The 72089-nt window shown below is 38.1% G+C and overlaps 1 pseudogene; it reads left to right on the forward strand.

The window, feature by feature from the left end:
• Positions 1-239: 239 nt before the first annotated feature.
• On the forward strand, positions 240-55988 carry LOC125178086 (annotated as a pseudogene).
• Positions 55989-72089: the final 16101 nt, after the last annotated feature.

Genomic DNA, 72089 nt, shown 5'->3' on the forward strand with positions numbered 1-72089 from the left:
GTAACTGCGGTGGCAATGCAGTGGTTGGAACTGCAGTGACGATTGCAGTGATTGTAACAGCGGTTACAAATGCAGTTGTTGTTACAGTGGTGGCAATTCGGTAGTTGTAACTGCGGTGGTAACTGCAGTGTTCGTAGCAGTCTTTGCGATTGCAGTGGCTGTTACAGCGGTTACACTTGCAGTGATTGAAAGTGCGGATACGGGCAAGACTTTTCCACCAGTTGCCGTCCGGACGTCGAGCTAAGCGGACGCGAAGTGTCCTCTCTGCCACTCATCACACGCTGCCTAGCAATCCTCCAACTCCAGTGATTTCGATTCGGGTCAACCATGCTTGCCGTGCTAGAGGGTTTAGCTGAACAGAATATGTTCATTATACTGTCACGTGATAAATGATCGTCAATGACACACTTACTTTACTTAGTTCAAGTGAATTGAAAATAAATACTCTCTTGTGAATTGGTGACGCTAATCAATAATCTGTTACCGAAATAACAGTTAAGATCCAATCCTTAGGTCGACTCCTTTGATCGTAAGTGGCTAAAGTTAGGCCATTAAATGTTTAACTTGAGATTGTATGGTCTTCAGAAAAGAGACAGCGTGGTCTCATGAAGGTATTTGGAGTGAAGGACTATAAACGACAATTGGCTGTTGCAAACCTTCACTGGCTCAGCGACTCTAAAATTTATTATTGATATAAGTGGTAAACAAATGCTTATTTGTTTCATAACGCTAAAAGTTTGACGCTGTTTTCCAATTAGAGGCAGACGGTGCTAATAGCTGTCTTAACTTTCGCACTTGTTCTTGATGAAATGCTTTGCACTCGGAAATGAAGCAGGAAACCTCATTCCATTTTCGCTAGTTGTCAACTTCTCAAAAAAGTGTGAACCGCGTCACTCGCTCTCTGTGGAAGACGAAACTTCACTAACAACACTTCTTTTCTAGGGCCAACTTTTATTTGACTTTCGCCCTGAAGTTAATTGGTCTTTGTTTTTTCTTCGGCCCGGTTTGGTGATGAATAATCAGAGGCGATATGCCATGCCAACTTTTTTTTAGTGGGAAATATGGGCTTGTTTGTAAATCATTCTATTATTGACAGCAGCGGTGCTGTCCGGGAAAATAAGAATTAGCCGACATCGTTTTTTTACAGGACAGTTGCGCTGTCCTGAATTGCACCGGAAAGAATGATTAACGGGCCAAATTTTCGTTATAAATCATAAACTCAAAAACACGAACTTTAAAAAACATTGCGTACAGGAGGTACGTCTGTCCAAGGAAGGTGGGTGGTGAAAGTCCAGCGTTTATCGCGAACTGCATTACAGAAGATGCCTAATTTCTCTTGAACAATATCCGCTCTCTCGAAACTTTCGTTATGTGCCGCCTAACTTTTGGCCTCAACAAGAAATGAAGAGCAAATGCTGTTTGGACCAAACCCTGAAGTTTGGTGCTGTGGAAAGTATAAGGGCAGTGGAAAACTCTCAGTTGATGCTAAGAATTTCAGCCACACATGATGTTACGCATTAAGATATTTTGAACTGTGATGAATTAAAACTTGTGATGATAGGACGATATTAAAAGCGAAGAATGAATATGTTTGACACTCGCTAAGAAAAGACACGTTTCCGCCTGGAGAACTGGTTTAGTTTAATTAAAGTTATGGTCATTTATTAGCGTTAACCACTAACCATCGAAATCAACTGTAAATGTGCGATATCACCAATTACATGAATTTTATCTCGTTGAAAAATACAACATCACAGCAATAATTGGAGATATATGTAGGCAAAGGACCTTAGACATTTACCGAATAAGAACCTTTTTCATGCACATGTTCTCCGCAACGGCTTAGCGTACGATTGACTACGCAATGCAAGTCATGCCTTTTGTGTGAAGAAAAATCCGAGTTTTGTACGCGACTAACAAAAGGGGAATTAGTGCCCAGGTGTGACGTGAATAGCAACTCGGGGACGAGCTTCTGAAAATTCCCGACGAGGGGAGACGAGGCTTCCCAGGACTGGGCAGAGCATGACGATGTCGGCACCGCGCGTGGCACTCCTGGCACTGACCGTCCTCACTGCCGGTGCCAGCGAACTCATCAGCGGCCAATTGGACGCAGGTCAGTCGGTAACTCTGGTGATTCTGTCGGTAATTTTAACGCTTTTGTCTATAAATGTAACGATTCTGTCTGTAACTGTAGCGATTTTGTCGGTAACTTCAACGCTTTTGTCTAACTGAAACGATTCTGTCGGTAACTGTAACGATTCTGTCGGTAACTGTAAGGATTCTGTCACTAACTGTAACGATTCAAACGGTACCTGTGATACTTCCATCATTAACTGTTATGTTCTATCGTTCACTGTAACTCTTCTATCATTAAGTCATGTTTCTATCGTTAAGTTATGTTTCTATCGTTAATTTATGTTTCTAAAGTTAAGTTATGTTTATATCGTTACCGTGCGGTAAATGGTGAGTTTTAGTCTTGATGTTGAAGATTTAGTGTAGATTTTAAATCTTCCGCTGGTAAAAAGTAATGGTAACAGGAATCATTGAAGCGCACATTTTGACTCGAGAATTTAATTATCTTTATAACAATCATCAATTTTTATTTGCTATTAACTCAATAGGTTTGATCACCGGGCTCAACTCTCAGAATTTCTCATTTTTATGCAGAATTCGCAAGCGTCAGTTCTTCCTACAAATGTTTAATGATGCTTGACATATATTTTAAAAAAATTGTGATGTTGAAACTGAAAATTGGCTCCAAATGCCTCATACATTTTCAATTAACAAAATATATCATGTTACGACGTTACGAGCGTTTTTTACAACGCACCTTTGACCGAAAGTGTCGTTTCAAATCTGGTCAATCTTGCTCGCAAAACGCGTGCTGCAAGTTTTCTATTCTCGCCACTCCCAGTTTCCGAGAATAAAACTTTGAAAAATGGATCGCTCCGATCGCTTTCTCTAAAGGATAAAGTGACGCGAGAGCTTTTAAGATATTGTCCTGAGAAAATTCGATACCTTTTCGCTGCATATATATTGAGTGGCGTCTTTCATAATGCCTCTGTCGCTTGTATCGATCTCCGTTACTCCAGCGCATTCCATACTTCAATGAAAACTTCCGTGCCTACAGAAATATTAAGCGGAGCTTGGTAGCTATTGGATATTTTACCGTCGTCCTATTTTGTTATCGATAATTCAGCGATAATTTTAAATAAGGGCAAGCTTGTTTGATCTTGACTTACTTGCTGCTGAATGCTGGTGAGTGGTGACCGTGAGCTGCTGGCACAAGACGTTATTGATGCTTGAAGAAATTATGAAGATATTGGTTTGGAGCGTGAAAATCAATGGAATATTGAAGAGGTGCGTTGAATGTTTATGTTAACTTACAAGAAAAGTTAAAAAATTACGCTTTTTACTATCAATCAACGCTCCAATTTCAAATTGTTTTCATCATTTTTAGAGAACCGAAAACATACATATTACATCATGATAATCTATTTTCATATTTGTGCAGCAGTACATATTTTCATTTAATAAAACTGAGCGACTTAAGTTACAAACATCACACGCCAAACATCACAGACGTTCTTACGGACTTCTAATTTTGCTACATTTATCAGTATATTCTTAAGTTAAATGCAGCTATATTCGAAGATTAATTAAGCATACTCTCAAATTATACGCATCAATTATCGCGATTAATTAAGCATACTCTTAATTTATACGCATCAATATCCGCATATTAATCAAGTATTTCCTCAAGGAATCTCTCCTGATAAAGTTGAGGGCGACGGCCGCCGCTGCGCTCCTTATGACCGACTTCTTCCATCATCGCTTTAATAATTTAGGGAATTTTTATCCTTTATTTTTTCTAGATATTAATGAGGAAACTTTCGCAGCCTCCCACAAAACTTTTTAAGTAATGATTATGGCCACAAAATCAACTTCAAAATGCATAGATTGATACATTTTGAAATACTTTATGGGAACGATGGCGCGTTGGTCTAAGTAACCATTGATAGTCATGATAGTAATTTTTATTCCTCACTTATTAACTTTTGTGCGTTTTTGTATATACAATAATGAAAAATGTTTCCTCTTCAAAACGTGAGAATGGAAGTACGTTATTCTCACCGCTTACCTTTTAATGACAAAATAAAACGATCTTGGCTTAACAAGTTATTTTCTATAAAATTACATATTTTACCATCTTTTTATTCTACTAAACTCTTAAAATATGTAACAGAATATCACTAATTCAGCTCTAAGTAATTATATCCCGCATTTCTTAACATTAACCTCGCGTTTCTTAATGAAAATTCAGATGAAGGAGCAGTATGATGCAGCATACACCCAGAAAATGGATGGTCACATTGTCCTAATAGTGACACACTGTTTGCACGTAGCACTGATACGCCCTTTTTCGGCTGCAAACTGGGTTGAGGTGACGTACTTAAAGGCAAAATATGCATTACAATTTGGCCTTGTCTCACTCATTTCTATTATACGCATCAATTATCGCGATTAATTAAGCATACTCTTAATTTATACGCATCAATATCCGCATATTAATCAAGTATTTCCTCAAGGAATCTCTCCTGATAAAGTTGAGGGCGACGGCCGCCGCTGCGCTCCTTATGACCGACTTCTTCCATCAACGCTTTAATAATTTAGGGAATTTTTATCCTTTATTTTTTCCAGATATTAATGAGGAAACTTTCGCAGCCTCCCACAAAACTTTTTAAGTAATGATTATGGCCACAAAATCAACTTCAAAATGCATAGATTGATACATTTTGAAATACTTTATGGGAACGATGGCGCGTTGGTCTAAGTAACCATTGATAGTCATGATAGTAATTTTTATTCCTCACTTATTAACTTTTGTGCGTTTTTGTATATACAATAATGAAAAATGTTTCCTCTTCAAAACGTGAGAATGGAAGTACGTTATTCTCACCGCTTACCTTTTAATGACAAAATAAAACGATCTTGGCTTAACAAGTTATTTTCTATAAAATTACATATTTTACCATCTTTTTATTCTACTAAACTCTTAAAATATGTAACAGAATATCACTAATTCAGCTCTAAGTAATTATATCCCGCATTTCTTAACATTAACCTCGCGTTTCTTAATGAAAATTCAGATGAAGGAGCAGTATGATGCAGCATACACCCAGAAAATGGATGGTCACATTGTCCTAATAGTGACACACTGTTTGCACGTAGCACTGATACGCCCTTTTTCGGCTGCAAACTGGGTTGAGATGACGTACTTAAAGGCAAAATATGCATTACAATTTGGCCTTGTCTCACTCATTTCTCTCAGTGTGTACACACGACAGACACTCAGGTGACCGTAATATGATGTTAACGTAGCAATGTGTTAACTGCAATGAAAACTAAACGTAATAAACACAAATAAATGATATTTTGAAACGTATATTTAAAAATACCAATGTCAAATTAAATGCCCTAAACTATAGTGTTTAGCTTTTAACAACCTCCCCTTGCCATTGTTTTAAATAGAAATTTTCCCAACTAGTTCCCACATAAATTAACTTGTCGGTTTGGTTTTTTGGCGCTGCCGCCACGATCTCCATCCTAAGTAAATATAAATGTTTTATTTTCTACAATAATTGCAGAGAATATCAGTCAGAAAATCGACTACGTCTCTTCGGAGATATAAAACATCAACGATGTTGAAATGCTCAACATTATTGCACTGGCAAGAATTCTAGTTTAAAAATAATGATGGTAATCCAGGTTAAATTTTTTTATTCTGAAAATTGATTTAAAACGATGTCTTGCTGCGCCGTCGATCATTTAGAATTTATCGAAACTGTGAGCGAGTGCATACTGATAAACTTTTTTTGATCCCAGTTCATTAACGCTCCTAAATTTTTCCATTGAAATATTCTGACCGCATGCATTCTAAACGTACATCATTTTGCTTCTTAATAATAAAGATTATATTTTCAGCTCTTGGTATCTCGTTTCAATAGAGTTTCTTTTTCTTGGTCAAAAAATATTTGACGAGCAACGTATTGGTTGCGATATTTTGCAACACCAGCTTTTGATGCTGGCTTTGGGGAGCTGTGAAACACGATGGCTTTACTTATTCATTATTTTCTTCAATGAATTGCTTTATACTGCGTCATGTGAGTCTGTGCCAAGCTCCACAGTATTACGTATAGATAATAATGAGAGATTAGTGAAGGAATTCGGCTCCAATTAATTGGTCGATCTCGAATGAAAGAACAATTTCTAACAATAAAATTATTTAGTACGTAAATGAGCGTTAAATTTTGATCATATGCTCAACGTTTTAACGAATTTATAATAACATTTATTTATTCGTCGTGTTTACTAACTCAAACTCATATATTTCATCATCTTATTACTTATTGAATTATCGTACTTATTTACGCAATAATCACTCTTATTCATATATTAACGATGTCCACACATGCCGTTGTGTAGGGTAATGTATGAAGGCTAATTTCCTTCTTCGTTGAAATTTCAATTATAAAAATACAGGAGATGAGCGTCGCGGCTGCCAATCAATGGCGGGGCGGAAGGCACTAGACCAGCCTCCTTATGAATCATTTCCCGCGTTTGCTTCATAGCCCGAAATTAAAAATCTATTTCGCTCCTCGACATCGATTGGCTCGTCCTTTACGCCGTCACTTCCAGACGATAACAGAAACTATTTGGCCAACGATAATTCGGCGAAGATTTGCCACTGGGGTGACGTTAAAGACATCATTGGATTCTTGGATAAAATTTTAGCCTTAAATATGCGTGAGAAAATTTTATATTTCGATGAGGTTGCACCTATCTTCATAAAAATTAAAAAAGTTCACGTGTTTACGTTCATACACGTTCATAAAAAATTAAACTTTCAATCATGCGCAATGACTTTTTCCATTATTTTGACTACATTATTATTTTAAAACGAAACTGTATTTTTCGCTCCTATACTGCGCCGCTCATTTTATTCAAATATTGCTGGCATGAATTTTTAGTATTTAGGCAGGATTCGATTTTCGTGAACTAAATTGCAAACTCGCATAAACAATCTTACTTACGCAAATCTCCAAAGTCTGTACAGTATTCTTGTGGCTGTGTGTAGAGCTGTATTAGTATCCAGCACCTTATAAGGCTGTGTAGAGCTGTATTAGTATCCAGCACCTAAAGGCTGTGTGTAGCGCTGTGTTTGTATCCAGCACCTTAAGGCTGTGTAGAGCTGTATAGTAGCGCTGTGTTTGTATCCAGCATCTAAAGGCTGTGTAGCGCTGTGTCTAAGGCGCAGAGAGTCCCAAGAGACGACGACCCACAAAAGTCATCTTCCGCCACTTATCATTCATCTGAGGGGCTTCTAATCTCGCCCAATACACTCTTAGCTGCTCTTATGAGCGAGATAAAGCCATTTCTTGTCGTCAGAGCTATTTTTAATCAGCCTCTTGGACTTGATGTTTCTTTTAGTGCAGCGCGATAGCGATAGACTGCCACTTTGGGAGCCAGGATGGACAATATGGCCGCAAAGATCGAGCTTTGTTGGACCGCCTATCTGGCACTTGGGCTTCAATAATACACTGCTTAATGACTTGACTATTCATGGTTGGTAAGGATTGTTTTTAACCAAGAAATCAAATTTTCTGTCTATAACCCGCTGGTGTAATTAAAACTTGGATGGTCGGGATGGATTTTTACCCAAGAACTCGAATTTGAAGTGTGCATGGTCAGCAGATTTAATTAGGAGATTATTAACATAACTAATCAAATTAGCAGAATACTTTGTCGTCAACATCAAATAAACATAATCTTAACGATCGAAATTAATTTGTTTATGTTCGTATATTAATATAATGTTCTGGTCACAATTCAAGGTAGATTCGTCTGAAAAATTCTCTCGAAATTACAAAAAAGATCATTTAATGCTATTTTTAGATAAAGTTTCTACGGTTGTCACAAACTTGAATATTGTAAGCTGCTGCATAGCTAAAAAATAATATACGTTTCAAAATTATTTTTTCAAGACAACACTCCTATAGAATCCAGTGTTTCCATTGTTAGAGATGTACAATGAATTTCTCATTTTATTTTCGAATATTAAAAAATTAATTTTTAAATTTTTTTAATTAATAAGCCTTTTTCCAAAATTATTTATTCTGTCAATTGATTTATGCATTGCTTCCGACTTCACACAAGTGTGCAAAATTTCAGATCAATCGGAAAGGTAAAAGTGTGTCAAATATCAGTTATAAGATTTGTATCTGACAAAATTATTTTTTTTCAATTTTTTAATATTAAAAAAATTAAATCATAGATTTTGTCATTTGATTCTTGCATTGTCTCCAACTTTACGCAAGTGTGCAAAATTTCAGATCGATAGGATAAGTAGAAGTGTGTTAAATTTCGATTATAAGATTTGTAGCAGACAGACAGACAGACAAACAAACAAGAAGTGAAGTTAAAGAGAAGTATTGTAAAAATAAAGCGCAAATCTATTTATTTTACCTTTTTGTATCATAGATGCAGGTAAGATATAAATCAGATTTTTTGCTGTTCACTCATTCACAAAGAAAGCTGCCAAGAATAAGAATTTAAGAAATTGTTGATGTAACTGTATTGTATGTGAATCAGGTTGCGAACACGTCATCAGGTTACCACATCGTCAGCTTACTAACACGTCATCAGGTTACTAACACGTCATCAGGTTACCAAATCGTCATCATATTACCACCAAGTTTTCAAGTTTTCAGCGAAGAATAATTCCCGGACCACTCCTAACATTGCGGCTAAAAGTTCCTAATCGCGGCATCAAGGAGTGGGGATCCATTCCGTAATTGGACAAGAGCTCCTGAATTCAATGGAATTAAATAATTAAAAATGCGGGATCGAATAAATTAGAGTTGTCTTGCCGCCAGAGTTTTTTTCTCAGTAGGAAGAAAAGGAATTTTGTCTAATGAGTTCTCAGTTCTTGGGATTAGTTTTATATTCAAATGCTTTTGGACACTTTAAAATTTCGACTGATTTCCTGATCTTCGTGAATACGTACTGATCTGTGCTTCCTTAATTATGAATTGTAATGGAAGAGTTATGATTAAATGTGAATGTGCTGGAAGGTAACTAGATGAGTTAATTTCACCACCAAAAAGATTTCTTTAGTCCATGCCTATTTATTTGTATATATTCCTCAAGTATGCCTGATATCGATTTCCTCATATCCCTCAATCCCTTCCCAATTCATCCTCTCACGCCCACCATCCACTGTTCTTCACGCGTGCCTGAAATTGGCCACTTCTGAATGTTTTCTTGCATGTAACGCCGCTGCCCGGGCCTTTGACTCGGGCGCATCACGATCTGTTCACTCGCTGAAGTTAGCGCTCTGGACCGCCTTGTTGTATTGAAGTCAAGCGCTCAACGATACGACAGACTTTCCCCACTCATGAAGCGACAATGAAAGACATTTCTTTTTCCCTAGACATGCAGAGGGCGGATATTTTCAAGACATGCAGAGGAGGTTTTGTTCGCAAGACTTCCAGAGGAGGTCTTTTTCAAGAGGTGTAGAAGACGTCGTTTTCCAAGAGGTGTAGAAGACATCTTTTTCCAAGAGGTGTAGAAGACATCTTTTTCCAAGAGGTGTAGAAGACGTCTTTTTCCAAGAGGTGTAGAAGACATCTTCTTCCACGAGGTGTGGAAGACGTCTTTTTCAAAGACGTGTAGAAGACGTCTTTTCCCTAAATTGTAGACTGCGCAGTCTTTTCCCTATTCGTGCAGAGGACGCGTCTTATCCTATGGGCGTAAATTCGAGATCCTTTTCCTGCTTAGAGCAGCTGATGGTGGCGACAGCTGATGGCAGCTGATGGCAGCTGATGGCGTGAGCGATGGCAGCTGATGTAGGGTGACGACGCCGGCATTGCTATCTTAGTATCGGTAGCATTTAAGCTGGCAATGTCTCGGCCACATTTGAAGAAAAAGTATTTCAACCTTATTCTTGACTGAAGTATATTTGACATTCTTGAAGTATATGTTTATCGTTATCGACCATTTGTAACGTCTCTATGTGAATAACCATCTTAATTAACTGAAAAAATGAGTTAATTTCCAAATATTTGGTTTAAGCAATTTTCATGTATCAACCGAACGAACTTTCTAGGTTTATTTCTTAAAATGTAGATGATTTTATGATTATAAACGTTTCGATGAGCTCACAATTTCTCGCGTCTGTTATGTGTTCCCTTCCGGGGTCTTTATCATCCTCATGTTATTGTTGCTTGTTATTGCGGTCTTCATGTTGTTTCTTTCTGTTCTTTCAACTCCTGTTGTTCTTGATGTGTTATTCGTTTCACGGTAAAGTGTTATACTTTTTGTGTAGCGTCACAGTTGTTGTCATGTCTGCGGTGTTGTTGCAGGCAGGATGAGGCGCTGTCAGTGCTACACTCTCGTCATTAATTTTCTTTCCATTACGCGGACGGCGCAAAGATTGAGTCAATGAATTCCGGGTTTCTGTCGACAACGGACGTTACTGTGCTGCTTCTGCTGTGCGTTCACACTGAGGAGAATTACCGGGTCATGTTGTCAACATAGTGATACACTTTCTGGCTTAAAGCACGAATGGACGTCGCACTGATCGCCCAACTGTTACGATGACCGACACTTGGGCAGTATATGCATCGCTTTTTGAGCAAAGTCTCACTAATTCTTCTGAGTGGGGTGCTTGCGATCCACCTGCATTGATCTTCCTTTTGGAAATCATTTCTTTTTATTGAATAGTCTGAAAATTCACAAAATATTTAGTTACATGCCCTCACAGTTACATGCCCTCACAGTTACATGTCTTCACAGTTACATGTCCTCATAGTTACATGTCCTCACAGTTACATGCCCTCACAGTTACATGCTCTCACAGTTACATGCCTTCCCAGTTACATGTCCTCACAATTACATGTCTCACAGTTACATCCCCTCACAGTTACATGCTCTCACAGTTACATGTCCTCACAGTTACATGTCCTCACAGTTACATGTCCTCACAGTTACATGTCTCACAGTTACATGCCTTCCCAGTTACATGTCCTCACAATTACATGCCCTCACAGCTACATGTCCTCACAGTTACATGTCCTCACATTTACATGTCCTCGCAGTTACATGCCCTCACAGTTACATGCCCTCACAGTTACATGCCCTCACAGTTACATGCCCTCACAGTTACATGTCCTCACATTTACATGTCTCACAGTTACATGCCCTCACAGTTACATGCCCTCACAGTTACATGTATGTGTAGCTACGCTCGCGACACGGGGCTTCTAGGTGACGAGTTTGAAATGTTAGCTTTATTGGTCATATATTTGCAGCCTCATTCTAGTAATGATATTTGTTGAATGTTGCTAATGTGCGGGAAATCAAGACCATACATCATATATATCGAGAAATTTCAAGAATTCTGGCAGTTTGGGATCGGCCTAAAAATACTTAGATTTTCTTTCGTGTATTTTAATTGGCATTCTTGTTGACTAAGTATCGTGTAATGCAAAAATTAATTCATATACGCACAATTTTCGTCGTGTGAGAAGTGATTTTCCTATAGAATCTCAGAATGAAGCGTTTTGCACCTGCAGAGGCCAAGACATTAGTTTTCTTATACGCAAAGAGTATAAGAAAAGAGTATAAGAATTTTTTTCTTATGCCTAAAATGAAGCACTTAGTCTAGGACCTTTTCTTTGCACTATTGAATCATACATTACACTTGGACAATTTCAAAGCACTTGAATTACATTGCGTAACCATGAAACCGTTCATCATGACTCTGTCAAAGCAGACTCAATATTTCATGTTTCTGAAGTGGAGCGAGGTAACAGCGTGGCGTTATTGCTGCAGCTGCATTGCAGTGCACGCCTGTAATACAAGCCATCGGTAAAGTATTGCCAAATAACAGCTAACGCAATTATAAATCGTTCGTGAATATCAATAGCCAACCGTCGGTCTTCCATCTATATCAATTGGGCAATTTTTCTGAGTGTTTGGTCGGAGCTCCGGCTGACGCCCGTCTGGCATTCAAACCAATCAATTTGTACAACAATTCGGCAATAAATTCTCAATTACCTGCAAAATAGCTTTATTGCAGACAAATAATGTCAAAAATGAATTATCCGTAGCTTCGTCGTGTTGCTGTTGAAGTTTTTCTATTCACCATATTTATGGCTAGTGATCGTTCTAAATGAGAACGCCTGTCTGTAAATACTCACTGGCAGTAAATAAAAAAATTCTAATTCGTGCATTAAGAATCTATTGCTTGGGAAACGGAAAAAATTTACCCCAGCGCATTTCTATGTGGATCAAATTAGGCGACTAATGGCAAAATTTGCATTCAAGTACTTTATTTTATGAAATTTTCTGAGCATCAAGTCTTAATTTCAAAATTTCATTTTTCAGGGCTTATTATTTTTTTTTAACATAGAGATTGTTCAGACTCGGAATCTAATTTAATGTTTCGATCCACGATACGTTATTTACTTTTATCACAAATATTTTTCTGGACTTTTTCATGGTGTGGAATATTTGATTAAAGACCAAAGCACGCTTTCTATCAATAATCTTCCTATTCGTTTTTTCAATTAGTCGAACAAAATTCTTTGCTAGCATGCACCGGGAGATCAAAAAGCAGGTTACCAAATGACATTTTAATGGATTGCGACGTCTCGAAAATACAATTTTCATTATAAAGCATTTATCTTAATAATTTATCAAATGCCATCTACAATCTGGAGGACCTAAGAACCACATGCGGGAGGCTCACAATGAGACCATCACCCGAGCGACATTGGAGGCCTGCACCAGCATAGTTATGCGGTGCCCTGACCCATCGAGACTGGCGATAGCTGAGGCTCTCATTATCAAGAGCGAGTCTCCAGCTATCAACCTCCAAACTACAGGATTCATCCGGACGCTGAAATTATTTTCAGATTAATTTTAGGTTTGGATTTCAAATTGTATCCTCAATTCCCTTGATTTGTACAACTGTCATTTCCAAAAGTTCAATTTCAAGTATTGCAAAATTTTCGCCTGCTTGAAAATGAATATGGTATTTTCGAAACGTCGTAATCCAGTAAAATGTCATTTGGTAACCTGCTTTTTGATCTCCCAGCGCCAGCAAGAAATTTTGTTCGGCTCGTTGAAAAAACAAATAAAAAGATTATTAATAAAAGGCATGCTCAGCTGGTCTTTAATCAAACTTGCATAAAAGAGAAGCTTCTGCCAAATTACGCCAAGGTGTGGAATATATACACAAATATGGTTCAGTTTAATAGACGTTGTTCGCCCCTGCCTTTTGTTTATGAAGAAAATCTCAGGATGTTTTTGTTGGAAAATTTCCTGTGCCTGAAGGAGGATTCTTGGGGGCGCTTTGCTGAGCAACAAGAGGTCGCTCTGCCTGGTCCATTATGGAAGAGGCTCTGGAATAACACTAGTACACTACATAGTGGGACACTTCTTGCTGCCAGCGAATATATTCAACTACATGTCAAATATAGTGGGATCTGCAAGTAGGGTGAAGATACAGGGATCTGCAACTAAAAGTTGAAGATACAGGGATCTATAACTAAAGGTTGACGATACAGGGATCTCCAACTAGGTTGAAGATACAAGGATCTGCAAATAGGTTGAAGATACGGACATTAACTACACTAAAGATTCACAGATCTTCAGGTACACTGACGATACAGGGATCTTGAACTATATTGAAGATACTAGGGTCTTCAGTTATAATAATTATATTTATTCTACGAAGAGATTATCGTGGCGTCTGGTGCAAAACTTCGAGGGCACGTAACAAACATAGTGTGAACGAACAATAAGTGACACAAAAAAGAAGATAAGCAAATAAAAATAATTGCAACTAGGATGAAGACGCATGCAATTGTATCTTCTAATTGAAGAGATAATTATATCTTCTATGATGAAGATACAATTACTTTGAAGATAAAGAGTTGGCCCTCTATAGTATCAAAGATACTATACTGAGTCATTAAACTTAAAGTAATCGAAGATGAGATAGACCCTTAAAACAGAAACGGATATTTTAATTGTAAAATACAGATATTTTGCATAATATCTAATGTAGAGACATTTCCAGCTAGATCAAAGTTACAGAGAGCTTGTTGCAATATATGGAAAAAAGGGATCTCAGCTGACTTTGAATATTTTGAATTGTGGTATTCATTTTAGGCATTTTTGCACGGTAATTTGTTATGATGAATAAGGTGTGGATATTTGGAACTAGTAATATTATTTTTAAAGGGGGGAAAACATGGTCTTGAAGTTGAAGGACTTCATATAAGACCATCATTATTAGCTCCTTGATATCATGTTTTGATTGGACAATAATGAGTGATTGGTTAGTAAGCAATGATAGTCGAGAATGGTTACAAACACGATATTAAATTCGATAACGACTACATTGCAGGTCGCTGACGTGCAAAATTATTTGAACTTTCTCACTGGAACATCCTAATTACTGTCAGTTCGTGGCTATTTTTGCAACCAATAAACAAATTATCGGATTTGTGCTCGGCAGATAATTGATTACAGCAGCGCCGTTCTGACGTCAATAAGATATTTGACGAAGAGTGAATGGTTGTCATGCTGTCCAAGTCCAGGATTTTGTTCCCGGACATCGGTCGCGTTGTCCAAGTGCCGAGTTTCGTTCACGGCAAACGGTCGTGTTGTCCAAGTCCTGAGTTTTGTTCTCGGCAAACGGTCGTGTTGTCCAAGTCCTGCGTTTTGTTCCCGGACATCGGTCGCGTTGTCCAAGTCCTGAGTTTTGTTCTCGGCAAACGGCCGTGTTGTCCAAGTCCTGCGGTTTGTTCCCGGACATCGGTCGCGTTGTCCAAGTCCTGAGTTTTGTTCTCGACAAACGGCCGTGTTGTCCAAGTCCTGCGTTTTGTTCCCGGACATCGGTCGCGTTGTCCAATTCCCGAGTTCTGTACTCCGTAATCCGCTCTGATTTGCGTCGTTGGATTCGTTTTCATCCTCCGCGGGAAATTCGGCTTACATGCGCTCGCTTTTTGATCCGCTCCAGGTAACCCGCGCAAAACACGCGACTCGGAAATACATCAAGCTGCTTACTTTTGCATCGCTTTGGTCGGGGAAAGTCGGACCTTTTCTTTTCAAACGTAGACAAATTCAGCCGAATTCTTCTTGTTGCTGACAGTTTTTATTATATCTGCGACGACCCAAAATATCCTCGTCTATTGAGGGAAGAATATAAAACTTTTACACAAAGTTTCCTGTGAATAATATTGTGCTTACCATCAAGTGATCTGAGAAGCGTTCTTGAATTCATGGACTTGTCAATTTTGTTCTCAGTTTCATGTTTTCTAATGTACATAAGGCTTTCGAAAAATGTGAATCAGGTTTAAAATACTACATAGAAAATTCCTTTGCTGATGCAGATTCCGATTTCCTCAACAATTTTACTGTTTTTTTTTTAGATTAATATATAGTGCTTTTTAAGCCCAAAGATTCAGAACAAATTATATTGAAAGAAATCCCCGTTGATTGACTGAGGGAGCTACTCGTTAGTTAAGCTGTATCTATCGTTCTCTGCGGAGTCAAGAGTAAATCTTCCTATTTAGGTTTTAACTCGCGAACTCGGATCACTCCGTGATTTTCAATATTGCCGTGCACTTAAAGAGATAATTCTGCTATTTCAAGAATCAACGTCAATGTTGCGCTTGCGATGATTTTAGCAAGTCTTCTGAATTTCCCGCAGCTGCTTGGGACAAATACAAGACCTATTGTGCGGATGTGTCATTTGCGGGCCGAGATTTCGAGTGTATTTTAGCAAAGTCGCAACAAAGGGACCACTTGGTCGGCAGCCCTTCAAACTCGGTCTATTTTGACGTAAAGTCTGAGCTTTTAGCAAGCTGCTGCTGCCGCTAACTCTCGTCTGATGTCCACAATCAGCAAGAAGAGCAAATGTGTTGTAGCTCCTCAACGCCTACAAGATAAATATGGCGTGCTAACGCAGCCGTTTCTCGAGATATGGAGCAAACAAACATTGCAAATATAGCGATCCCTGACGACGCTTTGCTTTATGGCAGGAATTTTTGTCCTCGGATCTGATGCTGCGATTTTACGAGGGGCTCCTGCAGGAATGAGAAGAATGTTCTCAATATTTGGTGTGGACAAAATAGAGGGTAACGTCTGCAGGGCTAGCTTCGGTCTCGACTTGAGAGGCGAGGACTAGGACTAACTGCCGTTACACTCACAGAAATGAGTGGGACGTTGTCCGAATACTGATGCACAATTTGCATTTGTGTGAGTCATCCTGCTCCAGTTTAGTCCGCTAAAAGAGCGTATCAGTGCCGCGTTCGGTCTGGACTCATAATGCTGATAAGAAAAAATGTAATTATTTGGACAATATGACTCATTTCTTTTCTGATTGCATATATGACTACAGTAAAATATGACGCATGGGTTGAAATGTGTTATTTGTTATTATGGTACGTAGAAATCGTCTTGCTGGAAATAAATATACATTGGGCTGTTGAGATTTGTTGTTCTTTTTTATTAAGACATTCGTTCGACTATTTTTTTTAATGCAGAGCGTTCATTAGCTCCCTCTAGCTTGAAATTATTATGTGTATTTTAGCTTCGGTATAAAATTTAAAGAAGCGTTAAGATTTCATTCTCGCATGTAGTTCTTTCTATTTTGCTTGATTTCATATTATTTGGTGAAAATGATTATGTACATATTAATTTTACGATTCTGTCAATGTAATTTTTTCAGATAAATTATTATGTAATAACTACAATTTTATTTGTTGAGCGGGTAATCAAAATCAACCATGTATCATAGTACTACGATAAAATGAAATTCCACACATGTATCGCTTATTCCAGATAAAGGAGTTATCAAACTGGAACAGTAAAATTATAAATAAACATAACACTATTATAAAAGGATGCACGTTTCCAACCCACGGGAGCAACATATACAGTAAGAAAACTTATTTGTTTTGATTTCGAACTCTAAGCACTAATACCGTACCCGGCAGCCAGCCTTTGACAGCGAATGGGTGATTATGTGCTCTGAAATTTGCCGCGTGCGCTTGACGCTCTGAAGCTTAAAGCGGCGCTATCGATGAGACGTTCTCACGGGACGACGCCCTCACCCTCTTGTCTGAAGGCTAGTAATAAATATTAGCCTCAATTATAATACTTTTATTTTGCTGAATAATAACTAATGTATTGTGCGTATTTAAGCATCATTTTCTCCGATGAGTAACAATGATATTGCTTTATTTATTCCAATGTCAACCATTTTTTTTCCGTGGCCTCCGAATTCCGAAACAAATTTGGCGGTTGGACGCTGACGCAGCTGGTGACTTAACAAGTGGCCTCTTTTAATAAGACACTTATTTTGACACCATAATCAGTACACGTGTCTTATGCCTATTCAAAAAATTTAGATACTGATAATCGATATTTGTCCAACTCTGTCGATATATTAATTTTGTGTCGTTTCTTTGGAAAGTTTTTCTTTCGGTGCTCGGGCTGCATTCACATTAATGGCGCAATGATACGTAAGCCGATCGCTGACCGCGATTTCCCTGAGTTGAAGCTAAATTATTTAATATAATCTAGCTTGAGATGAGATAAAACCTAGCTAGAGATAACTATTACCGTTGTACCGTCTACAATATCTTTCATCTTACGTCAATTTTGCACCATGTAAGTTATCTTGTTTGTGCTGTTGGTAGAGCAATATATCTGCACTTTAATATATAAGCCAATAATGTAACCAATACTTTTTTATTCATGTACTCATATTTTTAATGAATACGTGATTCGCATTCGAGAAAATATGAAGTATGCGAAAGACTTGGAAGTTTAAGCGCTCCAAGTATGAACGCGTTCAAGAACAGACTAGATAAAGCTATAGAAAAATATATGTTCAGATTTGAAATGCCTAGCACCATATCGAACCCGGTGGAAGTCGAGTAGCTATATCAAACTATCGTCAGTCATGCAAAGATCTGGTCAAATGACACTATTTTAGATCTTCTGTGAACAAGTCACGAAAAGGAAAAGAATCGGCTACAGATCACATCAGACCTACACTTCAGCGCCGAGATCACTGTTATATGAATAAAAAATTTATTCATTGGCATTCTTCAATCCCCATGTTCCTATTCTCATCTCATATGAGTTAAGTTCAGCAGAGCTGCAGGATGAACACCTGACTTTTTTTCTCGGCAAGCCGCTGCCATAGACAAATGTCTTCAAAGTTCCCCAATTGCCAGAATGCTACTAGGATCACGTGAATGTATGAGCAACGTCCCGGTAAAATTTAATCAAAGCTGGGCTCACCAAGAAATGGTCGCATACAAAACAAACGGAGCCATTTTTTAAAGTCCTAAAGTTGAAATTAGCAGAAGTTTGAGACTTAATGGAAATGACTTAATTGGGGCGCAAGATAAATTTCAGTGAGCGTATACCCTGGACTCCGCTTCATTACACGCTTGTCTCGCATGAAGAGTGGAGAGCCTGATGAGCGGTGCGCGGCTCTGCAGCCGCGTCTCTTTGCCAAATAAAGTTCGGGAATTACAAAAAAACAATGAATAATAAAAAATTACTCTCATAGAGGAACAAATTATGCAAAATTTGAGTAACTCGAAAAATCGTATCCTATTGCAATCAACTGACTAAACTTACTCGAAATGTTTTACCCATTCAAGCCGTTAAAGTGGTTATTGTTTTAATTAAAATTATTTAATTAAAATTGCAAATTTTGAATACAAGTGAAACAACAAGTCTGGATCAAATCGATCTTTTGCAATGGCCTAAAGCCAAAATCAGTAACTGCAAAATACAAAGACCTTAAGCTGTTAACTAACATATTGACTGCTGACATAAAGTTGTGTTTAATTAGCTACTTAGTTTTTCATAAAATTCTTCGGAAAGAATGCAATAACACCAAGTAAATGAAACACTACCTTGCGTAAATTTTTTCAATTTAAATATTTCCAAAGACAAATAGGCGCAATCATTGTATTATAGGGATCTTTTGATACTATTGTGCTAAACAAACTTATTCACACTAGTATCTTGTGAACCTGTTGAGACTGTATTATTGTTCATTCTGTACTGTTATTGACTGTATTATTGTTCATACTGTAACTGTTCATACTGTACGTAGTATTGATACATATTATATCATCCTGTCTACACACCACTCAGTTGTTCCATCATTTCCTCTTTTTCGATTTTTGTTTTAAAATTAATCCGGGAAGCAAATAGCTTCCACTCACTAACAAAATAGGGTAAGTTTTCACATGGCTTTGAATATGATAGAATTTAATGCTTTTTTACTAGAAAAAGACGATCTGGTAATACGTATGAAGCTTCCATTAATACATATCCCTATTCGTGCCCGTGTTGCTGTGAAATACGTTAGTGAATGTATATAGTTTAACCTCGCTAATGTACAGCCCGTGTCTTTGATCTGCACTACAACAAATGCCACATCGATCTACATACACAGCATGCATGCATAATCGTTGAATAAGTAAACTCTTTCAATAAAATACGAGAATTGCACTGAATGGTTTAGTTCAGATATTCGAACTGCTGATTTGAAGATCTTTTTGTTGTCTGCTACTGTGCAGAAGACTCGGATATTAGTAGCAAATGTTTGAGACTTAATCGTCTAATGACTTGAATTTTATTAGGTAATTTAAGAGGCTCAGTATTATATTAACAATAAAAACACTAAACAAACTAATACAGAAATTGTCTCATAAATTTGTGTACAATTGATTGTGCTCGAATAGTTCGAGATTTGACACAATTGAAATATTTACTGAAGTTCAGTAAATATTTCAACTCTCTCTGAACTCTCTTCAAAAATTAATGTGATGGAATAATTAAAATATTTTTTCCGAAAAATGTTTGGGTCGTATAGTCCAAATTGTGGCATACGATACTTCCTTACCCAGAACAGGGTCCGGATGTAGCACTGATACACCCTTTTGTCAGGCCAAACTGGGTTCTGATGACTCGTATAAGGGAAATAAGTGCATTGATATCTGGACAAAAGCTCACTCATTTCTCTGAGAGTATTGGGTATGTGGCGTTTTCATGTTTGAATCTCGATCGAAATTTTATCGTCGAAGATGTTCGTTACGATTTAATAGCGAATGTGTCGCGAATAATCACAAAATCTTCACTCATTTAGCCTTCTGAAGTCCAGTACATTAAAATTACATGATTTTATGAAGAGTAGAATGTGTTGCTGGTACATAATCATCATTTATTATCAGTATAAATATATAGCTTGTGAACAAATTTGCAATATTTATTCTCAATGATCATATATTGAATTTTTACCTACTTGATTTAACAGAGAAATTCAAGGTGATAGAAATTTCATTTATTTCACTTATGCATGATTTGTTAAAATAATTCAGGATTGAATAAAAAAAATGTATCGGGTAAATTGTTGACATAATTGTTCATTATTCTTGCTGCTCTGTTTTCAATCTGCATTGATTAGGCATGATTACCTTTTTGAGTGGCAAAGCAAGGTTTCGTTCAATTTTCCACATTTATTTAAAACATGAACATATTCGTTGTTTCTCCCGATGCAAATCCCATTCGTCAGAACCCGACCCCTAATGAAATGCATTATATGAGCTCCACTCTATTCTAAGGCGATTCTTCATCTAATTTACATAATGAAGGGCCCTGGCATTAAAATGACACCCCATATATCTTCTAGCTCTGACATTACAATATTGAAGTCTCTTATATCACGGGCTTCGCTTACCAGATTCCAAATCATACGACCAAAGCCGAGCTGGCGTGGACGACGCGTCTAACTTACACCGCATCATTTAGCTAATGTTTCATTTTGACTGCCCCTAATTTCCGCCATCCCTTACAAAGCTTCGCTCTTAACGATTCGCTGAAGCAGGTACTCGACTCGCCCTCGTCGTCTCTCGATCACCGAGCGAGAAAGAGGGAAGAGAGAGTGAGGGTCTGAGGGTCTAAGTCTCCAGTCAGAAGCCTCTAGTCGCTGGATATGAGGGTCTAAGACTTCAGTCAGAAGACTTTAGTCACTGAAAGTGAGGGTCTAAAACTCCAGTCTCATGACTCTAGTCACTGAAAGTGAGGGTCTAAGACTTCAGTCTGAAGATTCTAGTCACCGAAAGTGAAGGTCTAAGACTTCAGGCAGAAGACTCTAGTCGCTGAAAGTGAGGTTATCAGACTCCAGCCAAAAGTCTCCAGTCACAAGCCTCCAGTCAGAAGACTCCAGTCGCTCCGCTCTACACGGCTCTCATTTCAATGGGGTTCCAATTGATTCTCAAGGTAACTTTGCTCCGGGTTTCTATTCGCAAAGTTTGATTAGAATTTTGGCTTTGGTAAATAATGTCGCCATAAAGTTGATGAAGTTTCGCACAGCGAGGATGCGAACGAGAGTGTATATGCGATCGAGGGAAACTCTTTAAACTGAAGCATTAAAGGCAGCTCCTTCTTTGTATGTGAGACTCCGAACAAATGTGAAGGCGGCCATAACTTGAGAATTTGAGTCTAGCGGCCCTGCGACGCCGGGCGAGGGATTTTACTGTCAACGTGGCCGCTTGCATTTGAAGAAATAAGGCAGAAATTGTCTAAATAAAGATGCACTTTTTCTTTTTACTTTTATATGGATTATCTTGACACAGTTTGACATGGCAAAAGAGCGTACCAGTGCTTAGCCCATTCTCTGCTCACGCTAAGGGTGAGACATTTTTTGGGCAATATGGATCGTTTATTTTTCTGGGTGTGAGATATCGAACTGAACTTCCAACCAGGCCTTTTATTGCAGTCCTCAAGAGATTTATGCCATGAATGCACGGGCTGAAGTATTTTCGCTTCTATTTGTATATTAAAACGTACAATATGCTCTCCGTTTTTGCAACACTAAAAACCATATAGAGCTCGTAAATCAGCTGAAGTAAATTTTGAAATATTACAGTGTAAATATCACGCAAACGCAAATGATAAATAATCATTAATCCGCGAGCAAGGCAACATGAGTTGATAGAAAAATACAGCAATTCTTAATATAACCGACGTAAGTAATCTCTGTTGACTTCGTTTTATCGCTGAAATACCAATTCTCTACGAGCTCTTCACTTGATCGTTTCTCGACACAACAACTTGAACAATTCCGACTTAATGACTTGCCGATGCTGGTCGCTGAAGACCACGATCATCGGGACGAAGTTTGCCGGCGCTGGTCCCAATAAAATTGCTTGCTTCACGCCGCGCTGCAATAATCCAGGGAGAAAACGGTCAGAATTCAAGCCGAGCTTCAATAATCCAGGGAGAAAATGCACCAACTTCACGCCGGACTTCAATAATCCAGGGATAAAATGCACCGACTTCACGCCGGGCTTCAGTATCCCTGGTAGTGCACCGACTTCACGCCGGGCTTCTATAATCCAGGGAGAAAATGAACCGACTTCACGCCGGTCTTCAATAATCCAGGGAGAAAATGCACCGACTTCACGCCGCGCTTCTATTATCCAGGGAGAAAATGCACCGCCTTCACGCCGGGCTTCAATAATCCAGGGAGAAATGCACCGACTTCACGCCGCGCTTCTATTATCCAGGGAGAAAATGCACCGACTTCACGCTGGGCTTCAATAATCCAGGGAGAAAATGCACCGACTTCACGACGCGCTTCTATAATCCAGGGAGAAAATGCACCGCCTTCACGCCGGGCTTCAATAATCCAGGGAGAAAATTGCGCTGCGGTGCAGCCATTGACCGGGCGACGCAGACTGTCATTTAGGTCCTTCAGCGGCAATCGAAGACAAGTGCTTGAAGCCACCGACACGCAACACGACGTAATGCCACCAGCACTGGACTATTTCCTAGGATCGTCAACGGAGGTTGCCGCTTCAATACGCCTTATTGGTCAATTTTGTGTGTGTATCAGCTGCTTGTCTATAGCGTGAACGCATACTTGAGCCGCTACTTGCATGAACCTGGTCATTTTTTTGCGTAGGAAGAGTGGATTATTCGTTGTGCCAAGGTTCTTAACTTGAAAATTTTTAAGCTCCGGTAATAATTTGTTAATCATTAATTGATAAATGGTTCCAATCACTACGTGTCACCCTGAAGTCGATTGTATTGACTTACGTTCTGAATGCTTCATCTAGATTTCGTCTCAAATGCAACACTGATTCTGTATTATCTATAATTTTGTATTATCAATATAAATGATCACAATTTTATGCTGAAATTGAAGGCCGCTATTTCATTCTGTCACGAACAAACTGGTCTAAATAACATGTTTTCGATTATCACTCTTGAGTTCATATTCCGGTTATAGACCAAGGACCTCAGTAAATTTATTCCCTACATTTCCCACTTTTCGTCTGGCATTCCAAATCCTCATTGCAGTTTAATGACCAAAAAACTCAATGTTCTACTGGATTTCCTTGCCCTAATCAAGCCCTGCAGTTATGCCCTCACTCTTGATGTGATGGCAGTTACCCTCAACACCTGCACTTGAGCGCTCAGGAAAATGAGTGAGACTTTGTACAAATAGCAATGCAGGTTTTGTTCATGAGCGGTGCATTCTGATGAAGGTTGGCCAGGCAGAAGGGCGTATACGCTCACTGCTCGTGCTGTGGCTTAGAAAGTTTGTCACTAATTGGACAATTTGACCCATTCGTATTCCGAGTGAGGGCAGCCGCCCTCTGCGCTGCAGTGTGTAATTATCATGCCCTTGGAACCCTTGGTTCAGACCAACACTTTAGCGTGACGTAAGAATATTCGGACGAACACTTTAGAGTGACGTAAGGATTGTAGGACATTTTAGCGTGACGTAAGATTGTAGGACATTTTAGCGTGACGTAAGGATTGTAGGATATTTTAGCGTGAAGTAAGAATTGAGAACATTTTGGCGTGACGTAAGGATTGTAGGACATTTAGCGTGACGTAAGGATTTTAGGATATTTTAGCGTGGCGTAAGGATTGTAGGATATTTTAGCTTGACGTAAGGATTGTGGGACATTTTTGCGTGACGTAAGGATTGTAGGATATTTTAGCGTGACGTAAGGATTGTAAGACATTATAGCGTGACCTAAGGATTGTAGGATATTTTAGCGTGACGTTAGGATTATAGGACATTTTAGCACGACGTATAAGGTTATTCAGACGACCACTTTAGCGTGACGTAAGGATACTCGGACCAACACTTCAGCGTGACGTAAGGATCGTACGAGCTCCGATTCTCGTGATCCCGAGTTTGACATAAATATTTTGTGGTTGTATGGAATTCATCGATCGACTATAAGTGATGTAGTTTTATATACGTAGCTCGCGTAATAATCTCACGCTCACTGAACAATTTGCTGTAGCAACTGATTCAAAGACCAAAGACTCGCTCCCACAGCTAATTCCGATCATGACATACAGAAAAGGGTTACAAAGCTTTAAGCCCAGTTATGTTCGCATAATTTCGCATACATGTATGCGAAATTCGTGGTTTTTAAGCACAACTCATGATATGCTTTAAATGTATTTAAAGCATATCATGGATTGCGGTTAAAAACCATGAATGCGGTAAAAACCATGATAAAAACCATACACTTAAAACACACCATGAAATGCCGCGAATTAGGCTTCTGAAACCTAATCATTGCATCAATATTGAAATTAGTTTAACGAGTACCCAATTTTGAGAAACCAATTAACGGGAGCTAACGTGAAAGTGCATGGACTTAAGATGCAATAATTTTTTGTTCGTTAATTTTTTTAATTCAAAAATTTTTTAGTCGGCATTCTTCATATTTCTAGTTATCGCGTGATCTCTCTACTTGTTTGTTTGATGGTCATAATTCAAAATTAATTTCATGACATTCAGAAACCCAGAAAATTTTATGAATTTTAGTATCATCAGCGCCATGGAACTGTAGAAGTGAGATCTGATCGAGCTTCTTGAGTGACTATAGCTCCCAGTAGCAGCGAGATCTGGTCCAGCGTCCCAATATTGTAACTGTAGCTTCCCAGTAGCAGTGAAATCTGATCCAGCCTCCTGATCCTGTAACTGTAGCTCCCCAGTATTCGTGAGATCTAGTCCAGCGTCCCAATACTGTAATTGTAGCTCCACAGTATCAGTGAGATCTGGTACAGCGTCCAGGTACTGTAACTGTAGCTTCCCAGTATCAGTAAGATCTGGTACAGCGTCCAGGCACTGTAACTGTAGCTTCCCAGTATCAGTAAGATCTGGTCCAGCGTCCTGACACTCTAACTGTTCACCGAGTCCGGTTAACCGTGTCACCGCCTGGCGTTATGTCTAACCTGACGAGACGGCGCGGCGCCCGATTTGCATTGAACATTTCGACACGGTCTGCTCTATGGAAATGTAATGTGACCGTAAACCTTTGAGACCCATGCCGTAACCTGAGTGCTGACCTCACGATATTTCCTTCACGTATACGTGACGTATAACTTCGACTCTGCGTGATGTCTAGCCTCTGCATGCATGCAATGCAAAGCGAAACAGCAGAATTTTTTTTCATCCTCGATGGCATTCACGCGGTGACCTCCCCAGGCTGCAGACTAGTCGCATCCCTGGTGGAGTTCAACGATGCACCGCCATTTGTGGCTAAAATAATCAGGGTATCTTGATATTTGCTACGTGCTTCGTCATATGTGTCAATTTCTTTTATAACGTTTCTCAGAACTGCAGCGTCAAATTATCTGATGTCCAATACTTTATAAAGTTTTTTTTGTATACTCTGAGTGACACCTACCGGTCATCAGGCCACCGACATGTAGGGGCAGTTTCAAGATCTGCGAGCAACTTTATCTGGAAGGACCTGGCATGCGTCTCGGTATCGTTTCCTCGAAATAAAGAGGGACAGCAAAACGAGAAACGTCCGGAAAAATAGCAAGAAGAGGAAAAAGATTGTCACAGAGGTAAGTTACGTATTCGTACACCAGAACAATTACGATTTCTGAAATTCAAAAATTGTTTCTTGGATATTTTAAAACGTTGCTTTGTAGTCGTTTGTAAAGAAGACCTTGCATAATAGTTTTAGACAACACTAGATACTACATTACTATGAGAGACCAAACGAGACATTCCTAACGCTTGGATTAATGATTACCAAGTAAAACTTTTTATTATAAACAGGCAGTTGCGGTAGTAGGTGGCGTTTGGCTACTGGAATGTTTATGTAAAAAAATATTATTAAATTTATTATTTGAATTTCTCATTAACACTATTAATCTCGAGACATGTATACCGTGAAATGTATCACTATGATGTCAGTTTAGAAGAATTATGCTGCTCCTAGTTTATGTGGAGCATCTCGTCTCGGCTCTCCCTCGAAATTTGAAAATTGTCTCGATTTTCATCTCTTTTCGGAACAAAGCTTTTAGGATCGTTATGGTCTATAATGAAAAAAAATGCAGATCCTAAAACATGGTTTCTAAATTTTTCTTTGCGCTAACCATGCTCATTTGCTCTTCTTTTTCTTGCTCATTTTGCTCACATTGACTCTCGCCACGATAATATTGCACTCCCTCGTATCTCCAGATTAAAGATAATTGACTAGTTTGCATGATAAATTTTTTTAGTAATAACAAGCTTTTACCCACTTAGTCCATAGTTCGTTAACCTTCAATGCGATTTCTCATTACCATTTTAGTTGCCACTCTATGATATGTTATTTCTTCCCCTTATGTTGTGACGGATTTTTACCCTATGAGGGATAGTTCTTTTAACCTCTGTCACATCTCTGTCACATTGCCCACATCATTATTCATCAACTTAAACCATCGCTTCAATGCTCTTCCTTTACGAAGATCGCGTCTCTGTCAGCTTTATTAATTAGCTGTACGTTTTTCAACTCGATCGCTGCGGTTTACTGCTTAGTGATTACTTAACGAAGCGAGGGGAGCCTTGTACAAATAGCGATGCGCTATTTGCCTTAAAGTGGGTCATCCTGACCCTGTTTAGACCGACCAGAGCTAGGACGTACCAGCGATACTTACGCTTTTTGTTTGTGCTGTGTGTTAGAAAAAGTGCCACTATTTTTCTATAATGTTACCATTTCATTCTTCTGGGTGTGTCTTGCAGTACATTCCTCAGTCCGGTCCCGGACTGAGAGTAAATCCGGCGAGGCACGCATGCACGCTTCAATCGATTGATGAAAAGCAACGAAACGCCGGATGGACTCTCTAGTAACTAGAGTCTAGTTGACAACGTTTATTATTGCTGGTAACTCAGTCGCGGCTAACTGGCTTTGCCCAAACTACTGCAGATTGGCGGCGGAAACGATGGATGGATGGCATTGCAAGTTTTAATTCGTTCAACAGAGAATGGGCAGGCCGATACAGATGATATTTAGTACGCCTGTATATGCGTGCGTCCATAAATTCGACATCTTCCATTCAATAAATTATTACCTAATGGAAAAAATAAATACACCATGAATTACGTGGATTAATTCGTGCGTTATGTGCTTTCTACTTCGAACTCGATGGCATATAAATGTGGCTGTAAATATCCCATGTGTTCCGCGCGCTGTTGTTTTATGGAATATATTTCAGCTGCCCACTATATCTATTACTTTTCAGCCTCATGTAGCTAAAAAGTTGTTATTACAAATATTAATTGAAGTTTATACGTTAAATTCCCGAAAATAATTCCACATGAACAAGGTGACGGTATTCTGCAAGTGAAGCAGTGACCTAAAAATTGTGCTACGATTGTCTATGAATTTACAACGGCTTACAAGTACCGTAAATTGACCAAATAAAATTATCTCACACAAATTTCATTCAAGACATATCACGATTAATTGTATTCCTCATGGAAAATATCAACTTACTTTGATATTGTTAGCGACCCAAAATCAATTGAAATCAAAAAGCTTTGAACTAGTCGGAAATATTCTTAAATTGTTATCAACGGAACAAAATGAGCTGTATCATATCTGCACTGTAACGACACTTCTTTTTTCTTGATGACAAATTTTATTACAGATCCGTACCACCTTGATGCAAACCTTTACACGTGTGAAGTCGTCGCACTGACTGCATCAAGCCTCCGCTTCATTTTTTTTTTTTTTGAGCTTTTGGAGGCCGAGCTAACTAACTTGGTCTTAGGAAGTCGCCCGACTGCTCGTGAATCATTTGGGATCTCAATGGCGCTTTAACAAACTCCCAAGGTTTTCACGCTGGATAATTTTGCTCGTTTTGGAGCCGGATGATTCTATTTGAGTGGGTCTGGAACGCCCTGTAACTCGGGCTGATTGCCCCGTACAGAGCAACGCTAGTACCGCACCTAGGCACTGGGCATGACTGCCATGATGCCGTTAGAAGGAGAAATGTCCTTACAATGATGAGGTTTCGAGGCCTTCTACCGACGCTTACGACTCCTGCTGAAAGCCCTGAGCTTTGCTCGAGAATGACGACATCAGCGGCGATGTTAAAACTCTCCTGGGTGAGAAATCCTGCATTGCAAGTCTCGTTAGAGGCGAAGAACATACATTAGCATCGCCATAACCTGCTGTAGGCCGTGATTAGATAAATGTCAGATTTTCTTAAATCAATTGATTCGAACGCGTTTTTAATTGTTGAAATGAGCAACAATAAACATGCATCCATCACGTTGGCAAAAAAAATAGTCAGATGAAATTATTCACTCACAACACGTACATTTCTAGTACAATTGAAGTTTAGACTAATTTCTAAATGAAATTATCATTCACCTTGACGGATAATCACGCGTGACGATTCATTTTCAATTGTCCAGAGAATATTCTCTTGAAAATTCTGTCACTGTTAAATGACTATCGAATCAATAATCGCTATCGCGATGGTGCCGTCTTTTAGATTAATTCATGGTGTCCGTGTGTTTAAACCGGGAGGCGTCGCGCCTAAAATGAGCTGATGAACCCCGCTTGACTTCCTTCGTGCACTTCTGAGCCTTGAAAGACGAGACTAGCCAGACTATCTGTAGCAGGAGAGTCTGTAGCAGTCTTTTCATGCGAAAAATATTTAAATAATAATTTGCTAATATATCTAAAAATGTCTAGAATAACTAAATATCCAAATGCCGTGCGAAAAGAAGTGATCGGCTATATTTTAATTCAATAGATATTTTTTCTGATTTCATATTTCATTTTGCTCTAATAATCATTAACGCTTTCTGCACTTCCAGCTATTAACTACAACCATTAAGTTAACATGCTTCAAGCATTTAGATAATTTCATACTTTTTATACATTATTATTGTTCTGAGAGCTTGAACCTTTTAAAAGAAGTCCCCAACTTCGCATCATTATCGAATGATGCAAAAAACCGAGATGAACAGATCACTAATGTTGTTCTGATAGTTGTAATCAATACTTATTTACGTAGAAACGCTACTTTACTTCTTAATTAGCCAAACAACCATCAGCTAATTAACAGAAATGTCACTTGTCGCGCTCCTATATGGCAGGCACTAACAATTTGCTCGCAATTATATGTCGTCAATAAACAGCAAGTTCCTCCTCCGCTGCGATGCAGTTTGGTCAACAGCAAAATGTTGTCAAAACAAGGAATCGTCTTCAAGCTATGATCGGTGCGACTTTAGCTAATTTTTATGAAAGATAAAATAAATTTATTGAGAAAAAACGCTCGAATTGGGCGGACAAAATGAGTTGTAAAGCATTTGATCGTTAATAAAAAGGAAAAAACTTTGATTTAACGTTTGTTGTAACGAGTATAGAGCACAGAAAAGTCCAAAACTTCATACTGATAATACCATCTGTGTTCATTATATATCTTGTAACAAAATTTCTTTAGAATATTTTTCAATAAAGATTTTGTTTTCGTGAAAATTTGATTTGCTTCCGAATTATCATCAATAATTATTTAGATTGGCATTTATGAAAAATCTTAGTCTACTATTACTATGGTGGTTATTTGTTTCTAACTGTGAAAAAAAATTTTTCTCTTGAAATTTACTATTACCATAGTGTCTACAATTACTCTGTGTAGTCTATTTTACCTAATTTTACTATATTACTTTATATTACTCTATTGCTACATTTATTTGGTATAATTATTCAATAGCAATTTACCCTGCTCATCGACGAGGCCGCTATAAGACTGTGACCGGCCGGCGTCTGAGCGTAACGTTCGTCAAAAATACGCAATATTGCCCAAGTGGCCCGTGCTCGGCCTCAACTTTTCTGCGACTGAATATCAGATTTGGTTCTTCGTGAAAGGTTGCTAGGGCCAGTGATGAAATTTCTGCTAACTTTTGAAAGGAGGCCAAGAAGAAGGTAATTGAGACGCGTCATGTCACTGCGAAGATGCCTTTTTTTGTTTTGTTCTTTGCAGATTTTATGAAAGTCTTGTAACCCCGTAGAAGGTCTTGAAATGTGTATAGTTTTATGGGGAGGTGTGTAGTGGAAGAAATTGCCTTAGATATTTTGCATGATTTTCTTCAAGAAGAGCGCGTTTTTGGATAATGAGAAAGAGTGTAAGTTGTTTCGGTCATATTTTATTGGCGAATTACTAGACTTTTTTCTTATCATTTAATCGGCAGGCCTATTCATTGCATTTTACCTAATTGCGGCAACTGGCAGCTGGTAAAAATTAGAAGTCTACGGAAATATTCGACAACAAATGCACTGTTTCGGGAAATTTTAGAAATTTCTCGTTGCAGTTAAATTTACTTTGTAAATAATTACTGGCTAAAATAAATATTTCAATGTGAGTCCTCGCAATTTCTTATTCTCATGTGCAATGTTTCAATAAAATCCTTTTTTTTTATAATATACAGATTTTTTATCCTTGACACTTTGATTTTTCGTCTTTAACAATTTAATAGATTTCTCGTAATCGATACTTAAACGAATTTTTTGTTTTTTGTTATCTAAATTGATTTATCTTCTTCGATACCTGATTACGTTTCTCGTCTTTGATAACTGAATTAACTCACGATCCGAATTTCAGTAAATAAATAGGCAAATAATTCAACACATGAATTATTTATTCTTCTCGTACTTTTTATTTCCCATCTTGGCGTATAAATTCGTTAATATTATATCTGAAAACTGGAATAAATACATGGCATATTATTGATGCCTAATTTTGTTAGCTGGTTAAAGTAACGAGTTATTTCTTTCATCACAGTTCCATCCCCGGAGTTCTCGACTGAAATGAAAACGAACGTGAGCGTCGCTATCGGCAAGACGGCCTTGCTGAACTGTACTGTTTTCAACAGCCAAGGCTTTAAGGTTAGTAACATAAACAGCCAATACATCAAGGTTTGTATCTTTAACAGCCAAGGGATTAAGTTTGGGATCTTTAATAGCCACGACATCAAAGTTTGTATCAATCAACAGCCAAGGCATAAGGTTTTCGTCTCTAACAGCCAAGGCACCAAGATTTGCATCTTTAGCAGCTACGACATCAAGGTTTGTATCTTTCAACAGCCCAGGGATTAAGGTTGGATTCTTCTACAGCCACGGCATCAAGGTTTGTATTTTTAAGGTTTGGCTTTAAGGTTTGAATCTATTATTCATTTAATAATGTATTGAGGTCCACCAAATCATTATAAAAAGTTTATTTGCTAGGTATATAAATTATTAGTGCTCCATAAAAAAATCACCCCATTTAAACTTTCCTATGTAACTCGGGAATACCTATATCTCTTCAATTACTGCTCAAAGGAAAATTTTTCAACAAATTTCCCTTATGAAGAGTTTCTTTCTAAGACCCTGCGATGTATGTAGGTGAACGGAACTCATGTGATGGTTAATAGTGCTCATTTAGCTGTAAATAGAGCTCACTTGAAAACTTTGTTTCAAATTAATTTTTATTTAGTTACCCGAGCAACGGATTTTTTTCTTAATAATCTTTTGCCTTATGCCACTATATCGTGTTTGCATATTTTCATTTTAATATTTCTCGTTTTCCCAACGTTTTACAGGCATTTTCCACCCTGTTTTCCAGAACTCGTGATATCGCATTTTTTTCAGTTCCGGTACGTCGCAGCGGAATTGATGTCCTGCTAATGTATGCATCCAATCCTGTCTTCTGTCCCTAGCTACTCGTGCGCGGCTCTGCAGCCAAGTGCTTCAGTGTTCCTAGAGTTCCAGAATCTTCTGATATTCCGTAAAAATATTTTCGTCCCCATTTTAGCTCAAAATTCCACCATTACGACAAACGTTGCGTTCGAATGACATCATACTTGTTGACACAAAAAACTGTAACGGCAAAAAATGAAAGGAGCATCATTCTTTTGAAATTTTTTAAAATGCAACTTATGTTAAAAGAAATGTGTTTAGGAATTGATTAATTGGTTAATTTGCGGAATCTTATAATTTAGAGAATTTTCTTAATCGTATATTTTATAGCGCACTCAAATTAATTAGTCACACAATACTAATGCCGGACCAGACAAGGTAAGACATTACTACTTCATGTTTGCTTATTTTGCTTCACTGGATTAAAAATGTTATCGTTTAATTACCCAAATGCAAGCGACGAAATTAACAGATTCCTGGATTTTGCTTTTTACGTTAATTTCTTATCGACTGTGGCTGTTTATTGACGCAAAATACGACCATTCTTCTCAATTATTCCTCATTTATATATTCTCTTTTTCTTATATAGTCTCTCTCTATTTATATAGTCTCTCTTTGTTTTATAGTCTCTCTGTTCATATAGTCTTTCTTTGTTTATATAATCTCTCTTTGTTCTTGCATCTGGATCTCTTTGAAACACGAATGTTTATACCACAACCATCGGCAAGCCATGAAGCTGAAATGAGTAACTAGGAGCAATTTTAATATTTTCAAGCTTGCATATGAATGAATAGATTTACATGAGTGAAATTTCTAGTGTCGACCAAATATTATCATCGATTTTAAGGATCCAATTTACAGTGCTACGCTCTGAAGGGTCTCAAAACCACCCCTACTTCACAGTACAGTCCACGACTTATTTACAGATTTTGGTAGTTATTCCATTAACGCTAATTCTTACTGAACGATTCCAATTAATTTACACTGATTTTCACTAATAAAAACCTAACGCCAATATTCGTCACTTCATCCCAAGTTCACACGAACATATGTATACCTCAGTGCGTGGCCTTTGCCCAGAATGGCATCTCCGAAATGTTCACCTCTTCACAAGCGTAATAATTATCAAAAAAGCCCCGTAAGCTTTCTTTTTACAAAATAAACTCGCGAGATCCTTTTGGCTTCCCACCACTTCAAGTTGTTCATTAATTGTGATGTTTTTCTTCGTAACGTAAGCAGAAGCACGTGCCTGCTGCGAGGCCATCGAATTTCATAACAAATCTTAAATACACTAAATTTATGAAGGATATGAGCCTCTATTTATATAGAGCGTTTGACTTAGTTATATGTCGGTAAAATTTTGAATTACGATTAACGATTTTATTTCTGCAGCTCATATGCATTGAGGTTATCATGCTCATACGTATATATACTTGCTTGTAGATTACACTTGAACTAAAACTTATATTTTCCTGGGGAATATAAAAGAGTATATCGAATAACCAATGCTAATTAGGGTTTAATGACGAACAAACACACAGCATTCATATCAGTATGTTTGTGCTCATACTTTATTTTGAATATTTCATTTAGCTGTACAAAGCTGGCTGTATTTTATTGCTGTGTGCGGTTGCGGCAGTTTAAGATAGTATTAGACGCGATAATTATATAAAAATCATTGAAAGTAACTCCAGTTACTAGCTATTTATGTTCACCATGTCGTAATTCCTTGAAATCATCTGTGAGTGATTATTATTATTCATAACTGCGCAGTTATTTGATTCTTAATGAATAATAAATAATTTTAAATTATGAATGTTTTACGGTAAAGAAATAATTTTTTTTATTAAATGCGATACATCACACAACATTTACGAGGATGTATTTTTGTTACTGCTGTCTTTTTCGCAGCACCAACAATATCGACGCGCTCGCTTTGTATTCATTCAAAGCAGTGCGGTAAAATATTGTTTCTTATGCCCGGGTTTATGAAGAATATCTTTTGGTCACATGGTCCGTCTTCTTTGTCATATACAGTATGTTACCAGCTCATGATCAGCTTGGAAATTATTGTTGTGTTCAAGATTCCGGATTTACTTATTAGCGACAACGCTATCACGAATTTACTTCAATTGACGTGAAGGTGGCTGCAACTTGATTTACCTTATTTTTAATTGTGCAAGCGATTCAGTTAGCATGAGTAAATTCAGAATAGTTGGTGGCATTGATATTAATATATTGCTTGAGATTCTTATAAATTCGAAGACTCGGGAAATAGGACTGATGACTGACTAAAATTTCCAGAATTTTAGGGTTAACTCGGCTGTTTGTACAACCGGAACGATACTATATTTGACAATAAGCAATAAGGTCTATCTCGATATTAATTTAAAATTGTGCGAAATAACAGCATAATATTGACAATACAAATAATAAATTTTGCTATTTAGCTACATACAGTACAAATAAATTGAAGCTGAAACAATTTAATCTGATGAATAAGTCGAGTTTAACGGCATCCCGCCCACGCTTTCTCGTCACTGCAAACTTTGACGCAGTAGCTCGAGCCAATCAGCGTTAGTCCCAAGTTAGGAACAAACAAATGCTTACTTACACTTCCAAAAACAACGCCAAGCGATCTCAAGGAACTAGATACAATTCCACAGCATTTGAGATCACTTTCATTAGTCATGAAATGAAGATAGTTGCATGGCTAGATATTAACGCCAATCTAAATTACAGCGAACGAATCAGCGTTTTCTCAATTTGGTCAATGAGTCGTAGTGGAGATTGTGAGAGTAATCGTGTGGAAAAAAATATCGTGCATACCGCTAACCGTCATACATACATAATACCGTACAGCTGTATAGAGTACTAATACCGTACCGATGTAGAGTACGGGAGAGTTGCTAGGTAGTTGGAGCCATTTTGAGATACCTTTAAATACATTTGGATGAAAATTGTGAAAATTTCACGATGATTTAACTTTTTCTCACATTTTCATGAAGACAACATGCAAAACATGGCAAAAATGTTTTTCCCTCCATTTTCTGAGCCTTGGTAAAACATACGACGATTTCTGCTCTACGTAGAAGCGTCTCAAATACGACAATACTGTAATGATGGTATCCATGATACTGAAAAAGGCATAAAAATCGCACAAATATAATGTAATAGCAACAATATTACGTGTATCACAAATGTTGACAAACATTGGGCTAAATTGTGTTAATAATAGTAAAAAGTATACGTTTAAAAATTACTTTTTAAAGACATCACTTCTAAAGAATCCATTGTGTCCAACGTTAAAGATGTACAATGAATTTCTCATTTTATTTTCGAATAATAAAAAAATTCATTTTCATTTTTTTATGTATAACATTTTTCCAAAATTATTTATTCTGTCAATTGATTCATGCATTGCCTCCGATTTCACACAAGTGTGCAAAATTTCAGATCAATTGGACAGGTAAAAGTCTGTCAAATATCAATTATAAGATTTGTAGCTGAGAAAATTATTTTTTTTTATATTTTTAATATTGGAAAAATTTTCTTTAATTCCTAAAATTATTTATTTTGTCATATGATTCATGCATTGTCTATAACTTTACGCAAGTGCGCAAAATTTCAAATCGATAGGATAGGTAGAAGTGTATTAAATTTCGATTACAAGATTTGTAGCAGACAAACAGACAAACAAGAAGTGACGGTAAAGAGAAGTGTTGTAAAATACAGAGTTCAGCTCGAAGTTTGGTGCACAAGTTAATTAAGGAGAATCGATCGAGCGAACCCTAACGCTAGACTGCTTTGTGATCGATGTGGCTGACAGGATTTCCGTGCATCCTACGTCCCGGTCAAGGGAAACAATCCTCCGTCCTGATCCTTCATAAACATTCTTTGCAGTGTGGCTGCTAATGGTGTGCGTTCGCTCCCTCTACACAGATGTCAAATAAAGCTGCTATTGAAATCCCTCGACTTTAAAGCGACATATTGCGAGCTCTACAGCCCACGCACAGTCTTCTCTAGCGACCGTTGAGATACAAAGCTTTTAGCACAAGTTATTGGCATGCTTTTGAAATAACAGCACGCATACCGTTGAGATACAAAGCTTTTAGCGCAAGCTATTGACATGCTTTTGAAATAACAGCACACATACCGTTGAGATACAAAGCTTTTAGCGCAAGCTATTATCATGCGTACGAAATAACAGCGCACATGCCGTTGAGATGCAAACCTTTTGCACAAGTTATTGGCATGCGTACGAAATAATAAAACGCATGCAAAACCGACGCTTCCTATTGGGAGTTTCAAAACTTATTATATTCAGTATTTTTCCGGTGAAGTTATTCACGTCGAAAAAATCTTCTTACAATGGATGTTGCTTGCATACATAATATAAAACAAATAAATGAAATAGAAAAACTATAAATAGAATTTTTGAGGGAAAAACTCGCTATGTTACTGGAGCTTCGTCCGTAAGTACAGTAGAAACCAGTCTGGAGTAATTCTTCAAACTTCTTGTTTCTCTGTGTCAGTTCTTACAATCGACAACGGGATTTGTTAAACGTTGCATTTTACAATTTTGTTGAAAAATCTATTACGTCTACCCTTTTATTTTGGATAAAGGATTTGGATAAAGGATCCCAGTGACTGCAGCTCTGGAATGCCGGAGCTCCGCGCTCTATAGTCTGTGCAGTTGCGCGGTCATGTATCGAAGCGCTGCGATGTATGTCACGCTATGGATTATAAAGCACTTTGTATAATCGCGTTTTAATAGTGTTTGTTTGATAATTAGTGCTGTGAGATCTGACTTAAGTTCTGTTAATTTATTTTATACTTTCTACTTGACATATTCATTTTCACCGTAGCAATTTTTGTTCACAATACATCGATACTCGAATGTTCCTCCATCAGATAGACGGAATTCATATTTGTAAATATATATTTATCATATTCACGTGTATATTATATCTTGTTGAACGTTTCACGTTTTTGTTACTCGATTTTTGCTCATGCTCTCACTACCGTTAAACAATATCGCATTATTAAACAGGTCATGAAATTCTAAAGGAATTTAACATCAACAGAAAAAGGATGCGATCGGTGCTTCGTCTTTAAGATAACGAGCGTATCACACGCATGAGCAAATCAGCCTGAACAACCAACCCTCCTCGATTTTTTTATTTGATATTCAGTTGTCTAGTACAACACAGTATTTATAGATCATAGTGATCATCATACGCCATTGTTCTTGCTCTTTTCAATTCTAGAACGAATACGTATTGATCGATGTTGGCAAGTGAACATTGTTTAGAAGCGAGATATGCGTGGCCGAGGCCTACCTGTACCCAGGATACGAATTTGTTGAAATATTCCAGAATAAGTGAATTTATTTTATTTGTTGAATCCGTTCGACCAGATCATTGGTCGAACACAGCAAATTTGTGCATGATTTTTCAGCTTTACCGTGAAAAAATATGAAAAATCTTGTACCTTTTCCTCTTCGCGCCTGGAAAAGTTTCAGGCATACGTGGCCCAGAGAACGGACAACAAAATTTAATGGAAGCCGGGGTATAATCATGAGGTTACAAAAATCTAACGATGAGTCTTAATCATAAAATAATGAATGAAGTTTAATTGCACGAATTAAATTCTTCATCTATAACGATGTTTTTTTTAATTTAGTAGTTCCCCGTAAAATAGCTTTCTAGACTGGGTGGAATTGAGATCGTTGCACTTATAGCTTTAGTATTGAAATTTAAAACTAACTTTTTAAGTTACTTTGTCAAGTTTGAATCGCATCAATTATTTAAAACGGGCTTCTATACTGAATTAAATATTTTTCAGAATGACCGAAGCTGAACATTTCATGAGAATAAGCATCCTGCAAGGGGCTGATCCAAAAACCTCCCCAACTCTAATATCGTGATGTTCTATGTGAATGAAGCGACTATATACTCGTTAATCATTCTGTCGTTTCTCTGGATAACTGTTGCCGTTCACAAATATTGTTCGTCATGTACTGCGAGCCTTCGTTTTGATTTGACTTTATATATTGCTTAATATCATGAATAACATTTTCGAATGTAATCACACATAGCTTACAAATTTAAATTGGCAATGGCAATAATCATGCTTTTCATGTGGTGGTCAGTATGAGACATTTTATTCCTTTGATATTACAATAGAACCTCAAAATTTAGTTCTGAATTGGTGCTCAGTAATTTTGAGTGACTTGAATGATTTTACAAATTATGTTACATGCTCATCATAAAATGTTTTGTTTCCGTCGTTGCTAAATGTGAGGCTCATGAACCAATGCATGCAGCCGCGAAATTTTTTTTTTCTCCTACGAGCTAAATTTTTGATAATGAAATGTCTGCCCGTTGTCCCCGGGCAACTCCATTTTCGTTAGCTGACTTCTCTTACAAATCGCAGTTTAGACGTGACGATTTTCACACCAATTTCATCAAAATTTCGAATCGTTTACCTTCTTCTTACACCGTGTTCAAACCATACAGTGACCGCAACGCTGAAACTAAACCATGGTGAACTTTTTTGCACGTATAGTTCAGTTTCTCATGTTAATTAAAAAAAAGAGAAGACGTTGGCATGATATACTTCCATAAGGGCGGCCGCTAGATGCCTATCTGATCGTTTCATGACGTTTTTCCCATCATTGTGCTAGCACAGTCCGACGAGGGTTAAACATTACACATGCCTCGTGCCCACAGGTTGCCTGGATCGACGCGGCCAGGGGCGCGGTACTGAGCATGGAGGAGACCGTCGTGACAGCCAACCCTCGCGTGAGTGTCCTCAAGCGATCGTCAGGACGAGGGGACGTGTCGGCCTCGTGGCTGCTGAGCGTGAAAGACATCAGCGCAGTGGACGCCGGCACCTACATGTGTCAAGTGAACACACCCGCCAGGCTTAGGCAGAACTTCACGCTCAGTGTCGTCAGTGAGTAGAACTTATAGGCGTTCATTCTTTGTACATGTGTCAAGTGAACACCCCGCCAGGCTTAGGGAGAACTTCACGCTCAGTGTCGTCAGTGAGTAGAACTTATAGGCGTTCATTCCTTGAAATTAGGGATTCTATATGATACTTTGAATTTTATCACTAGTGTCACAAGTGAGTAGAACTAATACTGGTTCATTCCTTGACAAAAGTGAGTTATGATCATTCTAATATTTGTATTACATGACAAGCATCATCAGTGAGTAGAATTTATGTTAGCTCATTCGTTGATGATCTTTACGCAGAATAATCTGATTAACATACTTAATTTGCAGTCCTTTATCGTGCTAGGGACGCACTCCAACAAGAAGAAAAACAAAGCCATCTTCGTCCCTGCGTTGTTCAGCCAAGTGATCGTATAGGTCCATCCATTAGCCACAGTGAGAACAAGTTTTCTTAATAATCTTTATTGACAAGTATAAACACCGAGAAACTAATGACTTGAAATGGAACTGTTGCTGAGATGGTTACTTGAATCAAGCCTATTACTGAGACTCCTGAAAATAAATAAACAAACAAGAATAAATATCTAGCATAGAGTCGAAATGGACATAAAAAATATTGATCGTAATCAGAAGCACGAAATCTAAGCATTAAAAATGACACAAATATTTACACAAATTGCGCGCATGACAAACGATAGTAAACCTAACATCCACTGTTGCCACTGTTCCTATATTTACACGAGACGTACCTTACACATCGACGGCAATGACAAGACTAAACTAGGTTCCGCTATTCGGTCCAGGTCACGTCAAACTCTCTCTAAAACGAAATGACAAATATACATCCTATCCAATCCCTAACAATCGAACATCGAATGCGCGAGTTTTGAACGAGTTTGAATTCATACATTTAATCTTCAATTGGATCAGGATTTAATTCATGATCTGTTACTTTGGCATCATTATTCGGCATCTTCCATTCGATCAGAGAACCGAGGTGTGTTTTGTAGAAAGTAGATTACATCAGTTTGGAGTGTAACTTCCGGATGCTTTTAATTAATGATTAAGCATAGAATGAAAATCGCTCATCACAAAGTTTACTACAATTTTCGATTATTTGAAAATTTCTCTTAACATTCAACGAACGTTGTACTCATTTTTACTCTTGGTTTTAAGGTAAATGAAAACATGCTTGGATTTAAAATATGCTCGGTAAACCTTTGATCTTTTTATGAAGCAATCAAATGATTGCGTTGTGTGATTGGCGTCGCGTTTGACGTCATCGCGCCGACGCACAGCATTAGGTTCTTTATCGTTACAAAGCTTATAATGTGGAACTACAGTTTATCAAACTATTCAGAAATTTTCATTATGTAGATATTTCATGATATTAAAATGAATAAGTTGTCCATTTTCTTCGATGAAAGAGTATTATATGAGAATATTAGTTAGGTTCCATGCAGTTATAAGCGATCTTCAATATTAGATGTGCCCATGACGAACGCAATTGCTGCATCACCGTCCCTGTTGTTGCAATTATTTATTGTCTCGCTGTTTATTTTAGCAAATGACGAACAAACTGCGTGAGCTTGTCTAATGCGCAGCTTTGAATAGCAATGCTCGAGGCAGCGAATGATCTTTTCAACACTGCTGAATGCAAAGCTTTCACGTAAAAAAGCATCGAAAATATATGCGTTCTAGAATTGTTCTTCTGTTTTAAAAACCGTATTCAAATATCAAGATATCAATTTGCAATTTTTAGGATTTTTATTTTTATTTTGATCTTCACGTTGTTGATGACTGTGTTCTTCGACTAGTATATCATCTGACGCATGCAGGTTATATACAATTTTAAAATTGTTTTTAATAGGAAATACAAGAGATTTTTTACCTATATGAAACATAATTTTGTTCAATGATGTTAAAATAAATCAAATCACAGAACCCCGATTGAGGATAGCTTTTACTAAGACTTTTACGTCATAAATTAAAATAATTCATTCGGCTTAAACTTGCGTATGCACTTGGCAGGATCGAGAAATATACATAACCTATGCGGTTTTGTAATTGAATTAATTATATGGTGAAATATTGACGCAAAATCACTTAATATTATGAGCTGTAGTAAATTCAAAACGATTCCAAGCTTATATCTTCCGAGTATAACTTCGGTGGTAGCTCGAACACTGAGATTTCAACTTTTATTGATAGCTGATTAATCAGGCACAGCTGCTTTCTTGTATCATTATCCTGTGAAGATGATTGATAATTTGCCTAAATAGCGATGCACTTCTTGACCTTGCATGGGTCTTCCTGACTCAGTTTGGTCTATAAAACAGCGTATCAGTGCTACGTTTGCTTTATGCTCGCGTTGCAATAAAGAAAGTGTGTCAATATTAAAACAATCTTACGTATTCATTTTCTATGAGCGTACTTTGGAAATATTTTAACGATTATTTCGGAGGGAAAATGCGATGCATCATTAAAATGGTACGACCATCGCAATGCTCACTGCTATACGTCCGACTCACTCAGTCTCTGTCCCGGTCTCCCTCTCTGGCCACTAATGGACGATTGCAATACTGTCACTAGGGCGCCGATATTCCGGTCCCTCAATTCCTTCTGCTTTATTACCTTTCCTTGTTGCTTCATCCGTACGGCTGTGCATGAACAATTGTACGCAGGTACGAAGGTAACATGCGAGCAATATACGTGTCGCATGTACGTAGATAGCATAGAGCAAAATAATGGATCGCATGTAAGACGGAAGAAAAATGCATGTTTTGTATATGTAGGTATCATGCAATGAGTATTAATCTCTCGTAGTAATAGATACATTCGCGTAATTGCTGAACTTTGTTGGATTAACCACCGAGACCAGTGGCGGTGTTAATGAACTACAATATAGTCATTCACTTCTTTCGCATCATAGGATGAAGTAAATGAACATTTTTTGACAAATTATATCATAAACTTTGTACCTGAATGCATCAGTTTAAATGTTGATTAAAATTTTAGGGATCATGACTTATGTTACTCTGAATAAATTGGATGATTTTGAAAGCATTCTTTTAGAAATTTATCTAGCGCACATTTGCCCCTTCTTATCATAGTTCTTTGAAGAAACCTGTGCCTGAATTTAGACCTTAAACAATACTCTTTACAATAATTCAACTGTCGGCTTTGAATCGGCATTTTCTCTTCCGCCTCGCCGCGAAAGCAAGCAATTTCATAATATCTTATTTTTCGTTGGCTGCTTTGGTACAATAAAAGATTTACATGACGAGGCAATGTCGATAATGCTTCTGTGTCCTTTATGAAAGCAATAATAACTTATTCGTGCTCTAAAAGGCCACTCAGCTTCAAAATGAATGACTTATAAATATTATTTGTCTCCATAGATCACTCAGCATTATTTTATAAATATTCTAGTGAATGATACCAAGTTTGCACGTTCGTAAAATATCCAATGAAGTATCTAGTCAATGTCTAGAATATCTTCCTAGATCTTGTATGCATCACACGGGACAAACATAATAATAACATGAGAACCTTTAGTCACCGACCTTCAGTCATGGAGCGGCCTGCGTGAATCTGCTAAAGATTTGTTGATGAAACAACTTTGATTTCATGATTAATTAAATATATTATATTCTCTGTCGGACGAGATTCCTGATGCGAAAATATGACATTTGTGGTTTTTCTAACTGGGCACTTTTTCAATTAAGATGAAATTGAGACAATGAATAGAAAACCTCACTTTTTGAAGTTTTTGACGTTTTTCTTACTATAAATTGAAATAGTGTTTCTTAATTTGAATTAAAAATCCTTAACGCTACCCAACCTCGGACCAACGCCAGGTGAACCGTTGCTAAAAATATCATAGTTGGCGACATTTAATCTACAGCTAACAATCATCAGTACCATTGTTAAGGGGATATAGATATGTATTTAAACTCGTAAGTTTAGCGTGACATGCAAATTTTCACCAATGTTTTTATCCGTTTAGCATATTAACCTCTAGGTGATGCATGCTAGTGTCACGATGATGCATGCTAGTGTCACGATGATGCATGCTTGTGTCACGANATCATGACACGCAATTGTGATGATCTCTTATCAATTTATCATGACACGCAATTGTGATGATCTCTTATCAATTTATCATGACACGCAATTGTGATGATCTCTTATCAATTTATCATGACACGCAATTGTGATGATCTCTTATCAATTTATCATGACCCGCAATTGTGATGATCAATCTTTTTATGGCCCAAGTAGCGGCAGTTAAGTAGGGGCAGTTAAGTAGCGGCAGTTAAGTAGAGGCAGTTAAGTAGCGGCAGTTAAGTAGAGGCAGTTAAGTAGGAGCAGTTATGTAGAGGCAGTTAAGTAGAGGCAGTTATGTAGGGGTGCTTTATTGCCCATGTTATCATGGCTGTCACAACTGAGATGAGTTCTGGATGTCATTACATGAAGGTTTTGACATTTTTGATATTGCATTATATATTTTTATTTTTACTTTTCAATTTATTTCATTTATATAGGTTTTCTGTCTTCCAGAAATTAAGTTTATGTCTGTTTGTAGATGACATCAGTTTGCAATTTGGAGGTAGGATTGGTAAACGATATTGCTTTCATCGTAAAGCCGTCTAATAAATCTTATATCTTGTAATCGCAATTATTTCAATATCGCAGTTGACGTTAACAAGTTTCATGGCTGTATTGATGTAAACTTATTACAACTTTTTCCCGGGTGATAATTAATAATAATTATGGGCCTAATCGATGTTTAAAATATTTCAATAGCAAAATATTAATAAATAAAAAAAAATTGTTTATATATCGAAATATTTAATTTAGAATTGCAAGTGGCTGAAGGCCTCGTCTCATGCCTCCTAACTCCCAAAACTTCGTCTCATGCCTCCTAACTCCCAAGACCTCGTCTCATGCCTCCTAACTCCCTTAACCTTGTCTCATGCCTCCTCACTCCCAGAACCTCGTCTCATGCCTCCTAACTCCCAGAACCTCGTCTCATGCCTCCTAACTCCCAAGACCTCGTCTCATGCCTCCTAACTCCCAGAACCTCGTCTCATGCCTCCTAACTCCCAAGAACTCGTCTCATGCCTCCTAACTCCAGAACCTCGTCTCATGCCTCCTAACTCCAGAATCTCGTCTCACACGCCTCAGCTCCTGCTATCTCATGGCCTAAGTTTGTTGCAAGTAGCGCATTTGTTTTGCGTTTGAATTACAACTGGACTTCCCAGTCGCTCGTTTCATTGGTTTTCTGGAAAGTTGAGATTTAGTTTAAAGTCGCATCCTGTTGTGCTGCCGATCTACAATGCCAAAATAAGCTTCATGGCTAAACTGATTTGAGGTCAATGAATATTTTGATCCGGTTTTCGCGCTCGGTTATGTTTTAGCAAGTTTTTCGGCTTTGTTATGAGTTACATAGTCTGATATTCAATGCGTTTCTAGGCCACTGTTTTATTGAGGCACTTCCGCATTCGAATTTTATCTTTTATTTTTTTTACGCGCAAATTTCACTGCATAAATTTGAGTTTCTGCGATTCTCTTTTTAAATTCAGTCAAGTTTTGCACCGTCATGCAATTTCCAGAGAATATTTATTATAGAATCAATCTGTGATTGTTAAAAAATTAGCACCACCAGCGCGCGGTTCGTGGTATGCATTATATTTCTATTCATATTCGAGGCATAAAAATATAATTTCGGTGTTTGATTTACATTAGCAATTAAAAAGGTTTAAGGTCGTTTTAGTCTAGGCTCATCGACGGCGGAGAACACAAGACTCGTTTCAAGGAAAAACGCTCTGCAAAAATCATATCCAAACTTTCTTGTCGCTTCTATGGCACACTTAAAAATCTATAAGGCAATTTGGAGAGCAACGTGTGCTGGCTAGAAAATAAAAGAGAAAAACTCAAAGAAATTTTGCTCTTTTTCCAAAGATGAGGCAAAGATTACGATTCAGGTTCCTCTTGTGGTCGTTTTAGTGAATATTATTATATGCACGATGGAATGATAGTTTCAAATGAATACCATCTGCTGATACGAAAAAAAAATTGTTCGCTCTTAATTATGTATAAGCTGGTATTTATTAAACATTTGTTTTACTGACGTATTTTTCTTTTATGATACTATTTTTTTCAAATATCCTGGGGCCGTACGATCTGAAATTCAACGATCTAAATCCAACTCATGAAATATCATAACATAATTATTATCTCATATATATGACTCTTTGCTTTGTACCAACATACTCAATTCCCGAATTCTGGAATGAGAAAAAACATAGGAAAATAAACTATTACTATTAACTATTACTGTCAATACTTCCCATGTACAATAAAAGTATGAAGATACTTGACTACCGGGGCAGTATGCCCAGTAACCGTGGAAGCATCAACGATACAAACGATTCCGATACAAACGATTCCCCTGAGAACGCAAGTCGGGGCAGCGGTGTCGTCTCTCTGTAATTTGGCTGGTGGCGTCGCAGGCGCAGATCGTATCTCCAAATGTGAAGATTATGCCGACCCTGGACCTCATCTACAATCTATTAGGTGCTCCTCAGGCCTCGCCTACCACGGCTTTTATTGGAGGGCATGAGACCGGGCAACTTTTGCCGCCGATGTAAGGAGAGTTGCGATGAGTCCTTTTCGAGGAAAAAACTTTTTGTAATTTATTTTTTTTTTGTAGGTTTTTATAGTTTAAACCATGCATACGTTTTATTGCAAACAATATACTGATGCAGTAGTGAAATATTCACTGAGAAGTTTATTGGTAGAAACTAATATAATGACATTAGTTTCTATAATAGTTCTAATAATATTTTATTCATATAATGCTCCCCTCGTATGCTGCATATTCTTTTGAGTTATCATTTTTCTTTACATTTGCGAATAAACTATGCAAAATTAATTATTTAACGCGTACCGAATAATCAAACATTTTCGTCTTTGTAAGTCAAACCTTCCTTATTATAAGCCTGCAGCCATTACTGGTGCTTTTACCATTACTGGTGCGCTTACCATAAATGTGCGTTTACCATTACTGTGCGCTCACCATTACTGGTGCGCATACCATTACTGGTGCGCTTACCATTACTGGTGCGCTTACCATTACTGGTGCGCTTACCATTACTGGTACGCTTACCATTACTGACTCGTATCATATTGATCCACTCACCAATACTGGACCACTAGCGCCATCATGGTCGCCCCATCAATCATAAATCACTTTGCACGAATCATCGACGCGGTTAAAAACTTCTAATTGTTCGAGAGATGTCAGAGTCGCTCTGATTTGTGGCTATTGGCTCTACAAAAAAATAAGAAAGGAAATAAAAATGACGAAAGAAAATCAGCTCCCAAAAAATATTTCAAACTCACAATGGAGAGAATAAGAAGTTGGACACGAGAGAGGCTTCTCTTTTTTCCGCTGAAGTCAAACTCTGCTGCCTGTCGTCGAGAGCGCACAAAATTCTCTGCGCCGGCGACGGTTGTGAATTTGGACCGCTGGTGTCGAGCATTTTGAATTGACTTGTTTTGGGCGGCTAATCCGATCGAGTGTGCTTGGCGTTTCAATAAAATTTGACCTCGAAAGCTCTTGATTTGAGGCTACGCGAGTTTATTGCAATCATTGCTTATTGCTTTGATTTTGTGCCGAGTGAAGAGAACAAAAAAGCTTCGCATTGCTGTTTATGGAAGCGTCAGGTTGTCTCGGTAATGAGATGATGACATCGACATCAGGCTCAATAATGATGGCTGTGTAATTAACATCAAGTACACTGACTCGTATTCTTAATTAATCGCTAGAGCCAGGAGCTGCGTTTTGTATGCAAATAAAACGACAAAAAGATGTCGCGAATATTGATCACGTGCATAATGTACGTCTGCGAATAATTTATATGTTACACATTGGGTATTGTTTCTTATTCTGAAACAAAATTCCGCGCTAAAAAATTACAACTCCGGCAGTCAGTACCATGTATTTGCAGAAGAATAATCTATTCCGGGTACCATTTTAACCGCTATCAAGATTTTACAATGCCATCAGAACCTAATTTTACCACTTTAATTTTGTATCAATGCCGTCATCATTATTGAGTGCCGCCTCTATCACTTTCTTACGCCCCCACCTCCGCACTCAGCCACGAATATTACTTCCCTCCGCTACCACCACGGTCATCCTCTGCCACTCAAAACATCCAATAAGGCAACCATCGTTTTCTTCCACCACCACATGAAATTTCTGTCGAAAATTTTTCTACCAAAATTACGAGTTTCATTCCATACTATACTCTTTTTGTTTTCATCACATTTCTTCACTGCTTCCAACTACCGTCGCTGCCACCTTATATCACAAAACCAACTTCTACCACAACCCCAACTTCCACCACAACCCCAACTTCCACCACAACCCCAACTTCCACCACAACCCCAACTTCCACCACAACCCCAACTTCCACCACAATCTTAACTCCCTTCCACCGCCATCCTCCGCCACCGTCGCTGTCATCCACCATCATGTGTCCGCCGTAAATCAGCGACGTTTCCGTCTTTTTATTAAGATCGCGCGCCTCACAGTCCCTCTCTCTTAACACTTCGCTTCGTAACATTTAGCTGCAGAATTTACAGCTCCGATGCCTGGACGCAGTCCAGCTGCTTCCTCTGCAGACGGGCCAACGCTCGCCCTGTGTCGTCGGTGTGAATTTCTTACTTCTTGACAATTTTATTTTCAGTATGTTTTTTGTTTTATTTTGACAGCCTAACTGTCTTCCATTGATTTCTTTCAGTTTTATTACGGACAACTGTGATGTAATACATGCTGATACTCAGATGAAAATATCCAGCGTCAGTACTTTAAGGTTTTGTACTTTATAGTTTTGTTGAAAATCACGGATATTTTATTAAACTAAAATCAGGTCCACTGTCCATATCCTGTAATTGATTATTTCGACTGCTGAAATATACTAGTTTTCTCATCTTACTTATTCATCAGGAGATTTAACTAACGAAGCAGAGAATCATTCAAGGCCTTGATTTTGATTATAAGGAACCACGAACTTCATAAATGCGGCAGCTGGTCGCTAGATATCGCTCTCGTTAGCCAATGGAAACATTGAAGCTGCCTTTTGCGTCTTCTAAATTATAAAATATTATTTCTTGATAAAAAGGTGAATCATAAATGTGCCACGCAAGGAAAATAAAAAAATTGTTTTACATCATTTCTCTGCCAGAAAGTGTTAATTAGCATTAACTAAAAGAAAATTTATTGTTCGAACCTTCTTCTGGTCAATTGGGAGGACATTTTTCCAACATTAAATAGTGACGCCATGAGTGCTTTTAAATGCACAACAGAGGCTCGAGTTACACATTTACAATAAATCATATTGTTCTTGTTAATGCAAGGATTTTTTGAGAGAGTAATTATTGTTTCTATTAAGATTAAATCAGTTTATACATTTCCTCTCTACTGCTCCATGCAAGGCAAAATAGTTTGGTGCCCAAGTTACTTAAATATTCGTAGTAACCTCCGTAGACTTGTAACGAAAATTTATATTCGCATAATAACGATAATCTTATTTACGCCACACGATGGTCGTTTGTTCTGAATTAATTTCGATTCTTTCTGAAAAAAAACTTGAAGAAAATGTAATTCAATTTTCAGCAACTCGTCGCTTTTCATGCACCAGTTCTCATTTCGATCAGGCTCTTGTCCTGAGCCCAAGAACTTGCACGGCCGCACTCAACGTGGCACAAAATTGCGAACGCTTAAGCAAGAGCAAGCAATTCAAGTTTGCTCGGCGCATCACATGCAGGAGTTGCTGCAGTGGCTGTTGCACACAGTGAGACTGCCTGTACAGTTCTTTCATCTAAGTAAAATGTACTTTTCTGTGATGCGGCGTTAATGCGTAACTTGAGTCAACAACGGAAAATAACTATAGAATTTAGGCCTTAATACTTTTTTTGCAATTTGATATTGATAAGAATTTACTTAATTTGGCAGATTGTTTTTCATATCAATATTATTGATTGTTGAAAAATATTCGTGACATGATACTACTATAATATTCGATTATTGATTCCTTGGATTTATTCGCTTCTATGAATGATAAGATAACTAATTCAATCACATCTGTTGAGGATATAAAATTCTTTTGCCACGCCTACTGTCTTTCCGATCCTACTGTCCTCCGAAGATTCAGCAGAACTGACATAGCCAGAAAAATGACCATCTCCAGCGACCGCTTTTCACCATCTAACGGGCACGAGCCAGGCATATACCAGTCGCGGTCCGTTCCCTGCCAGGTACATTTACATGTTAAGTCCGGTCACGGGTCATCCTCAATACAGTTCCTTCAGTATCACGTGCCATGCCGGTCTACTGCCATGAACGGCTGGTATGAATGCTTCTATAGAAATGCATTAAAAATATTGGACAGTCCACTGCCGAATATACCGAATATATAATAAATAATATACCGAATATATAATATACCGAATGCCGAATATACCGAATGCCAGTCCACTGCCCTGAACGGCTGGTATGAAAGCTTCTATAGAAATGCATTAAAGAATATTGGACTGTACCGTGACTGGTGCGTGCCCGGCAGTATGGTGTGAACCAAACCTGATGGTGACACAGCTTGCATTCGCGTTCGTCGTCCAAAGCATCGGTCTCGTCTCGCACATTGCGCACTCCACAAACGCTGCGTCGAGCTCGCATTCGTCCAAACTTTGCGTCTTCAAATTCCGTCGCAGTGAAGATATTTTTGTTTATTTTTCAGCTGCTCAGCGAAGCGCTGAACGTCAGGCCCTCTGCTGCTTTCCAACTCCTTTGTTTTGGTTCTTTTCTCTTTGTTCTCGCTGTTGACAAACCGCCATGGTAATTTATCCTGTTAACTTGAGTTGAAATTCAAACTCGCTGGCAAAAGACATTCGGTATATTTTCATGTCTCTGATATTTCATGCAAAGAACTGTTGGCGCGCAATAGATTATTTTTATTTCCATTGATGGTTTCTGGTAAACTCTGACTAGACAAATTTCATAAATATTAGCTCTTCATGTCCCAACTTATAAACATGTCTGCATTTTGTTTCTTAAGAATTTTATTAACTGCGTGTAAATATATCTTGATATCACGAATTTTGATGACATATTAAGGAGCTTCCTTCACATCTTACACAATTTTGATCAAAGCGAAAGTCGCTGTCGCGTTATTTTTCGCATAAGGAGAAAACTAGCTTAAATATTAATCAATAGCTCTCTGCCGTTCAAATGAATTGCCTACATTACGAATCCTTCCTATCTCTCAAATAAGTGTTTTCAATAAAAATGCTTTGTTATATCGAAGCGCAGGATCATTTATGGTCTGGAGTTTGAAATTCTCCGCGATCAGGATGAATCAAATTGCCAGATTTTCTTCTGGGGTCAAATTCTAGTCACTGACAAATGTGAACCTATGAGACTTTTGATAGACAACATTTGCTTGCATGATTCATTTATAGAATTTTATTGATATCATTATTTTATTTAAGCATCTTTTTGCGAAAGTTATATGTGCTGTACTAATGAAACCATAGTATTTTAGTTCCAATAACTAAATTTCAAGTTATTTTAAAGAATATCAAACATGAATCTATATTATTCTAATTCGAAAAAATTATTTTAAATTTATTTCGTTTGTCTCTCAGCACCTCCGTCCATCAACGACAGCGCCAGCAGCCGCGATGTTGTCGCTGACGAAGGAACAGAAGCGATCTTGCGGTGCTCTGCTACAGGCACTCCGCAGCCCACCATCACGTGGAGGAGGGAAGACTCTACCCTCATCAGAGTCGCCCCCAACAGAGGTGAGGGCTTCAGGCACTCCGCAGCCCACCATCACGTGGAGGAGGGAAGACTCTACCCTCATCAGAGTCGCCCCCAACAGAGGTGAGGTCCCTCACTAAGGACCGAGGTCTAATAGAGCCCGAGGTCTTCCTGAGTTCAGGTCAGCGAAATGGCAAGAATATTTCAAGGCCAGATTAAGCAAGAATATTTTTTCTTGCCTTTGTAGGTCAACATCATTTTATTCTTAACTGCATATCATTGAAGATGAGAGTGAGTTTGCCAGCTAACTTAAACACGAATTTGTTTTCGTGGGTCAACGAAGTTGTTCTAGCAATCCGCTAGTCATTAATTAGACGTATAATTTATTTTCATTTTTCGATTATCCATTCCTTCAGCTTTTACTTTTTTTTTAAATGAATTTCATCCACATACTCTTAATAAATCAGCCTCTTCTGAGGTTAACTGAAAATATCAAAATGTAGAAAGGTAATGTGAAATGAACCTCTATTTACTTCTTCCTACTGCTACTGCAAACCTCATTTTCTTGCCCGCGGCAGCTGAACGCTTTTAACATTAAGTTCGCAACCCGAGAAATATTATGAAGAACTGCAGCCGCTGAAGCTTGCACGGCATTGGCAGCCAAAGCGGTTCAAGTTACGCCTTGTAAAAGCCAAGGAAATTCGGCCCGTGACCGTCTGCTGCAGCTGCCCTCTCAGCGGCCGTTGGCTGCTTGGAAAAACTACTGTACGCGAACATTTTCATGAGGTATTTTTATTGTACGGCGAACATTTTCATGAGGTATTTTTTATTGTACGGCGAACATTTTATGAAGTATTTCTTATTGTACGGCAAACATTTTCATGCGATATTTTTATTTGAACGGCAAACATTTTCATGATGTATTTTTATTGAATGGCGAACATTTTCATGAGGTATTTTTATTGAACGGCGAACATTTTCATGAGGTATTTTTATTGTAAGGCGAACATTTTTATGGGGTATTTTTTATTGTACACCGAACATTTTCTTGAGGTATTTTTATTGTACGGCGAACATTTTCATGAGGTATTTTTATTGAACGGCGAACATTTTCATGAGGTATTTTCATTGTAAGGCGAACATTTTTATGGGGTATTTTTTATTGTACAGCGAGCATTTTCTTGAGGTATTTTTATTGTACGGCGAATATTTTCATGAGGTATTTTTTATTGTACGACCAACATATATATGAAGTATTTCTTATTGTACGGCAAACATTTTCATGCGATATTTTTCATTAAATGGCGAACATTTTCATGAGGTATTTTTTATTGTACGGCAAATATTTTCATTGGGTATTTTTTATTGTACACCGAACATTTTCAGCGATATTTTTCGTTTTACGGCGAACAATGTCCGGCCATTATTTGTTGTGAGATTAAAATTTTCGAATGATCAGGAAGAGCTCAATTAATAATACTTATGTGCACGGTAAGCCTAAAAACAACGCTGTAAATCATTACGATTGTTTAGTATTTTTTTCATGGTTTTGTTTTACAAAATTATGATCTTGATCATTGTTAACATTATTTCTATCTATGATTATGAATTTATACGCAAAAATTCCATATTTGCAAGCCAATGTATTGAATTCTCAAAAGTTAAAATTGCACTTGATGTTAGTTACTCATATAGATGTCATTATGTTCTTTTGTGATTTTTTAATGTAAAAAAGATAGTAGGTGAATTTTTATTTTCGTCACTTTGATAGTTTTCATAGATAATGTCATTTTTAGTTTTGAAAATATTATATATGCAGCAAAATTTTGCTTTGAAGGCAGTGAAATTCACCATAAAAATCAATAACACAACGACAAACGGAAATTACGTGCAATTGTCCTGATAACAGTTCATTGCAAGAATCGTGACTAGCGCCCTTATTCGTCATTGCGAGCGGGAATTTCTTAAAATTCAACAATGGACTTAGCAACAAAATGCTTTTAATTTTACCGGGACTATTCATCTCGCATATTCGATACGCGTCTCGATTCTCCTCAGCGACAGCCCGCAAGCGCTCGTCCCGAACATTTGCTAAAAAATCTTCTCCAATTCACACTCGATGGAATTTTACAGAGTGGCTTTCATCCGCTCGACCGGATGAACGAAGTTGTGAGGAAATGATTTCTTCATGAATATACAAGTCTTCATCTACCTACAGTAGATTTTGTGATTGTTTTTAAATCCGTCGTTTCTTTAATATGTGTTTCGGACGCAGCGGTCTTAGCCTCATACGGTATTAAAAGGGCCCTGAATGTAACGCAAAATTCTACAAGTCTTCATCTACCTTCAGTAGATTTTATGATATTTTCAAGCTAGGCAATCCTTGTGCCGCGTATTCAACTTATTGAATCAAAATAAATTGTATAGAGAAATTGTGAATCAATGAGTATAAATAATATTCAATTGTGTACAATATGAGGAATTTCTGCTATCGAAAACAGTATATTTTTCTTCTTTTTATACTGTCATGTATCACACTTCACACGTTTAATCCACTGCATTCAAAGAAATGAGTGAGACCTTGTCCAAATATGGATGATTTTTTATGTGGATACAACCAATTGGACAGTGAGCAGCAGCGACGATACAGCTTTAAAATTGACTGACTCACGGGCAAAAAACTAGGCCGAATGAATCGTTCTAAGGAAATATAATATTTATTTTGAAATTAGATAACATAAGATAAGATCAAAGTATTGAGGGACGCTTTTAGCCAATTTTTTAAGTAATTATGAACATTATTCATGTAATGATGAATATTTTTGAAAATGCTATTGCACGCACAATGAGTGGGCCATGTATGAAGGCATAAAATGTAATGATTTTAACCATTATATGTAATGTTTTGACTGCAAAAAGTAAGCTGTGTTTTAACCCTGTTTTAACCGTTGTAATTTAGACTATTTAGTAGCATATTTTTCAATTATGACCTGCACTCAAATTTTGTTGCACAAAAGTAAGTCTGATGGACTGTAACTAATACGTTGAGTGTCGGTGTCGCTTTAGTTTTTATTAGAATTCGAGCTGAAATAGAATATGATAACACCAAACTCGAATTGAATTTCAAATCCTATTTTGAATTCTATTGATGAAGCGGCAAAGAGAGCATCTGCGTCGCGGAGCTTTTGATGTTTTTTGTCCGTAGTGATGGTGCTAGCTCCTAATTGGCATAATTTAATTGATTATATCATGGTAATAATAATAACCTTATCATGTCAATAATTACTCGTTCGAAGTCGTCGTTGAACACATTATCGTCAGATACGCTGCAATAATAAATCTAATTTTCATTATTTAGACAAAGCAAAGCGATGCTGATATCGAACCAAGGGAGTTAAATGGTCTCGGTGGTTCATTTACTTCTAAAGCCTAGTCTTCATAAACAGTTAGGAGATTATGATACTGTCTACAATTGTACATGCTATGACGATGCCATGGATATTGAATGATGAAATTTTGGATATATCGTATCTATGATATTGATGAAACTAAGAATCATTGTATGCATTTTAGATGGCGTGGGGCCACGGAACTTAATAGCTCGTGTTGCTTCAGCGCTTCAGATTGACACAAGCGGATCTGAGAAGACCGATAAGCTCATCAAACCTATTTAATATGATACGCAGAAATTGCGACATTTCCCATGAGCAATAAAATTAAAACATTGGGATTTGAGAAACATTTTTCACAAAATTCGTGGATGTATTGTTCACATAAGTCCAAAAGGTTCCCACCAAATAAAATAAAAATCGTGTGCTTAGCATCGATTCTAAGCGAAAAAGCGCAATTTTTTCGATATGTTATTAGTTTCTATATCATTGAATATTAACTAAATAATGTTTTTATTTTAAGTGAAACATTTGTAACAATCCCGCCTATCATATCCGTATGATTTTCTCTAACCGAAACGCGTGTAAGTTAGAATAATTCGACCGAAGGATTTGGACACGGAAGGTAAAATTTCGCGACAGGATCAGGGAGTGAGATGCCACGATGCCATCACTGGCACTGTGCCACGAGTGTCCCCAGGGGGGGAGAGGGGGGATCGTCTCCCCCTCCACGGTATCCTGGCTACCGCCGAGCTCATTATGACGCGTACAGATCTGAGCTGTTATGTGGCTGTCACCAGCAGGTTATGGAAGTGGCGAGCCATGTGGCTGTCACCAGCAGGTTATGGTAGTGGCGGGCCATGTGGCTGTCACCAGCAGGTTATGGAAGTGGCGAGCCATGTGGCTGTCACGAGCAGGTTATGGAAGTGGCGGGCCATGTGGCTGTTACCGGAAGGGTTATGAAAGTGGCGGGCCATGTGGCTGTCACCAGAAGGGTTATGGTAGTGGCGGGCCATATGGCGGTTACTTGAATGTAATGGTAGTGGCAGCCATCAGAGATCTGGCTGCCATATGGCAGTTATCTGAAGATTGCTTATTGACGATGTACAGAAGATCCGGGCTATACGATTCCTCCTAAACGCTCTCATAAAGTTGATTTCATTTATCAGTTTTTATTTAAAGTTTTCAATAAACGAATTATATAGTTGCTATATTTTATACATAGAACAAGATAGACAAATTTTACACCTATTTCTGATCGGCAGTGCACTTAAAATTGCTCGATTCGTTACATTTTCACTGTCCGTTGCCATCTTCGTCTTTTTTATATTATAGGTATTAACACGATATATATATTAGATATATACTTGATATATATTTATATATTAGATAGTAATACACAAACATAACCTTATGTCCAGGCGAGCTGATTGAAGGCCCCGAGCTGAAGTTCAGCGCCGTGCAGCGCTCCGACGCCGGCGCTCTGCTCTGCATCGCCAAGAACGGCGTCGTGCCTTCAGTCAGCAAGCGGGTCCAGCTGCGGGTCACGTGTAAGTGGGTCCAGCTGCGGGTCACGTGTAAGTGGGTCCAGCTGCGGGTCACGTGTAAGTGGGTCCAGCTGCGGGTCACGTGTAAGAGGGTCACGTGTAAGCGGGTCCAGCCCAGGGTCACGTGTAAGTGGGTCTAGCTCAGAAGCAGCAAACACTGCCTGTAAATTTACTAAAATTCGTCAGTGAAATTTAGTCTTCGTTGGCTGATTGCGAGCAGGAATTTCTTCATTGCGTTGTCTAATACCTACATCTATTGCAAATAGGTGGAAGTTCATCCATTTCGATATTGTTCATTTAAAATTGAAGATGTACAGAAAACGCTAACGCAGCGAACTCTGAATGAAAGGCTTTAGCGTTTTTTTACTGTTTAATTTTATTCCGTATTTTTTCATTGGCTTTTTGAACTCACCACAGTTTTCTAGTGATACGTTTCCATTTCTCAATGTAAAAATCTTGATGAAAGCCGAAGTTGAATTTTTTAAAAAAAGTCTATTCGAACAGTTACTGCAAAAATGAAACTAAAAATTTATCGCGTGAGAACTAATCATTAGCAAAAAATATGTCATTCCACGGTTGAGAGATCATCATTAGCTCAAAGATCATCTTCCATCTTTCGAGAGCACCATCAAAAAAATTATTATTCATTATTACTCGGTTTAGAGTTCAACATTAGTAGAAAGATGATCTATCAATATTCAATCAAGAGATCATCTTCCCGCTAATGAAATAACACAAAATAACGCAGCTGATCTTGTCATCGGTGCAGTGACGCAGCGTCTTTTGTTCCCGCGTCACCCCGGCAATGTCGCACCAATAATCTCTTTGTCCTCAGGCACCGACGCAGACAACTCTTTGCTCTTTAGCTTCGCTATTTAGCTTCACTCTTTTGCTTCTCTCTTTTGCGATCGCTCTTTTGCTTCGCTTTCATTTGTGAGATGAACGCACTGACGGTAGCAGTTTCCGATAACACTTTAATGCAGTCAGATTTTCGATTTTCTTTCTCCCGTTAATGCTAACAATGGCGTGCCTTGCGAAGCTCCCTGTCTTACGCCTAATCATGATTTGAAAATGTAACAACAACTTTCACATAGTTTTGGGGTAAAATGAATATAATTTCACCGCATAAAGGAAGACTTGAAGCCGTGCACATAAATAAATGATAGTAGCCAGGAACCGTAGCCTTTTTCATTCTGAAAATGAATGGGCTATATCTTCCATGTTATAATACACATTCTTGTCCACTGCTCTCGAGCAGAGACCAGACGTATCACTGATACGCCTTTTTGTCGAGTCAAATCTAGGCCAGGATGACCAACACAAGGGTGGGAAGTGCATCCCTATTTGGACAAATTGTCACTCATTTCTCTGAGGGTTTGTGTTTTATTATATTAAATATTGTGCTGATTAAAATAAATATTATACTAAATATCATACCGACAAAAAAATATTATACTGAATATTATGCTGATCAAAATAAAACAGGTATTATACTAAATATTATAGCATTTTATCAACTATTTCCGCCGGCGGACAGTCGGGCCCGTGGCGGCGGTGGCGGCGGACACGGTGGGGGCGCTGGCGGGCGGGGCGGTCAACTTCTCGTGCGTCGTGGCCGGCCACCCGCGGCCGACCGTCGCCTGGCGGACGAGTGATGGTCGCGTTATCAGCGGCCACCGCGACCACACCCACTACACCCACTGGGGGGAGGTGAGTATCACTCACTGAGTTAGGTGAATATCACCCATGCACTGGAAAGAGGTGAGTGTCACTCACTGGGAGGGAGTGAGTGCCACCCACTAAGGGGGAAGTTAATATCACCCGGTGGGGGGAGGTGAGTATCACCCACTACACCCACTGGGGGGAGGTGAGTATCACCCGCTACACAAATTTCTAAACCTGCTCGTTCAGATTTTCCTGAACCGTTCGTTACTGGTTATGGTCCGGACGTTTAAAATCTGTGGTCTTTTTTTTCCAAATCGACTGATTGTGATTTTGATTTTACGAATGTCAAAGTATGAACATTTTGTGCATTAGTGATGTTTCAAAATGCAGTACTTTATTTTCTTCGTGGTAGCTGATATCATAGATATTTTATTATTAAACGCGTCTTCATGCTATTGTTCGTATAACATCGAATTAGCTGGGAGTTTAATTAGGGAGAGTTCGATCATCATTCGTATGGCCTTAGTATTCTTAGTTTGTGTTTCGGACGTAGCAATCACAGGCCACGCTGGGGCAACTGAAGTAAATAAAAGAAATAATAAAGATGTTTTTCAAATCATATTTCATAAATTCTGATCATATTAAATAAATATAATGATGATTAGGATGTCCGTCATCAGCATCCATGCAGGACTCGGATGCTGGCTGCCATTTGATTCCTCCATCGCCGCGAGTATCGATGCAATGCCTCGTAAATCCATTAATATCTTCGGCCAATATTGAGGCTGATTGCCGGGACATCCGCTCGTCGTAAAATAGTCTTCGTTCATATTGGTTTGGCGACACGTCTTCTCAGAGCGCATGCAGCAAAGACTGCACTTATACCAAACTGCACGATGTCCTGTTTAATGATATTTTCTATCTTAATTATTTTGAGTATAGTTTTAGTTATTTCTTATTTGTTAAGATTACGATTTCTTTGTCCTTATTTGTATAACACTATTCCCGCACTCCCAAACAAAACCCCCACTCCAACACAACCTTATGGGCTTCTGCCTAGTCGATTATGGGCAGGCTTACGTACGCTTTCGAACCTCGCGGCCATTCGAAATTCATCTTTAGTGAGTGTGTGCCCAACGTCTGCTGGAAGCCTTCATTCAGTCTCGCGCTCTTTACCGTACACTCAAACAAAATTAATGGGTCCTACTGTCCAAATTGTGACACACTTTTTCACCAACAGCACGAGCAGAGTGAGGATGTAGCTCTGATACACCTTTTTGCAGCCCAGACTGGGTCAGAATGATCTACACGATGATAATAAATGGATCGCAATTTGGACATAGTCCTTTGCTTTTTTCATTGAGTCCAGCACATTTTCCCGTCCAAGCGGTTTAAGAAATCGGGGCTCGTGAGCATCTTGATGCCAAAAATAAAATCTACTCTTCGAGCTGTTTTCAATAACGCTGATGCTGTATGGTGTGCATTTGGCCGTTGCAAGGAATGCGGATGCAAAGAATGCGGATTGCTTTCAGCCCGACAGAGATATTACGATGCCAGCGTCAGGTTTGTGGTCGATTGTTCATAAATTTTTCACTTTATTTCAACCTATCCTAAGAAGTTGATGACATCAGTTCTCCGAATTTTTCGTAATTTATTTTATAACTCACTGTAATGAAATAGGAATTGATCGATTGTATCATGATTAGTGAAATATATTGAATAATTATTCTGATCAATGATAATTATCAATAAAATACAGTTCGTGAAATATTTATAAAATTGCATTAAAATTTGGTAAGACTTAGATTAACACAAATCCCACGCATTTGACGTTACGTGCGATTCCATATTAGTAATTTTCTCACAAAATGATAAAAAAAAGACTTCAACTTTCTTTCACTGGCGCTTATCTCATATCAGTGGTCATTGATTTGCATATTAGGACGAACGTTTCTTCAGGATGTTGTTTCCTTTCCCAAGTTGAAACGATCTTTAAATAATCGCCGTGCCATTTGTAGCTTAAGCATTTTTTAATTATCATTGTCAGTTAGCTCATTGGCTGCTTCAGTTTGCTCATTGGCTGCTTCAGTTAGCTCATTGGCTGCTTCAGTTAGCTCATTGGCTGCTTCAGTTAGCTCATTGGCTGCTTCAGTGTTAGTTCAATCAATTGTCTCAGTGAGATAATTTACTTCTAAAATATGATAATTTTTTATCGTCACCCGATCATCATCATATCCATCTATTCATCTGACCTGTTGCCTCACTTTTATCCCTACGCATGAGTATATCATCTGAAGTGCATTATCCTCAATTACAAACATCTCTCATCAGTATTTGTAGTCCTGGAGTTTCCTTCGAGAGACAAAATATTATTGGATCAATGGTGAATTTTTCTCTACACTTTCAACAAATCGAATTCTCCGCCAATCAACATTCAAGTCTTCCTGACCGTTGTACTTATTTTCTTATTTCGTAATTTCTGACGCACAGCGTTTATGTTGTCACTTACCTACTTTTGCGTTTAGTTTCTTTTCCCTTCCTACCAGGAGGCGTGCTCGCAAAAGCTTGCTACGTGTTCACTCATCATGTAAAATACAACATATATTTTTAATCAAAGAATTACCATTAAGCTTGTTAAGAATTCATCACATTATTGGACGTCTTAGACCCGTCTTAGTGACCGCTGTGAAGGCAGCGACTCGTTTCTGCGCTCTCACTGCGGTCATCGTCAGCCAAGCAAATACCGACAATTCACTCGGAAATTTCGTGCAGAGGAAGTGAGGAGACCATGTTTATGAGGCCCTCACTATTATAAGGCTTTCAGTAGCTTGAAATAACACTGAAACTCAGCCATGAATTCCCGACGACGCGGCCATAGGTCAGCGATGAGTGACGATATGGCAGCTGGCAGCCTGTCGGGCGAGGCGTTCGAGACCTCGTACAAGTCCAGCACATTTTCCCGTCCAAGCGGTTTAAGAAACCGGGGCTCGTGAACAACTTGATGCCAAGGATAAACTTCGTCTTCACGAGAACCTAAATTGTGAGCTCTTCTCTTATCTCCTGACGTTAGACTTCTCAGAATTACTTGCCAGATCAATAAATTTTCTCACTTGCAGCTCCGCTCGTAGATGCTCGCTAATTCGTTCATCGGGATAAGATCTTCGGTAAAACTTCGTTCGAATCGTTCTGGATCTTCACTTCGTTCGTTGCATATGCGATGCTTTCAATTTTATCATCTCGAATTTTTGAACGGAGGCTTTAAGCTTGATGTAGTTTAAATCTATCGTAATAGTTACAAGAAAATTTTCATTCAGACCTTAGGTAATTTTTTTATAGAGGTTGTACACTCTATTTCTTTGATTTTTCAAGTCGATGCAATTGCTGGTCTAAATTGCTCTCTCTAATTTTATCTTTTAAGTTCCACTAAGGCTTTTCCTACAACATCGGTCACTGATTATATTTCCTTTTCAGATAAATGAAGTTTAGAAAAGTTTCTTCCTGTCTAGGTCTATTTTATTTTAAGTCCAGTAACAAATAGTCCTCTCTGTCGATTTCTATTTCAATTTTTATTTTTATATTTTCACCAACAGATTTACTTTATTTTTGCATGTACAGTATATCAGTGTGTTGTAAGCTGTGTTTTTAATATTAAACGTGAGTGAATGGCTTCGATCATTCCCACGTCAATCACAACCAAATTATCAAAAATAATTTCAACTATATAAGCCAGGTAAATATTAATTTTTGTGGTTAATTGAACTGTCTCAACAGGACTGAGGTTACACTTTAAAAGAGTAATTGGACAAGTTATGATGGTGATTATTACGGTTATTGCGAGATTTATAACTGAAACTAATTCTATACGTGTCAGTTTCGTCAATTTTACGAGCCGAAGTAAAAGATATTACTCCGTATATTATTACCTCTACTTCGGTCATTACAATACATGCATTGTTTAATAAAATGATCTCAATATAATTCATCATCATAATTTATCATATAATCTCACAATCATTTAACAATTATATATTTCATTTGTCCACCTCAGTTGCTGAAGTACCTCACAGGACATTGTCCCGTCAACGCTACGGCCGAGCATGTTATAATATATCTTATCTATAAAATAATGATCACAATATAATTCACCACTATAATTTATCAAATTATTTTATAATAATTTATCATATATATATTTCATTTGTCCACCTCAGGAGCCGAAGTACATCACAGGACTAGGCCCTATCAACGCTACGGCCGAGCATGCGTGGCTGGCGGTCTACAGCCTGCGAGCCTCAGACTTCCAGCGCTACTCCTGCGCCGCTAACAGCTCCAGGGGCGTCGCTACGGCAACGCTACGGCTCTACGGTCAGTTAGAGTAATATGTGTAGTGTGTGTGTAGAAAGAACAGCTGCAGTGGCTTTGTGTTATTCATGTACAGAGAGAACAGCAACTCGCTAAGCTGGACTGAGTTTGTGTTATTCATGTATAGAGAGAACAGCAACACGCTAAGCTGGAGTGAGTTTGTGTTATTCATGTATAGAGAGAACAGCAACACGCTAAGCTGCAGTGTATTATTACAACACTTCTCTTTAACTTCACTACTTGTTTGTTTGTTTGTTTGTTTGTTTGTCTCTCTGTCTGCTACATATCTTATAATCGATATTTAACACACTTCTACCTCATCAATCGATCTGAAATTTTGCACACTTGTGTGAAGTCGGAGACAATGCATGAATCAATTGACAGAATATATAATTTTAAAAATAAAAAAAAATTTGAATTTTAAAAAATCGAATAAATAATTTTGTCTGCTACAAATCTTTTAATCGATATTAAACACACTTCTACCTGTTCAATCGACCTGAAATTTGTACACTTGCGTAGATTCGGAGACAATGCATGAATCAATTGACACAATAAATAATTTTGAAAATTTTAATTTTTTCATATATTAAAAAGTGTAAAAATTATTTTTTAGTATATGGAAATAAAATTACAAATTCATTGTAGATGTGTAACATCGGAGACACTGTATTCTTTAGAAGTTTTGTCTATAAAAAGTAATTTTTGAACGCATATTATTGTTATTCATGAATAGAGAGAAGAGCAACACCCTAAGCTGCAGGGAGCTTGTTTTATTCATGTATAGAGAGAACAGCAACGCGCTAAGCTGCAGTTAATTTGTGTTGTGTATAAACAAAGATAATAGTTAGCATGATTCATGTTTGTGTTTGTGTTCTGTATCAATGATGCGCATCTCGGGGGGTTGTTTAATGCTGAGTATCAGAGATAAGACAGGCAAAACGACGACCAAAAATTTGTTTATATTTTATATATATTAAACTGATATTTTACCAACTTCGATTATGAAGCTTATAGTAGAGAAAGCTTCGCATGCATCAGACGTGAAATTATTCAGCCATACATACGTTCGTTAGGAGAAATCTTTGCTATCAACAGGGAAAGTACTTCATCACATGCAGCCGTGAAACGCATTCCTTTAACATTTTTTCCGATTGCTGTCCCAAAACATTTTTTGTGGGTTAAGAATTTTTGTAGAACTTTTTTACGTTAACAATTTATGCATTGAGGCTTTAATACTAAAACCTATTCTCATCTTAGCCATTGCAGTAAGTGCAAGCTTGCGTCCGTAAGCTCAGCCAGCCAAGCCCTGCTGGCTCTGGCACCAAGCAAATTCAGACACTTCGACATTTTTCCCTGGTACTTTTTTGGTAGTTGTGCCTTTTTTGGAAACTTTTGAAATGATGGCGCAGGACGAGACATTTTTGGACCATTTTTATTGTGTCGCTGAGTTCTTCGAGCATTTATGGTCTTTATTCGGGTGAAAGAGCAGACGTGTGATCCAACAAACGTGGCTCCGGCTCAAACAAAAGAGACTCAAGGGAAACTCTCAAAGCGAAATTTCGCCTAAATAAATTTGTGGTTCTACATATGTATGCATTCCTATCAGTTATGTGAATAGTTTTTTACCTAAATCGTGTATGCTAATTACACTCAAGTAACGGAATGTATTCTATTGCGATAAATAACTTTATTTTTATATCTACCAAATGAAATTGTCAAATAAAAATTAATTTAGTTACAACTCTACATCTCTAAAATACATTTTGTGAAGAACAAACCGTTGCTCCTTCGTGTACAGACACTCACATTTACTTGAAACATATTTACTAATACATAAGAATTTAACATTATTTTTTCCCTCTTAATTCTTGTAAATGCATTTTTGAAATTGTTGGCATTAAATTTTGAGACATTTCAAATGACTGACACACAGCAAAATACAAAGCCGGGTATGATGGGATGGGATACAATCAAGGAGATAGGATAAAGCGCGTGTAAAAGGGCAGATATTGCCCCTTAGCAAAAATTAGTAAAAAAATGCAGTAGTCACTTGAATGAGAAAAATTGAAAAATAAATTTCAAAGTTCAATGGCATTGTGGACCGTTAATTAAAAGAAAAGAGCTTGTAAAGGTGCCACAATGTGCATAAGAAATTTGCCAAAAATGATTTAAATATCATTCGTACCTGCGTCAGAGATGTCCGGACAGGAATAGCTGAGATGTCGGAGGATTGAAATGCGCAAGCGAAAAGTCAAGTAACAACTAAAATAAAAACCAAGACTAAGACTAAAAGACGGAGTCCGGGATAATATCGATGGAGGGAGTTACGGTTTGGAACTAATGCAGTCCCGAACAGAATTAAGACACATGCAGACCTGTTAGCTAGAAAAACTATTACCTTTTGTGGGAAAGAACTTGCATCGAGACGCAGCAGAATAAACCTAATGGCAGAGAGAGGACCAAGAGAGTAGAGAGAGGAGAAGACCTATTGGAATGAAAGGTCTAAAAGAGAAAAGAGTGGAGGAGAAGACCTATAGGGAAAGAGAGGACCAAGAGAGGAGAGAGTGGAGGAGAAGACCTATTGGAATGAAAGGACCAAGAGAGACGATAGTGGGGGAGAAGACCTATTGGTGTGAGAGGAGAGTGGAGGAGACGACCTACAGATGCCGAGTCAAGAGCAGAGTTGAAGTGATCGCACGACTCGCAAGTTGGATGAAATGATGCCCTCAATGGAGGCGGCTGCCGTAGAACTGCTCCACACGAGAGCTCTCGAGCTGTCCTTTCCTCAAAGTTTCTTGGAGCCTGGGCACACGCACTGGCAAGGAGGAGGGCGAATGGGTGCAAGTTACAACAATTGGTTGTCGGTGCTTAGGCAGCCATGATTATTACCTCCATTGACTTGCTAATGAGCGAGGCTAAAAGGCGGCAGAACTGCAGGCTTCTCGCTGCATTGACGCGCGCCATAGAAGATCTCTGCTTGCGGTCCATGGCTGACTGGCGGCCATATGTTCCTTGCAGCTGCAGCAAATTTCTAGTGTATTGTTTATTTTTACATATTATTTATATATATCGCATATTATTTGCATTCTAGCGTATGGACATGGAGCTTATCAGTTACAGTTGGAGCTGATTCTAGCGCAATCTACTTTCTAAGCTAAAGAAAGATATAAATACTCGAGCCAAAAATACGAACAGTTATAGGAGAAAAAATGGCACTAAAAGAGCTGGGAAGATTTCGGGCTGAGCAAAAATGAAAGCTACAGCGAAATTATGAGATCTGCAGCAACATAAGCTGCGCAACAATAGCAGCAGCAGTGAGTGGCAGCTATAGTAACAACAGCTGCAGTACGCGGTGGCTCCAAAGCTTCAGCCTTTGTTATGCATATGACGTATAACTCAGGCAGCTCCGTATGCGTTCTTTCTTTGTGCCTCTGCTTGCCATATTTTCTTTGCATGACCTGAGGCTCGATATTTTTCTTTCAGTTGCTTCATTTAGACTCTACTCTTTAATTTTTTATATGATATTACAGAAATTCTGGTAGTTTAATATTTTGTTTGTTTGTTTGTTCTGAGCTATCATTGGTATTGTGAATACCGTCGCCCTATTTCAACTGAATCTCTAAGGAGCCAATGATTCCTGTAATTCTGCAGGAAATAATGATTAATTGAATAATATCGTTAAATTTATTATTTAATTAACACATCTCGCTCGGTGTGACGAAGCCAAGTGTCATCTTCCCCAAGCCTTGTCATGAAGACGTCGGCGCATTGATGGAGAAGCCCCGCATTGATGACGAAGCCTTCGCATTGATGACGAAGCCCCGCATTGATGACGAAGCCCGCATTGATGTCGAAGCCCTGCATTGATGGTGAAGTCCCACATTGATGACGAAGCCTCGCATTGATGACGAAGCCCCGCATTGATGACGAAGCCTGCATTGATGACGAAGCCCTGCATTGATGGTGAAGTCCCACATTGATGACGAAGCCCCGCATTGATGACGAAGCCTGCCATTAATGGTGAAGCCTCGCATTGATGGCGAAGCCTCGCATTGATGGTGAAGCCTCGCATTGATGGTGAAGCCTCGCATTGATGGTGAAGCCTCGCATTGATGGTGAAGCCTCGCATTGATGGCGAAGCCTCGCATTGAAAAATCCTCCTGGGCATTCTGATATTTTTCAGTTTTGATAAGAACATATAATATACAGATCGAAAGTTATTATTTAGCATCAGAAGTGAGTACTTAATAGATATTATTTCACTGCAATATAACTTTGCTATTTCCGCAATTAAACAATCAGATTTCATCTTACACATTTGATGAGGTTTCATTCCATGATATAATATTAGGAGGCAAAGGGTCGCTGAAGTTCCTTTCCCAGCCTTTAAAGCTCTGTACTTTAACTATGCTCTAACTTTGATTAAACGAGCATAATCGGCAAATATTGCAGTCTTTTAAGCGTGAAAAATTGAAAGTGAATGCGGTCTAATGTCGTGAATGAGTGGAAATAAACGTGGTCTAATTGGCGTGAAAGAGTTAGAGTGAAAGCGGTCTTAAGACCCTGGCCTCTATCCCACAAGAAACGGTCCGGTGAGAAGGACACTTGGTCTGATGGGCTGCATTACCCAAACACTGTAAAAACTTTACCAGCCCCTAAAACAGCAAAGCTGTCGCCTAAATTCGAAAATTTTCTAAGTTTTTACCGCGACGTCGTCGCTCTGACGCACTCAACTCGATGAATTGCGTGCTGAGAATCACGAGAGCTCGCGACCCCTACACGACGGCCGCTGAAACGTTGAGTAATTCAACGTCGTCTTCTGTGTGACGTGGCCATCTTCTGTGTGACGTGGCCATCTTCTATGTGACGTAGCCATCTTCTGTGTGACGTGGCCATCATCTGTGTGACGTAGTCATCTTCTGTGTGACGTAGCCATCTTCTGTGTGACGTGGCCATCTTCTGTGTGACGTGACCATCTTATATGTGACGTGGCCATCTTCTGTGTGACGTGGCCATCTTCTGTGTGACGTGGCCATTTTCTGCATGACGTGTCCGTTTACTGTGAGACGTTTCAATCTTCTGCATGACGTGGCCGTTTATTGCATGGCGTGGCCGTTTTTTTGCGCGACGTGGCTGTTTTCTGTATGACGTGGCCATTTTTCTGCATGACGTTGCTGTCATCTGCGTTACGTGGCCGTTTTCTGTACGACTTATTCGGCTTCTGCATGCCGTCCTGGAACTGCACTGCCCGTGCAGTGCAGTTCATCGTCCTCACCTTCATCATCGTCCTCATCTTCAAGGCATTTTTACCCATTGCGAATTGCCACTTCCTTCCCATCTTTCTCTGCATTTTTTGCATCGTCATCTCATGGGTGGCTTTATTATTCGTCACTCATCGTCCATTACGTGGCTTCCTCGCTCGTCGTGCATCTCCCTGCCTGTCACGTCCTCATGAGTGTAGGCATCTTTAGACGTGTAATGTCATCGTCTGCTGTCGCATTGTCTAACTCTCTTCTCCATAATTGTCTATATTCAAGTCAAATTAAGTGAGGAAATCTCGTATGTTTTGTTTTTACTAAGCTAATGATAGCTATGATGAATATCACTGCAAATTTTAATTGTTCAACATATGTCATTGCACCTGAAGTGTTCAAACAAACTCGAGGCGCTCTAACATTTAAAGAAAGAGTAGGTAGCTGAATCACGATCCAGCCTAATGTTATTGAAAGTAACCACACATAATTGAGTAATCATGACTCAATCGCGCTATGATGACTCATCGAGTCAAAGTTGACAGTCAGGTAAGCCATATGACGACAATTTTCCATTTCGCTTCTGTTTGTTAACGTTGACCTTTGGAAGCATGGAATTAGTTTACAAGACAACGGATTGAGGCTAAATGCGTTCAATTTTCGTTCAAGCATTTGCCCACGTATATTAATTTAGAACCAAAATGCATTTGCTGGTGCGAAATGTAATGTAGTTTCAAGATTCAGCATTTATAGGATTCGGAGAACGAATTTCATTAGCTTAACCACTGCTTTCAATCTCGTAAAATATATTTTGTCTGGGACTTTTAAGAAATTAAAGTAAAAATTTTCTGTGTCATTAAATTTACTTGAATATTTTCTTTACCAAAATTTACTACCGTAACAGATCAACGATGATTTGATAGGAAAATAATGTACAATTTGTCGTCTCAAGTTTCGCACTCCTTGTTCATTTATCATATTTATATCGTACATAAATTGTACCTAATTTCATTGAGAGACTCGTTTGTATTCTGCATTCAATTAAGGCTTACAAAGAAGACAAAATGACCGTACGACGCTGCACAATACCGATTCTATTATTTCACTGTGCAGGTTTTAATTCGAAATTAATTCGGATATGTTTATAGAGGAGATCGGCACTCTACGCTTGTGTTGATCTAATCTATTAAATAAACATGGCAGTGCATTCTCTATACCTATATTGGTTAACAGGTGCAGTCCATTACTTTTTTGAAAACTGTGAATGCGTTCAATTCTTTATTCGCTTGTGGGGAGGTTTCATATAATCCTTTCATTCTAGGAAATAAATGGAATTGAAATATTAACGGTTTCTAGGAAAATTACTATTAACGGTTTCTAGGAATATTTCAAATCTTGTTTTTATGCGTGAAAGTTGCAAGCGTATTTTTGCCGTTCCGACTCATTCTTGTAATATTTTCCTTGACATTCGGAAGCATCTACAAGTTTGCCTAATATTTTCCTGCAAAATAATTGTCTTAACGTGATACATGATCAAATAGTTAATTTTATGGGGTCTGATGCCTGCGATAACTGATGAATTTATTTATTTGTTTGAATGTTCGACTACGAGAAGGATATTTAAGCGAGCAACATCTTACTATCAATAAAAGCCAACGTAAATAGTTAATTCCTTTAGTTATGAGAACATATTTCACTTTTCATCAGTGCGATCATAGATAGCGTGGTCAGTGTGAATAAATAGCGTCATCAATAATAAATAGCGCGAGTCTGATCAAGATGACGTGGCTTATCTTGGTTCTTTTTTAATGTGGTCGGTCGTTGCGAAGCTTTACGAGCTTCCGATGTAATTTTCACGGCCGTGAAGCACTCGTCGTCCGTCAGTAAAGTATTAAGAAGCCTTCGGTACGGCGACCTGACACCGTGCAGCCATTTTATAAGGTCTTAAATGCTTGAGATATGCACAGCCCTTAACAAAATTTATTAGACCTTAAAGTCTTATTTACGAGCGCCTACAAGCTGTTACTTTAATAAGGTAATTTATTTGAAAAAAAACTTTAATGCACTCTCGATACCGTCACGATGGCTGCACAATTTATTAATATTTATTTTGCTTCAGCCGTTAATGTTTCTCAACGATTTCTTGGCTTTTAATCTATTTTTCTTATTGACATGACTGCATTAAATCGATATCCTACTTTTACTTATCGTTCTGTCAACAGTAAAATATCGAGGTCGTTTGCTAATCGAATTTATTCTATTGACGTACACTGAGCACCGCTCAGTGTACGTCCATAGCTATCCTCATACATTCATGGTATAAATGCAGAACATTTTTTGACATACTCTTGCAATTTTTAGGTACCTATCGTACCTATCAATGAATTATTTTCATATCCAGTACGTTATTCCTCTCAAATCTAGTTTTGGTCCTTGCTTATTGGTGAGCGGTATTTACATGTTGAACACTTTACTAACAAAATTATGATTCTAAATAATCTAATAGTAATAAAATTCATATTCTAAAATATCTAAAGTTTAATATGAGCGAAGAACGGCCCGCCACCTGGGCCTGTATTGGCAGGATCAACTTGCAGCAGCTGGCGTGACCTAATCCTTCATGATCGTCGTGGCCGCTGACAACTCAGGATTTTAGCTTTTTTCATCACTTCTGCTGTTTATTCCTGCCTTTTGTTTTAATTTTTATTCTACCTTTCAGCTGCATTTCTGCTGTTAATTTCAGAGTTCTGCTACTCGTGTGTTGTTCATTTAGTTAAGCTGCTATTTTATTTTTAATTTTGCTTCTAAGACCGCTGTAAATAAATAATTTTTTTTAATGCAAAAGTATAGTTATATTCTTTAATTTATGTGTTTCTACACTTTCTAAAAAATAAGCTAGATATTTAAACTAAAGAAATACATATTCAGTGTTCGTCGTACATGACGGAATAATTTTGTGTAATTGGGTCATTATCATTCCCATACAAAACCTTTCTAAAGCTAGAGTCACTAAAAGTATTTTTTCATTCCGCAGATAATTAAAGGAGGGAAGGAGAGTCTAAAGCATTTCAGAAAATTCGTTTGCTAAAATGCTAAAATAGATTTAGAATTTTTCAAAGAAATAATCCCTAGAATGACCCTCGTAAAATTAACGTTTTAGCCCCAAAAAACACGGCGTGTTAACTCGATTCAAGTCGCTACTTCAATTCATGGATCATTTTTCCAATCACTGGCATGCGGAGGTTCGTTGCGCAAATCTTGGGCGGCCGCTAGTCCGCAGTTTGCGTTTGCTCCGACGACTTCAATCCTCCGAAGCAAATCCGCTCACTGGAACGAAGTCATTAAAGCTAGACTCTCTTGCTGACTTTCGAAGTAATTGAAAGCTTCCTTGACTCAGACGCTCTTAATCGGACCTGGCAAAGCTATGCGCTCGGCCCAAGACTTGCCAAATCGGCGCCAGCAGCAGCAGATTCCCCCTTTGTGTATACACGTGCCGTTAACACTCTGAGAAATGAGGGGAATTTGTCCAAATACCAATGCAAGTTTTGGCTCTCACGTGGGTCACCCTTATCCAGTTTGGCCTGTCATACGAGCGTATTAGTGATGCGTGCAGAAAGTGTGACTTATTTGAAAGAATATCACCCATTTATTATTTTGAGTGTAATCTATGAGTTAGCGCCTCCCAAACTGCCGTCATAGTTTTTGTTCAATTTCTACATTATTAACTCATTAGACATCAATAAAAATACTTTAATCATCCTTAGGTTACTGACTGTTGAGATTTTGACTTTAATTTTGAAGACACATTTTTTAGCTTTGGTTTTCAAAAAATTAATATTGATAAATTGGTAATTGCGTAACATCAAAAGTGCCCTCTTTCGATTCTGTATTAGTGCTCGAAATTTGATTTCATTGATAATGGCATTTAATGTTTATTGACGAAATCCGAAGTTAATTAATTTTCTGAAAGATCAAAATGTTTGATTGTTAAAATTATTTATTATCCTCAAAATTATTGGGAATAGCTTAATAACTCATGAACATCAGTTATATGCTTTAATTTAATTAATTTTTTTTGCGTCGCCCTAAAATTGAATCGTTTTTATACATGAGTTAACGTGGCAATTAGTTCACATTCACTTGAATTCTCGACTAATAATAAACGATTTTAGTTGCAAAAGTATGTTTGAGTATATTATCAAATTTGATTTCTTAGCGAGTAAGGCTTTCACCAAGTAAAAGATCATGAAATATACATTAAATACGTGGATATAAGTAAGCCGTATTTGGTACATGCGTCCACTCGTAGCCTATACATAAATTAAAATAGACAATCCAGTCGCATTGTATTACAATAATTCCAGATTACACGATTAAGTACGTAGTGAAAAAAATGCCCTAAAAAGGACGAATTACATTAAATGCTCAGGAACAGTGGCAATTACAATGGTAATTAAGGGTAGTCTGTGTCATTAGTCCTCTCGACGCTGCCATGGCGACCAGACGCTCTGCCGCATTAGCTGCCGGCCGTGAAGAACCATCAATTTCTTAAGCAGATACCTTCGCCTGCAAACCTTCACTCAGAAAAATTAGGGAGACTTTGTCCGAATTGCAAACACATTTGCTCTGGTACGGGTCATCCTGACCCATTTTGGCTTGACAAAATGTCGTATCAGTGCTACGCCCGTTTTCTTTCTGCTCGTGTTTTGGGTAAGAAAACTGGGTCACAATATTGACAAATTCATTTAAATATCCCAAGGTCCATTTCCTTGGCTGTTAGCCGCCATTTTTTATAACGTTAAATAAACGCAATTCGTTTCTTCGAAAAACCTTAATTTGCTTCTTCTTTGTGGATTCATTTCATATCTTCATTTTCTCGTTAATTTTTCTGATGATAACATTAGAGGGAAATTGATGAATAGAAGACGAATCACCTTCAGCCTTGAAAAGTTCAGTCAG

The sequence above is a fragment of the Hyalella azteca genome, unplaced genomic scaffold, assembly GCF_000764305.2.
Source record: "Hyalella azteca isolate HAZT.00-mixed unplaced genomic scaffold, Hazt_2.0.2 contig6926, whole genome shotgun sequence".
Lineage (NCBI taxonomy): Eukaryota > Metazoa > Arthropoda > Malacostraca > Amphipoda > Hyalellidae > Hyalella > Hyalella azteca.